Source organism: Caloenas nicobarica, chromosome 4 (assembly GCF_036013445.1).
Source record: "Caloenas nicobarica isolate bCalNic1 chromosome 4, bCalNic1.hap1, whole genome shotgun sequence".
Classification (NCBI taxonomy): domain Eukaryota; kingdom Metazoa; phylum Chordata; class Aves; order Columbiformes; family Columbidae; genus Caloenas; species Caloenas nicobarica.
Window position 1 is genome coordinate 43,617,441 of NC_088248.1, and position 72,089 is coordinate 43,689,529.

Sequence of the window (72,089 nt, forward strand, 5' to 3'; positions counted from 1 at the left end):
AACTTTGTTCCAAACTGAAAACTAAGAGGATTTACTAATCACGTTTTATGACAGAAGTTGTAATATCAGTCATTTATAAATATCCTTTTGTTTTATTGTTTCCTGACATGACTGTTCAGAACATCACTATGCACTTTCAGCTAAGCTTACAGATTTTTGTACAAAGAATGTAAGTTTCTGCACTGTTCCTGAGACAGACTTGAACAGGAAATGTTATCTGTGGTTTGAAACCCGCTTCTCTCCTTCCATTTCTGCTGAAAAATGAAAGAAGGAAAAGAAATTTTGTGCTTTGGGACAAGCTAAATCCTTTCAGATGCATGAAAGAAAGAGTGTGCTAAGCATGCAATCTCAGCCACTTCTGAGTAACCTGATGGCAGGATAATCACTTGGGATGTAATCTGGAGTGGTACTGAGGTGAGCATAGTCTATTTTTCTTGTTTGTCAAAAAAAAGCAAACCAACAAAAAACCTCTTTACTGGAATTATTCTTATTTGTATTATAGATTCCACATTTCCATTCTCCATTTTGTTGAAACATTTCCATCAAGTTTTCTTGAGATTCAGTGCAGTATCTCAGTTTATAGGTGAGATGAGCTTTTTTAGCAGTATGGCACACAAGACCTGTGGTTTCTAGCTTCATAGGCTTGCTAGCTATGACTCTTTAGATTTGCTATGAAATTTTGACTACGAAAAATTACTGTGCTTTGGTGAGTGTTTTCCCTCATGAATCTTTTGCATCTTAAAAGCATAAAATATAGCTTTTGGACGTATAGCAAAATGTCTTAGAAAGGACTAATTGTTTGCAATTAAGGCAACAAGCTTTTCAAATTGACTTGTTGTGTAAGATCATACATAACTCAAATTTGGAACAACAATATAATTCATTTTCATATATGTCAAATTAAAATGAAATGAAGTTTTGAAGAATTTGAAATGGGTGCCCATGTGACTGTTTCTCAAGTTGTGAGGTTAACAGTTTCAATGAATAAACTAAGAATCAAGTTCTGGAATCAGGTGTCTAAAAACAAACCTGTCTTGTATGTAAAATATGTCTTAAAAAATAATTTGCAAGTAATGTGGGTTATATACATGTGTGTGCAATACAAGGACTTTTGTCTCAGAACCTGGGTTTCAAAGCCTTTCTGCTTGTGTGTTTTAAGTCTTTATTTTCCAAGACAAACCTCATGCATCTTCCCAAAGTCATTATTCTTTGCTTTAAAGAAAGAAGATTATTTTTTTCTGGGAAGTTACATGTCGTGTCTTCAGTTAGATTAAGAATTTAAAATAATTTAAATTTAAAAGTAATTAAGAATGAGTCCTTTTCAAATCTAGCATGTTTCTGTAAATTCTTAGACCAAATGATCTAAATAGAAGTGGCACAAGCCAGTCACATTGGTTCTAAAAGTTCAGCCTTCAAAATATGGCAAAGGTAAACCAGTACAGGGCACTGCAATGGAGTTTCTTTTTGCAAGAAACCATTGGGCTTCACATCAGCACAGTAACTGAATGTTGGTGTTGTCTGTGCTGCTCCTGTTTGGAGGATAAACAGGATATTATGTGTAGCTCCCAGTCTGTTGCTTTTTGAGCTCTAGGTTCATTTAAAAAGATGAAGTGCTTCTCTAACAATAAACCATTTTTAAAAATCAAGTTTTGATATGTAACTTGATTGCTCTTGGAACCAAAAAGTGATGAGTTACTTTTTTTACTTCCTTGATATTTCCAATGTAAGTGATGTTTCATTTGGGGAGGGGAGACAGGGGACAGAATGTGGGGGTGTTTGTTCTGGGTATTTGGGGAGGAGCTGAGGGGGTGGTGTCAGCCTTATTGTAAACCTTAAATTAGGCCATAATTTATTATGTTTTTATTTGATTCTACCATGTAGCATAAATAATTATGTTGTGATAATTTGGAGGGTAACCTCACCAGCATGGAGTAGAGGAGGTTAATAACTTTGCTCAATCTGCTAGCATCTGCTGTGGTTTTTTCCATTAGATTATGGTGTTTGGGGTTTTTGTTGGTTGTTTTGTGAGGTTAGCTGGTTGGTTTGGGGTTTTTTGTGTGTGTTTTTTGTTTGGTTTTGTGGGGTTTTTTGTTTGGGTTGGGTTTTTTGGTGTTCTGTTTTGTGGTTTTGTTTGGCTGTTTTTTTGTGGTGTGTTGTTTTTGGTTTTTTGTTTTGTTTTTCAAGACTGCTCCTGGGTCTATTGCTTCACAGGCTGTGCTGATGCATGAGGCTATTTCAGCACAGGTGCAGAAATTTTCAGATCTTGCAGAATTTCGTGAGGTTTCTGTTAGCTCAGTTCCTATGAAGCCCTGTGGATTTAGGTTCTTCTGCTAGATACCAACCACTTTGCCTAATTTGGTACCAGCTGGAAATTTGCTCAAAGTGCATTTTGTTTTATCATCCAGGTCACTTACATAAAGATCCTGGTTGATCATACCAGCTGGGATGTCCTATTTTCTGCTGTCTGCCAACCCAACATGAATCCTGCTAGTCCAGCTGTTTTTCAAGGCATCTGTGTCTTCCTCCAGTTCATATTTGCTCAACTACCAAATGAGAACCATGTTGCCACAGCATCAAAAGTTTTACTGAAGTTGAGGCATATTACTTATGTGGCATTCCTACAATCTGTATAGCCAATAATTTCACCATGGCAGGCGGTCAAATTGGTGATGTGTGAGTTGCCTGAGGTTAAATACATGTTGACTCTTCCTAATTGTCTTGCCTTTCATGCGTTTAGAAATGGATTCCAAGAGGATGTGCTTCACAATCTTTCCAGGCACTGATTTACCTGTTCAAAGCTGACGATAAATACATCAGTAGAGCATTCATTCTCAAAATTAATCTGTGGTACCTTGAAAATCTAGGATCCATCATAGTATAAGTATATATTATTTTGCTTGTAGTAAATTATCCACCTTTGTGCTGCTGATTGGCGGCACAATAACAGGAGGATATGTGTAGCTTTTCAAGGAAAGATCTAATACTTTAGTTCCAGTCTCTGTACAGTTGGGACTGATAAAGCTTAACTTCTCCTTCACATTTAAGGGAGATTTTCAGATGAAGGTCTTTACACCGGTAGAAAATAAAGCTTCCAAGAAAAGGGAATAAAAACATTATTATACTAAAGGTTACTATTGTTCTAATTATAATTCATATCCAATAATGAACACCTTGTTCAATAATATTTAATTCAAATCATGATGCTGAATATAGAATTACATATTGAGAGAATTCATTAGAAGTTTTTAAAGTAAGCGGAATAAATGTACCTCAGAGAATGTACTTGATGAATCTGTAACAGTATTTAAATTAGATCAGTAAAGTATTATGGAAAATCCACAAGGGATGCACAATTAGGCAAATAAACTGTTCAAGGCCAAGAGCTATTGAGCATTTATTGTACATCGCTTTCTTGTATACTGTTTATGCAAAACAGGTGAATGGCAAAAAAGTAACACTATGCAGAGTTTAAAAAAAAACAAAGCAGAGATGAGGGCTTGAATTGTAAGGAAAAAAAAGTTTAAAAAATTGTACGCATGTTTTATAAAGCATATAGTTTATTTGCCTTCTGAGTGAGCCCATTCATAATCTGCTTGTCGTTTCCTAAACATGGATACTGGCCTTTCTGAATTGACAAAAATATATAAATGTAATGGTTATAATACCTTTATTGGGAGCACTGCTATCTGTAACTATGCACCATTTTAAGAAGGCTATCTTCATTTTTCATCTTTATGTGCTATTTATTATTTAACTGTGCCAGAGATATATTTGCAATAGTTGATAAAATATGATGCATATATTACATTTGTCTCTTCGGGCTTTTGGAGGATGTCATGAAACTTGACACTTTTCTGTTCTCTCCCATGTTTTCTGATAGGTTTGCAACTAGAGATACATCTACATACATTTAGTATGTTGTTGTACCATGAGTAGTCATAATCAAGCTAACCTTGTGCTGGTTAATTCATGCCACATCAGCTACAGCACAGGGATTCAACTCTCAGTGCTGAGGTCCTTGCCAGGATGGTATGACATGTCCTGTGCTGCTGCTTTTTCTCAGTCTTTGCTACCAAACTACCTAGAAAAAGTCCAGATTTTCTACCTACCCACATGGAGTCATACCTGCTAAATCTAACAGACACATGGCTGGAGACCCTTCTTCCTATTTTTGTTCACACCTGTCCATATTTTTTTTTCCATGCTGCCATAGTACTTTGTATGAGGTCAGGGACTATATGTAATTATAGCAGTCTTGGGTCTAGTTATTTTTCAAATACAGAACAGCTAAATTATGTACATACATTAAACTGTGAAGCCTGAAGGTCTAGGTGTCAATTTTTCCTCCTGTAAATGTATTTTTGCAATTTTTTTTTAGTGAAGTGTACTTATTTGTCCAGTGACTATTACCTAATAGTCTGTGTAAGGAGGCTTAAAAGCAAAACCAGCAAAGTTTGTAGTGCAAAATCTCTTCCTAGAGATTAGTCACTATTAACAGATTATCAACAAAATGCATCTGAAGACTTTCCCTGGGCCAGACTGTACCTACGTTTCTCTGGTAGGAATGGTTGTTCTAATCTTAAAATCCTGTCTTTCCCTAGGGAGCCACTCCTATGCCCTTTGATGCAAGGGAGGGAACAATCCACCTGCATCTGTGAATCAGCAGTAGCCACTTAACCTCTTCTCAGCAGGAGAAGCACCTGCTTAACAGCATGGGGCATTGCTGGGAAAATTATGAGCCTGCTAGCTTATATGTTAACAGTGATTAATATTTGGTATTACTCTTTCAATATGTAGGAGGCATTACTGCTGTTGAAAAGCTGCCTTAACTCCAGCTGCTGCTCCTACAGAGATCACTCTCATTTAGAAGTTGCAGTTACACAGTGCTTCTACCAAGAAAGGAATCGGAAGCATCTTGCAGGGCTTAGAAAACAGACACATAGTTAACATACTTAAAAAAAAAAAAGCAAACACCAACATACATATCATCTTTATGAAACATTACGAGTAGGGGCTTTCTGTCTTCTAAAGTGTGTGTGTGAAGGGGAGGCATTAATACTTGCCTGCTTTTGCAGAGATTGAAGTTTTCTGATAGTCTATGGAAACACTTGTTTTAGTTTCAGGAAGAGAAGCAAACTAAGATCATAAGAACACAGTCATGTTCTCTATTTTTATCATAACCAGCCATTTTCCTTTATTCAAAGGCAGCATTACTGTTTCCTTAACTATTATGTTTTATGCAAATGCATCATGTGCCTGGACAGGCTTGGTCATTGCTTTTTAAATTGTTTGCATAGTGCCACTGAACCACCCAGTTACTAGGGACAATTAGCTTGACTGAAGTTTCTAAGCTATATGTACCACACAGAAGCCATGAAAATATATCAAAACTTCAGTTCTTCTTTAACCTTTAAAATAATACTGTGACCCCTCTACTGGGATTTTAATATCTGTACCTGAAAATATTATTAAAACTTGAATTGTAACTATACTTATATTTACAAAAAGATAGAATTATGATTTAATCAAGCTTCAAAATTATTTCATCCATTTGACAAAGATGCTGTAGGAGGGCTTTAGTTTGAACAAAAATAAAACATTAATGAAAACCTACATTTTAATTGTTGCAAGATATTATTGATTCTTTTCCAAACCTTTGTCTCTCTCATAAATATATGCAACTCCATTTTTATTTGTGGGTTTTGTGTATATATGATTGCTTCAAACACATACCAGAATGCAATATTCATTCACTTTCTCTTTTGTTTTTTCCCTCCTTTCTGTCTTTAATTTCCATAGCACTAGGCAGTCTGTATCACCTTCAAGTCTTTATTGACTTCACATTTTGGTAACATGATAATTAGTAATATAGTCTTGTTATTATCTTGACAATTCTGTAAGCACAAAAAAAAAGTAATGATTAAATTGAATACCTACCCATTTAAAATGATAGTCTGAGCCTTACTTTTCTTGTTATAAAAAACCCTGCATCCATGTTAATCAGCTAGACAGTTTTTAAATATTATTGCTTCATTTTAAAAGACCATCATGAACCAGCTTTGAAATGTGGCAGGTTGATTTTCTTTTCCCCATGAATCTTCATTCCAGATTTGGTTGGTTATCAGAGCCAGAATTATTCTAATGTATAAACATTTCCTGGTACTTCTGACATGGATATTTTCTTTGTCAGTCTAGAAGTATGCTTCTCTTTTTAAGGGGGTTTGTATATACAGATTATAGTGATTGGGGGAGACACAATGTGAAGAAACCACATAAAATGCATCACGGTTTTGATAAATCGAAACTAGCAGTAGCATTTTTAGTGATTACAGGAGCTGAGGGCAAACCTGTATTTGCAGTGCCCATCTACCCGATCATACCCTGTGAGGGCTACGGGGCAGGTGATGGATGCTGTGCTGATTTCAGCTTAGTTGAAATGCCCAGGCTCCTTGATCTTACAGGAGATTTTTTTTTTTTTTTAATAAGCCCATGCTTCTGGTAAATGTTCACACTTTGGAAGTGGTTTCTTTCTCTTTTTGTAATGTACTCAATGAAAGAAGTAACAAATCAAAAGAATCTACTGACAATATACACATACATGATTTATCAGCTGATAAACTTCTGGAAGCCCTGCAGCTTCTAAATCTAAGATGTAAAACCTAGGCAATTTCTAAGTATTTATTTAAGAAGAAAAGTAGTAGTGCAGGATATAGTGCAATTTTCGCACTTTGGCATCTGGAGAGAACACTGTATAGATCTTTTATTGAAATTTTTTAAACCGGTGATCAGGAAGAGAGACTTAAACAAATAAAACAAACCCTGTCCCCCCCCGCCCCCCCCCCCCAAAAAAAAAACCACCACTAAAATTCTGAAACAGCTGAGGTATGTTTTCTTATACTACTAACATTAATACTTGACAAATTAATATAGTTTGGCAGAGTGGCTGGACAAAGAAGTAGATTTTATTCATTATTAGTTTATAAAGCATAAATTCAGCATGTGCTTTTCAGTTGTTTGATAGGCCAATTTCTAACAAAACCTGCCGGCTAGCTAGGAGTAGAGGAGTTTCTGAGGAAAGGAGGGAAATGTGTACTTTTGGATACTTCATGAGTAAATATATATTGTAACCAAGAAAGTGTCCAGATATGCCATAGCTTATTATGACTTGTCTTCAAATTTCTTGTGTAAAAAGTATTTGCTATTTTTCTGTTTCAAAACTGAATTTTTCTCAAAGCTACTGTCCATTTGTAGCTATATTGAAAATACATAGAATCTCAAAAATGCATCTTTTTGTATGAAAAGTTATTAAAAATTTGGCTGCTGTAGTAAAAGATCATTGGTTATTATCTGATATTGTTCTGCTTCCACTGTAGTTTTTAGATATTACATTTACATTGTACATTGTTAGCCTAGAGGTGGCAATGCTGTGGACCAGTTTTAAAACTACCCTATTTAAAATTATCTTCTCTGCCAACATTCCTTGAAAAACAGAAGGGGAGAAAACAGAAAATTACCTTTTTAAGTAGAAAATATACTCACCTCTCACTAATATTTCCTAATAAAGACAAAATAATTTTGTTTAGCATTAAGGCTGTGCTAGGGCTTAATTTCAGAAGGCTTTTCCACAAAGGGGAAAGGTGATGTTAAGAAAAAAACCCCACACCCTTGCATTCAAGTTTATTTGCTTCTAAACTTTACTTACTGCTAGTGAATAAAACTGATTACCAGTTAGTTTCTCTGGTTTGGTTCTTTGGCTTCATTCTATGGATGTAACTTCCAGGGAATTTCTGTGTGTCTTCCAAAAATATTTATAGAAGCTCTTTTATGTGGAGCTTACTGAAAGTGGTTAAGGTATTTTTTCTTCAAACAGGTTTTTTTCTGAGGAGAAACTTGGGACAGATAAATGCAGATCTTAGCAGGTCCCTGTGTAAAACAGGTGTTCATAACTCTGTAATTTCCCTTGGTGCTATGTAATATTACTGCAATAAATACAGAATATATACATTCTCATAAGCACTATTTGCTGGTACGCTGCTAATTAATTTCTTATGCATAGATGAGCACTCCTGAAACATGCTCTAGGAATTGTATTTTGTGACTTTTTTTATCCTGTTGTGTGTCTAAGTATTTTGCAAATTTTGTCATTATATGGAGTATGCATTCTTCTAGCACAAGTGTCAGGCAGCTGTGAACTAAAAATGCAGGTAACTTCTGGCCAAGAACAAGGAAATTCAATTATTATTCTTAGTAAGATGGATTATATTAAAAAGGCAACATTTTTTTCTTAAATAGGAAGGACTGAATTTTAATTGTAAAGTTACTGCTTGGTGATGTAAGTATGTATCTAGAAACACAACTTAGGGACATGATTTTATAAAATACATGATTCTGCTCAGTTTACTTCCAGCCCGTATTGTGAATGTACACAGACTTCATTCTGATGCTCACATTGGTGTGTTTTACTAATTTAACTCTAGTAAATTACTGACTGGGAAAAGTATTTCCTCTTTAGACCTGTAGTATTGCTCTGGTGGGGTTTGTTTGTTTGTTTTGTTGTGGTGTGTTTTTTTGTTGTGGTTTGGGGGTTTTTTTGTTTGTTTGGGGTTTTTATGTGTGGTTTTTGCAGTTTTTGGTTTTTTTATTTGGGTTTTTTTTTTTTAATTCCTATGAATGCAAGTTGTTTGCACACACAATGCAATGTCTGTATAATTATGGTTCGCTTTAGCACTGTAACCTTGTAACCTAGTTTTTTTCTTTGTTTTTTGCGGGGCTGGAAAGCAGTTTTCACTCATCTTAGTATTGTTCCAGTGTTTTCTTTCTTATTAGCATCATAAGGTTACAAATATTTGTAAGTCCTATGCAGTGAAACATAGAACTCTTTGCACCTTAGCACCTGTTAATAAGGTTACTACTGATCTTCTTTGTTGCTCATCTGAGTCCTGACATTAGGGCACTCATTGCTGATAGATGGCGAAGTTGTCAGGTTGCATCAGTTCAATACAATTTTGGATAAATCTTAATGCATTTGCAGCTAGAATATGCTTGTTTAAGGTCATACGGAATTTAGAGTGGAGGACAGCTGTACTCAAAAAGGATCATCTTATGTTTCAGCTTGCTCGATTAGTACTTGTACATAAAAAAGGCTTCATCTGTAAGGAAAGTGAAATGTGTCAGAGAGTCTTTAAGATGTATTATTCCTGTTCTAAGCTACTGAGTAGTTCATGTTGTGGCACCAAGGAAAAAAAAAAAAGTACAAAATAGTGTCACTGTGCAAGTGGCTAATTCCCTTTGGCTGTGTCTTCTTGCCATTTATTGGCCCTGTCAAAACAGGTTATAATATACTTTTACATCATTATTTTAAAGGAATGTTTTCTGATCATAAAACTAGTACAAATAATATAGTTTCTTTACTACTTCTAGCAAAGAATTCCTGTTAGATGTGACACAGAGATTGGATTCAAAATGCTGCTATTTAGTGATTTACATGCATCAAGATGAGGAACCTATTTACCAGCAAAGTCTAGTTGGAAATCCTGAACAAAGTGTGGAAACAAAACTAGCGTAGTGGACACAACTGCACTTAGGCTTTCACCTTCTTTTTATAGGACATGGGAATCCTAGGCTCTTTCTCAAATACACAGGGATGATCAAAGACTGAAGAAGGCCTAAGTAGTATATAGTTTATTTGGAGTGGCATTCCCAGATGGTTAAAGTTGCAAGCTCATTCAAATGTGAGCAGGAGGATATGAGCTGCATGAAGACATTATAGCAATAAAACTTCCTTAATGTCTAACACTGTGAGCTAAATGATTTTTTAGCATGAAGGGAAATACACATCTAATTGTTACTGTGGGAGAATCTGTATTGGACCAAGAAAAAAAAGCGAGTGAGCAAGCCTATTAAAATATCTGCAACAATAAGCGTGTAAAGGCATGTAACATAACTATTTGATTTGAAATTTAAATCTTGAAGAGAATAACATATTGAAACTCTAATCCAACTGGGTTGTTTTGTTGGTTTTTGTTGGTTTGCTTGTTTGTTTTTAAATTAATCAGGCATTGAGAGAAGAATTAGTTGTCCTCTCTTCAATTTGAACTGCTTGGATTTTATAAAATAATATTTTTGTACTGGTATCACATACTTTTCTCAGCTAGGGGTTAAAACATAAAAATATTAAGGTCTTATTCTGCATAGCCGTTAGAGTGAATTCATTGCTTGTAAAACTGGAAAATAGAACCTTTAAAGATCAGATAGATGGCATAATATTAGGACTTAATAACTTTCTTGTGCAATCCAAACACTACATGACTGGAAATAATAAAATTTACATGCCTATTTAGCTCTTCATAACTTTTACCAATGGAAGTTGCACTTAATTATAGGTTTCCTAATGACCTTTGTAGCATTGATCTGGATCCTCATATTTTAATCTCAAATAATTCAAAACAACATGCATGATATAGAGTTTCATGGTGGTTCAATCCAGCAGGATTCAGTGCTATATCTGCCAAAAGCAACCATTATTTCATAAAGACTTTTCTTTATTAGTAATAAGCATCTGACAGTTTCAAGTATTTGCTGCAACAGCAGAAAGAGAATTCACGCAGGTAGACACCCAGAACAGGCACTTGCTTAGGGGTAAGTCTCCAAATCCATATATGAGGAAAAGGCAATAAAATGAAAAAAAAAAAGATATTAGCCCTGAATTATATTATTTGTAGCTGACCATACTTCAGCACAACATAATAATTTCTACTAATCTAGAACACTCTTTATTCTCCAGTAGAAAACAGAAATTATGACAGATATGTTTAGAAATGATGGTAAATTAATTATCTATCTTTGGCAGTTACAACAGTGTGTGTGTGTTCTGATAAACAGGCAGTGCATAGCAAGTTCATTGCAACACTGATGGATGCTGATTAGATGGTGATGGACAAAATAAATTTTTACATAAAATTGTGTGGTGCCTGTGCAGTTTGTAGCAAATAACGTAGCAGGCGTGCAGTGTATTCCCACATGCTAGAATCCATTTCTTGTTGAAGGTGACAAGACTGAAAAGGTATCATTTTCTCCCAGCCTAAAAATATAAACAAGTAAAACTTGTCATTGGGCTGAAAGATTATGAAGTGGCATCTGTTCTTTAAAAGTTCACAAAATTCAAGTAGTGTAGCCTTGTCCGGAGTGTATACGACCTGCAAAGTTATAGAACACTTAGGTTGATACAAACTATTTCCCTAGCCAGTGTTATCAAATAAAGTGCTGTGACAAGTGTTGCATGAAGCCAGCTTTGAATATTCAACTCAAATGTCCATTTACGGGTAGATGAAAAGGCAGTCAAGATCTGTGCAAATACAGGAAAAAGCTGTGAAATCAAATCTCGAAATCCGTAACATGACTCAGAGCCTGCCTGTTATCACGTAGGGGCAATCTGCTCACAGGAGGTGAGGTGTGGAATCAAAACACGTGGCCACTCACTCAGAAGAACTAAAAGTTCGCAGAAAGTGCCTGGAAGTGTGTTTGTCCTGTCAGAACACGGTGGGGAGGGGGCAACAAAACAAAACACACCAAACCCCCCAAACATGTGACACATGTTCAAGGAAGGTCACTGATACCAGTATTTCTAGGTCACTTTGCACTTCATCCGGTACCCGATAATGGTCACTATCCAGCCTTTAAGGAGAGTTGGTATTTTTGCCTATTGTTAAGAAAGAAGTAAAATTGGAAGAGGATTCCAATTTGTTTTAATATATGACAACCCTGTGTGGTTGTGGACACAGACACACCACTTTCTAATAGTTTTTCCTCTTTTCCCCAAACACAGTTTAGGCTTTAAAAGTATTTGAAACTAAATTTAAAGGAAGTTGCTGACCAGCAGTTTTATGACTTGATTTGTTTTAAAGCCTAAAGGGCTTAGGGAAAGGTTTTACAGAAGATATAATCCATCCACATGGAATAAAGCCTGGAAAATTAGGTGGCATAAACCTAAAACACAAAATACATTCTCATGACTTTGCACTTAAGCTGTTGCTTACTGAACTAATTTAACAGTGGCTATGCATTGTTTATTGCCTATAACTACACTTTCTGGAAGTTGGAAGATATTTTAAAAGTACTTTATTCCGTTATTAATAATGTCTTTCATCTAGTTGCTAGAATGTCTGTCAGACATACATTTTTGAATAGCTGCAGAGCCAGTAACATTACTACTGTCATTCCAATATAATGACTTCGTCAGCAGTGCTGTAAAATTATATTTATCTGTCCTGTTGATTCCTCCCTTTCCAAACTGATTCCAAATCACTTTACTAATGCCTTTGCCTTTTGCCCTCAGACACAGAAACCTGTATGTACCTAGGCAAGGGAGGATATTTTGGAGTGCTTTGTAACCTTTTGCTTCTCACAAACAGTTTTGTGTATATTTTTTAAATAGGAAGCTGGTAATAATGCAGTTAGCAATACAGCTTTTTGTGGACTTACATCTCCTAAATCTGAACAAAGGCAGTGTTGATTTTAAATCAGTAACGCATATTTACAAATTGAGTCCTTAGAGTTATAGATTTACATCTATATATATATAATTTTTTCCACCACTTTTTATGTATTGATACACTTGGTGTTAGAATGATCTTGGGGAAAATATTAAGTATGGAGAAGTGATGACTTATTTGCAAGCAGCATTAAACCGTTGTTTGCATCTATGTTGACGTGTCCCATGATACCAAAGTTTTTTTAAATAGTCTGCTAGATGTTTTTCTAAATTTGGCACTTAGTTGATTTCAAAGGGGGTTAGGATGATTATTAGTATTCAGTGTGCATAAAATACTTATTTTAGTGGTTACTTTATTACAGATACAGGAAGCATCTTGGAGGTCTTGTTGTAGTTTCACCCCAGCCAGCAACTAAGTCCCACACAGCTACTTGCTCAGTTACATCTGCTGGGATGGGGGAGAGAATCAGAAGGGCAAAAAGTGAGAAAACTGGTGGGTTGAGATAGAAAGAGTTGAATAACTTAAAAGAAATAATAGTAGTAATAATAATAATAATAAATTGTAAGGAAAAGGGTAGGGGGAGGGGACAGCAAACCACGCAACAACAACAAAGAGAAGACAAGTGATGCAAATGAAAACACGTGCTCGCCTCCAACCAATGGATGCCCAGCCAGTCCCTGAGCAGCAGCCCACCCACCAACCTTCACATCATATAGTGTGGGATGTCCCTTTGAACAGTTGGGGTCAGCTGTCCTGGCTGTGTCCCCTCACAGCTTCTTGTGCACCCGCAGCCTACTCGCTGGCGGGGCAACATGAGAAACAGAAAAAGCCTTGACTCTGTGTCAGTTCTGCCTAGCAACACCTGAAATGTCCCTGTGTTAACAACACTGTGTGGGTCACAAATCCAAAACACAGCACCATACAAGCTGCTACAAAGAAATTGAACTCTATCCCAGACCAAACTAGTATGGGTATCTATCAAAAGCTGTCTTGAGGCCTGTGATAAAACAAAAACACACAAAACCCCCCCCACACCACAAACAAAACAACAAACAACAACAGAACCAAAAAACACTCCCCCAACCCAAACAACAACAACAACAAAAAAACCCCAAACAAAACAAAAAAAAACCAAAACACCTCGCCACCCAGAAGTCAGCTGTTTATGCTACCTATGACCATTCTGTTTGGAAGAACTGACTGCAACACTCCTAAGGCTCAATCTCAACTAATCAGATTTTGGATTTAAGTGAGATACAAGCTGGTTGAAAGCTAAATTGAAAAAGCTTAGACTTAAATCTATTAGCTGCCTTTATTCTTTCAAAGCCAAATTGTTCTAAGGGGTTCTTAGAAAATGCATAACCTGTGAACCTAGTAGCTTCTAAGAAAAGATATATCGCTGCATTGCAAAGTCAGTAAAACAAGGCATGGGTCTCTTTCTCTTAATTCTTTCACTGGAATTGGCTTCCTTTGAATATGAAATGGTTATTTTTTTATTAGTTCAAATAGGATTTCTCTTTCTATTTATTAAAATATATCCTGAAAGAGATAATGCCTCTGTACCAGTAAAGCCCTCTTATTTGAAGTGTTTAATTTTTGTCTCGAATTTGTTTTATATTGAGCTTTAAAAACTTTTATCTCAGAAGTGTGATTGTACTATTATGTCATGAATGAGTGACATAGTTATTTCAATAATAAGTTCTGTACTCATTGAGGTCCAAATGTTTTAAACAATTAGTAAAAGAAATAAATAAAAGCTCCAGAAATTATGGAATACATTATAACTCATCAATTGTCCTTATTTTAAATGTATAGGGGCTATTGTCAAAATAACTTGAGAAGAGGATGACTAGTTATCTGTAATAAAAATACCAGACGTATTAATGTCCACAGTCAACTTGTCAACATTAAATAACTCTGTAAAATTTATTTGGTTATAGTAATTAGGATTACCTGCAAGAATTAGTAAGTCATGTATACCCTGGCCATTTAGAGCACAAAACTTCTTATGAAAGAATGACCAGAAAAAAAAAATCAATCTATATTTGTGTATTTAAAGAATAGATGTATTCAGAGAAACAGTGCTCTTGGTAACTACATATTTATATTATTATTGACTATTTCAATGTTATTTAAAATTAATATAACAAATTGCTATTTGCTTACATATTATTGTTGCTTGTTTCAAGTGTATATATATATATGCACATGGGTAAATGTCAAGATTTCGCAATTCTAGCAATTTCCACGAGGTGGTGCTCGAGCAATAAATTTCAAGCAGATAATGTAATAGCTAAGACTATTAACAAGCTGAATTTGAAAATATGGATGTCAAACAGATGTTCTTCTCTTTGATGCTATATCTAACTTAAGGTGGGAATGATGAGGTCAGGAAGGCTAATGAATTTATTACGTGGTGGAAAAATTATTTCTCCATGCCCAAAAGACAGAAATACCTTTTTTTTTTTTTTTCCCCAGTATAATACCAGGGGTTGGTGTCCCTTTTTGACATAGAATTCTCATAATCCTTTTCATAGCTCATAGTTTTGTTATTCTTTATATCTTGTCCACTTCTGGTTATGAGTAAAGGAACTAGCATTCATCAAGACAGTATAGTAGTTGCTCTAAGAAAAATGTTAGCAAGTTCAATAGATTTAAATGAATCTTTCATAGAAACATACATTGGACACTGGTTCACTGATCATTCAACAGTGAATAAAAAATGTAGACAGTATGATAATGCAAAGAGGCAGATGATGTGAGAGAATGGCAATGACTATAAACAAAGCAGACAGTTTGGCATGACTTTTTTTCCCACTTTGATCAAATAGAGCATCCTTAGCTGTTTTGCTTGCTAAAGTGCTGCATCTGGGTTTTTTTCATCATCCTCTGCAAACCCCTTCTTCATCTCCTCCTTCAAATTATACAGACCATTTATAATTTAAAGTTCACTGTGACTACCTCTGAAGAAGAGTCAATAATTAACTTTGCAAGCTTTGTTGTTGTTGTTTTATTCTTAACCATCAAAATGGCAACAAAATCTGCAATGAAAGCTTGTTCTTTCCTCTCCCCCACTTTTGGCTGGTTTGTTCCTGTCGTCGTCGTCTTCTTAATAATATTATTATTATTATTATTATTAATTTTCTTTTTAACTTGTGGCCTTTTGTTTTTTTTTTTTCCAACTTAACTGATCAACACAAATTCTCCCAAAAGCACAAATGGTCTTACCTGTACTGCAAGCATTGCTCTTGGTCAGCTAGTGTGCTCAACTTAATATAATAGCCACCATTCTAGTAGACTTTTTTCCTCATAACAATAGTAACACATTTAAAATACAGTATGCTTTCTTTTCCCTTCATTGCTTCTAATCTCAGGGTTATAAAATACAATTTTTACACTCCTCTGGAAAGAAAACTATTTATAAAGAGCAAACAGGTCTCTCTCAGTTATTTTACTTTCTGACAGCTGATAGAGGCAGTAATCATCCTATTTGAATAAACTTGAAGGGCCTGTGAATAAGGAAGTCTCATATTCTTCGTTATGCAGCCGGTTGGGAGTAAAGTGATGACAGATCTGTGAAAAACAAATCAACCTTCCCTTCTACTTTTATTTAGATATTGCACATGGAGGCTGCCTGCTCCTGCAAGGTATTTAGTCACCAGACTCCTACCTACATATGTTTGAGGATCCAAGTCCAAGTTCATTGATGGTCCAGTTTATAGATACTTGGTTCAGCCAGTTAGAAAGAATACAATCATTTGCAAGGTTTCTATCTATATTCAGATGTTGGGCGCTTTCACTGTTGGAAACAATTTGCATCCCCTATGTAGGTTTTACCTTTATTACCGAATTATGTTTGTTTATTCACTAGATCTTTGTACAGGTAAATTGAATAAGGCTTCTTTTTAGGTGGGAAAAAATACATTTACTAGTGACTAAACTGAAAGAGTCATCTCTTTTGCTTTCATTTCATTGTTTTCTAACTTATATTTACAGTGAGTAACTACTAACAGACAAAATTGATTCACTGTTTAGCTACTGATCAATACATGCAAGAAGGAACAGAGCAAAAATTATACTGTAATATCTTCGTAATCCATTGTGAATACGTTATAGACATCCATTACATGTGTTATGGTATATGGCTTCTCCGTAACATTTGAGAATACCTAGCACTTATTCTTTCCTGTTAAGAGTCCCATTAGAGAGTCTGGTTCATGTTTGCAGTTCTGAAGCTCTGCGATTTCTTTTGTCTTTGAGATGTGGTAGTGAGAAAAAAAGATTTTATAAATGCACTTTGATCGTAATTAATATAAGTTTGAGAGCCATTTCTATTTGGTTCTTTTCACAACCATTTTTTAAAACATTTGACAAGGCTGTATGTGTCCACTCTTATGGATGAGAGAGCAATATGGACTGTCTGTGAGTAAATTAATTTCATCGGAACTCATCTTTTTAGTACTGGCTCATTCTGTCTTCTAATTCCACAGTACTGTAAAAAGGTAGAATTACAGTTTTCCCAGTGGTACTGTTAAATTGCTTCATTACAGGCTTCTTTGCATCTTTCAATGTTTTAACAGTTCAAAAAATGGTTTCTTTCACTTATTATCCTGTGCTTTGCATAAACTGCCTTCACATTTGCTTTTGACCATTTTAACTTCGTGTATTTGTATTTTCTTTTATCCCTTTTCAGTTCTCGTGGGCATGTGCCTTCACTATCATGCCAATTGAAAACTAATTAAAATGCCTAGTTGAAGTATACGCAAAGTTTATTTGGCAACTGTCTCCTGGGGTTACAAAGGCTGTATGTGTATATAGGCTTTGAGCACACCCTAGCAAGGACCTGAGACCTCTTTCTACAATCTCAGATAACTGTGATACAAAGCCAGTAGCTCTGACTGGGCGTTTAACTATTATATTGAGTAAGCAAACAGCCTACTTGGAATCAGTAAAACATGTCGCTTAATTGCAGGTGAGAAAAGGTTGAAGGAGGTTAAAGATTCAGTGATTCATTCTTAAGACAGGAGAAAATAGCCCCCCCCAAAAAATAGGTACAGAAATTTTCTGTATTTCACACTGTGGTTTGTAATTATTTTGATTCACAAGCAATGAATTGTTAAAGCAGATGGAATAGAAAACAGAGCTCTCAATATAAACATTGGGGTCTGTGCTTTTGTTTTCTAAAATCGGTTTAGTACCTGTATTTTGATTAATGATACATTATACTCATTTTCATTATATTATTTAGGTCTTCTTTTTACTTCTCAGTAATTCCACTTTATTTTGATAAAACAGTTCATTTAGTAGAGATTCATCAGAGGATACACCTATAAAGGACATGCTGTGAGTATTTTCACTGATCTGAGAGTGCAAGAGTTTTCAAGGCCATTTGAGCTTCTTAAAGAAGCCTGGATAAAACCAGTGGTATGAATACTGGTGCTCCCGAAAGCCAGAATGCACTCGAGGCTGACTAAGAAGGCCAGTGGCATTCACGCAGTGTTTTGAGTCCCCAGCAGAAGCCTGGCAGTGTGGCAGAGGGATGTGTTTACCGTTCAGGGTGTTCACCTCCTAGTGAGCTGACATTGATTCTTCTGGAGGAAGCAGAGCAACTCCTTTCTGTTTGCACCTTCTAATTAATAAGTGAATGTGATTTCTCTATAGGTATATGGGAGGGAAAGGTCATGCCAGTTCCCAGTATATCTCCTGAAATTCTTGACAGCAGTTGGTATTGTTTACTTACTGCAAAAGCAGTTGCTGAAACCTTTCATCTAGATGGTGGTTCAGGAAGACTAGCAGAGTCAAGACAACCTGAGGAGATATTTTCCATGTTTTCTACACTTGGGAGTTTTTCACTATTCACGAGAGTGAAAACACGTCAAGAGTTTTAAATGACACGTTGCCTTAAGAGCATACCTTTGTGCAAATATAAAGGTCCTCTCACTATTAGTCCTTTTTTCCACCGTTTTAATTTTTTTCTAAGAAGAATTACAAAATTATTTATTAAAATACTTGTTTCTGTGTTTCAGTGTTCATTTGATTCCCTCTACTGTTTAACAGGAACCAGCTTTGACTAATGATCATATCCTATCTTATTTTAAAAAGCTTGTGTAGACATATATATGTCTACAACCTATGCTAGTTTGAATGTAACTAATTGCATTTTTGTCTTGTACATTAGGCCTCTTCCCAGTAGGTTTAGTAGAAAGCTTTTAAGACTCCTTTCTTTTATAGTGTTCAAAATGAATTTTAAAATGTTTTGCAGTTCAAATGTGAGGCCCTCGTAAGTAACAAGTCTCTTGTCTATGAGTATGAAGCTTCCTTGGCTTCAGGTGGAGAGTGAACAATTCACATGCTGACTCCAGTTTCTTTTCTGATACTGCACAGAAAGAAAAAAAACAAAAAAGTCATACAGGCTGGTAACAGGAGCTCCATAACTAACTTATTGGTACATTGACATGTGTTGTTCTGTACCCCTGAAAGGGCATGCAGGTACAAGAACAGGTCAAACATCTTGTTAATTCCTCTCGCAAATATTGTGAACCCTGTGGAACTTTAAAGACTGGATTAGTTTAGATTGTTTACCAAACAGCAGCCTGTGTTCCTCGATATTCCTGACCCAAATATGTCATGATCATGAATATATCATATAAAGACATAGCAAATCACAATCATTAACTGTTGTTCAAGGCTCAAATATTTTTTCCATTTAACAATTTAAAGACATCCCTAGTGTGAAAAATAAACTAGCTAAAACTGCTGGTTGTCATATTGACAGACTGATCGTTACATTGTTGTCATTTTTAATTTGTAGATTAACAATTTTCTTAGACGAAAGTTGTGCTTTGTTTTAAATTTACCTTTTGCTTTTATGTTGTCTCTATTCTTCTTAATCACTCTACTAACTCCCTCAGAAATTACACAAAAGTATAGTCTCCCAAGTGCTTCTATGAGGGCCACCTCTGAGTGAGGCCTTTCAGAAGTTCTCAAAGCTTTACTGTAGCGTCACACTCAGTGGAAAGTCATGTAGCTTTTCTATGTTTCCCCTTCTCTTTTACACATAGTTTAGTTTTGGTCATGGGTTATTACTACAAAAATCTCTCTATTAAAGCCATCACTCACACGAGACTCTCAAATCTGTGATGTTAAACACGTAAACATTATAAAAAGCCAATTCAATTATTAAGACTCTGCCCAGATGCAGTCTATTAGCTTTGGTTGTTCATGTGTTTAATTGCTGTCTGAACTCTTCATCAGTTTGTTTGTTTGGGGTTTGTTAGAATGTTTAGGCACTGAAATAGTACAAACGTTACTGTTCTGCACTATATTGTACCTGCCAGAAAGGAATAGCATGAAAAATGCTAAACCTAGTCTACTTAAAAGATTTATCTATGGAGTTATTTTCGCTCACATTCATTTTTATTTTCTAAATGTTAGAATGGAACATAAATACCTCTTTCTAAATTAAAAGTAAACCACAACTCTTTCCTCAAAATTTCAATAAGTAAATCTTATGCTTATCTAACTATGCTGTTTACCTCAGAAAGTTGCACGAGACTATGCATGCTGAGTCAGCTGAAAATATTTTGTGCCTAAATAATCACTTAAAAAGGAAAATCTTTGCATTTTTCTAGAGAAGCATAATTACATTCCTTTGAGGAGGAAGATTAGAAACGGTAATTCTGTAAGTAGGTAGTCATTATTTTATCGTTTAGTATTAGCTATAATAACATTAGTCGTTGATGAACTAATGTGGTATTAATATGGATTTCATATGTACTTTCCTAAGAATGTAATTGAAATTTACCATTTAATTCATGTTCAGTAATTCTAAAGTGTTTCTGAATTAACAGATCCATGTCGCCTTAATCACTACTCACCTCATTTTATATCAATGCTAACTTTTGCTTATGAAGACCTTATACCACTAATAAAAGTCGAAACAAGAGATTGCAAGTATTTAGTTTGGAAAAAGAAAAAACATGGTTGGTTTGTTTGGGGTTTTTTTTGTAACCCTTTTCCCTGAGATGGAGTGAAAAGGGAGATGCTTTGCCAAGAAGAGCTGGGCTTATAATGCTCATTAACCTAAGGAGAGTCTTGCAGACTCTGGAGGTAGCTGTATGTCGGGAAGGAATGACTGAAATGAAGAGCAGCTCAAGTAGCATGAGAAATATGAGCCTTGTTTCCTTACTGCAGGGAACCTACTATTTTTTATGTTACCTGAATATTTTATAATTCAGTTTGGGCCTTTTTTCCTGCCTTAAAAAAAAAAAAAAAAAAAAAAGTCATAGGATGAAATTTCCAGGTCTGAATGCACAGATGAAGGATTGTTTGCTTATAGAAGAAACTCTTCTTCTGCTTCCACGTTCAGTTTTATTGCTATTCTGTACACTAAGACACTGTGCTGGTTCTCATGAAGTCTTCAGTTTCATTCAAAAGGTTTTCTGTAGCACAAGTTAAATTAACTCATTTCTGATTTTATGAACAACAATAAAAAATGTTGTCTTTTTTTTTTTTCCGGGTAGTTTCATAATCTGCGAAGAGATAAAGCCGTCTATTACAGTAATGCTCAAGAGGTATTGTCTTGAGAGCACAAATAAATGCCCAGGACTTATAGCATAGAGTCTAAGGCAGCACAGGATTTGTGGATTACACATTTATTTACTTGATTGGAATGAAGATTATTGTTTACCTTTTTTTTTATTCAACTTGAAAAGAGTAATGCCTCCTGCATCATCCAGAAATCACCTAGAGATACCATTCTGTCTTTTGTATAGACATAAAATAAAACTTTTTTTTTTTCTGTAAATCTTTGAGTATAACTGTGTTTTGTTTGTTGTACATTGATAAAACCCAGTAGAACTAGCTCCAAACTACATTGAGCTATAAGAGCTATAACTGTGTGCTAGGAGAATTTGACTCATACTCTGTAACCATAAAGAATTTACTAGGAGGTGTCAAAATGTTCAGATATTAAGGACAGCAGCAGCTGCAGCTTGACAAGCATAAGTCAGAGTTCAGAGCTCATTAGACCAGCAAAAATTTGCTGTATCATTGTCTTTATTTCTTTTGAAATCTGAGAAAAATCTCATTGTTATTAAGAATCAGGCAAAAAAAAAAAAAGCCATGCACAGGGTGGAAAGACAATATGGTCAAGTGACTGCACAGGAAAACCTTAAGTGTCTGTAAGAACTAACAGTCTGAAGACCAGTTTCCAGTGTAATGCTTTTGGTTCAGAGGGCAACACAATATTTGGCTGTGTTAACAAAATAAATTGCTTTTACCAGCCATGTTGAGAAATGTAACATTATTTTAAAGGTGGAACCAGTCTAGCAGTTTGTCAAGGAATGTGGTAAAACCAGCACTGAGGCCTGTAACCAATACTAGTTGTAATTTTGAAAGATTTTCCTAGAAGGCATGGTACTAGTGCAGGAAGCATAAATTCCATTAGATTGTGCTTGAAGCCAGATGAGTCACTTATAATAACGGTTTTGGCTTTATAAGATAGGATTTTTTTCAGTGTTCCATAAATGTAACCAGTTTCAAGTTCTAGATGTATTCATAGTTCAAACTTTTAAAGGAGCTTTGCAATATGTAGGCATAAGCAATGTAGGTTTTCTAAAGCACTTCAGGACACAGCCAAGAAATGTTTAAGTAGGTACTGCAATAGCTGATATTATGCATCTGGTGCCAACTATGAAAGAATCCAGATTTGTTCTATAACAGATGATTAGAAGTCATGAGGATGAAAAATCTCCAGGTTGAGTAAAGAGTCATCAGGAGGTAATGATTAGGAAACATTTTAACTTGGAGACTGTATCAGAGGTTCAAAATTACCTTTGACCATTAATGGATCCAATGTCCATATTCCTGTCCTTTATTTTGCCACTTTTTTGTTGTCCAGTGTTGATAGTCAACACTTAACACAGCCTTGCAACTCTTCATTCCAAAAACTGATAAACGTATTTAAAATTAAAATTTTCTTCTTTGGAAAACTAACAGGATACTAATGAGAATCAGGATGTATTAAGTTCTTCCTGGATCATATTAGGTTTTGTTCCACAGTTGTGCATTTAAGTTAACCGAGTGTGAATTTCAGACTAAGATTTGCCTAAAAAAACCCCTAGGTCAATGTACCTGTGGGCACTTGAAATCTCAGTATTATCTTAGTTGCTAAAATGCTGTTCAGAATGAGATTCCTTTATATATTTGTGAATAGTTTATAAATACATTATATTGGGCTAAGACTACATTGTGAAGATGATTTGTGACTTCCCTTTATTTTAGGAATACAGCTGATTTTGAACTACAGCCACTTAAGTTCAAATGCTTCAAAAGGAAACATTCTATAGCATTTGTTTCTGGTTAGACAAATTCTGACTGTGTCCATTCTAGCAGGGTCCTGCTACAAAATTATTGAAGGTATATCATGATTCAACTTTGTACTATGAAACTTTGGCAGCATGTGTTATTTTACTTCAAAGTGTAATTACTGCTACTCATAAAAGCCTGCCAGGTTTTGTTTCTCTTTTTTTGATAAAAAAAGGATTAAAAAAGAGCAAGCCTTTGAATGCAGCAGTAATTACCATGTGATTTTATTCTAAAGGCTACCAATAATAAGATTTTGAACTAATAATCTAATAATTTATACTACTTAAAAGGAGAAAGGATTGTAAGGGAGCTCATCATTAGCTGTAGAGATGAAAAATGTAGTTCATAATGTCAAGTCCTACTGTGGCTGGACGTTAGCTGAATATATCACAGTAGTATATGATACATTAACTGGAGTGAGGCACTTAGATGCTGTATCCTATCAGCAAAATGAGAAATATAAACTAGCTGCTACTAGAACAACTAAACAATTTCCTTTAAAAAAGCACAGGCTAGTTAACTCTGAAATTTACTTTGACATGCCAAACCCATTTCAAGTGATTTGTACAATTTTAGTGAATAAGTTGCTGTTTTATTCTTAATTATATGTTTAGCTTAAAAAAAAAATCACAAGAAAGCCACAGAACTAATTAACCTTAGGCTTATGACACATCTGCAAATATTTAAGAATGTTTAATAGTTTACATTTAAATTAAAATTTGCTTTTAGATTTATTGTTAGAAAAGACTATAAAACAAGCTCTTGGCATCTTTTATTAGTTGAGTTAGGTTTTCATCAGTGTCTTTTTCCACCCACAGTTTCAATGGGAACAACATCTGGCTCTTTTCCCATAATCAATATAATCTCGAGTTCAGTTTCAAAATCAGCTGCAGAGAGTAACAATTAGAGGTTAGTGGACTTGATAGATTTTATAAGAAGCAATTATGTCATTAGCAAATTATCAAGTTATCAAGCTGTCTCATAGAGATAATATGGAAAAAGCTGAATGCTGCTGATTGTACAGAAAGAGAGATGTGTCTATGATAGGAAGAACGTGTTATTAATTTAAGTGAACTACACAGAGTTAACCTTTAGAGCTTTAGTGATGCTGGGAGTCAGGTGCTATATCTAATAATGGATTTTAAGAGCAAGACATAGAGATCCTATTTTTGTTACCCAAACAAGAGTTTAGGTGGACTACAGGGAACCAAATCTAGCGTTTATGTGTTGAAAAACCCTAGATTACTACTGCCTGACAATTATTATTTACAAGCTTCTGTGGCAAAGAATCACATACCTTTTGTGGACAGATTGTGAGCTGTGGGCTACTTATCTGTGTTACATTAAACAGTGCTCAGACAGGCTCTGTGCTCCGATTCTGCACAGCCAATAGGGCACAAGACGTCTTAGTGTCTTCCAGTGACTCTTGAAGGACTTGGAAAGGTGAATTGTCTTGGGCAAGAGGGTCACCCAATGCCACGTTTCAACTGGGAGCTTAGTAGTTTTTTCTCCTCTCCTGTTTCTCAATTAATGATAAATCTGTCCATTTGACCATTTGAAAACCTGGATATGGTGCCCTCCAAGGAGATAGAACCTGTGGATTTAAACCTTTCAGTTACAACAAGGATTTGAAATGTCTCTTCCACTTTGAGTAATGCTCCAGCTGCTATTGTGAAGTTCAGCACCTCAACTAAAAGTAACCACACTGTAAATGAAGAAAATAAACCCTGTGCACTTCATTAAATATGAGAGTGCAGGTATGCAAACATTTGAGAGATTAGATCCCAAGTGGTTGTATGTGTCTCCCTAAAATCCTGAATACCACTGTTAAGAAGCAGGAGTTGCAGATGGCCTCTGTCCCCAGAACTGCTCTCTGGGCTAGTTCTTGGTGACTCTCCTTCAAGTGGCTCTTCCCCTCTTGACCCTGCTTGCTGTTCTCTTGTATTCTGTCCACAAGTGGTTGCCTTTCCCACTTGCAAGTGAAGAAGTACCTTGCTAAGATTTTGGATTGCATCTGTAGTCAGGTGTCTATAAGACATGGGATGCGGGAGTTAATGCACCCCTATTTGTACTGTTACATGTGTTTCTCAAGGTAATTATTAAATGGTGATTTTTAATTTTTTTTTAAAGAATGTGAATGAATGGAATCATTGTTGTATTTATTGTCCTAGAAATGAGCTAGAAGACACAAGCTGACTTTTCGGCTCTAATTGCTGCCTTCTCTCCCACATTTTTTTTGTTTTTTAAAAAACACAAAACTTCTGGTCTTATTCTATCCTTTAGATGCTGATAACTCTCGAGATGTTATTGAGGTGCTGATAACTATTTAGATGCGGGAGAATCTCCCTGTGTGATACAGGAATATTTAATATTTGATCTTTGTAACTAGTTTGCTCTCTTCTCATTTGGAAATAAGAAAAGTTTTCTGCCCTGACTTTTTGGCCAGCAGGTTGGTTTTGCTGCTAATGAATGAACAGACAAAGCAATACTGTTTTTATAGTATTTATAGTATATATAGCACATTTTTTGTATAAGAAAATGTACATTTTATTCACCTTCCAGGGTATAGACTGCAAAGCTATCTAAAATTATATGTACAAAATTTTGAAAAAAAAGTGGGAAAAATGTGAACTTGACTGTTTAGGTGTAAGAGATTTGATATGACTAAGCCACTTGAGCAGAGTTGACTAAAACTGCTTGTATGTATTTGGTCTACAAATCCATACACTTTAATGAGCACTGTAGGATCTTCAGTCTCTATCAAGCATAGAGATTAAACTGTTTTCAGAAAATAAATCATGTGTGTGTCATACTTTCTGTTATATACCAAGATATGTATGTCATGTCATTTAAAAAAAAAAAAAAAAAGGCAAATATCCCAAATCAGAACCGTGTTAAGCTATGTAATAGAAGTCATATGTACCTTTAGGTTTAAAGAGAAAAGGAAATGACGTAGACATCACCTATATGGTGGGACTTTCCAGTTTGTAGCCCAGGACTGTACAGAAAGCAGAGAAAGGAGATGTAAGGAGTTCCATTTAAGGTATAAAAGAAACTAGATGTTGAAAATGCCTCATCTAAATGGATAAATATCACCGAAGCAACTGAAGAAGGGAAGTTGTATCTTTAAGCTTTTTAACAGTTTATGTCAAAATTGGGTAAAGTACAGGGGAAAACTAGAGAATGCCTGAGCTGTTAATTCTTACAGCTAAGTATAATTTAAAAAAAATGTGCATTTGGTCATTTTATCCTTTTGAAACTTTGTTTTGTCACTACATCAGAGGTTATTTTATTAATGGATATGTGAGAATAATTCATTATGTAACTGTTCCAGTGGACTGGATTCAGATTCTGAGTAGTTCAAGCAGATTTCTGAGCTTTGAAAGAATAAAGGGTGTCCATGGTAAAACCAGATGCTCTTCTATTAAACGTTATTGGTTTTAAGTCTAAGAGCTGGTAACGCAACTCACTAAAGTCAGGAATAATGGCTTAAACGAGACTATCATAGGGTAACCCTTCACTCTACTCCTGAACAGTGTAATTCTTGTCCACAACCCAGGCTCCCCATAAGTGAATACTGCTTTGCAGTTCCTTATTTCAGCCTGGTTTTCTGATTTTTAATTCTACTAGATTAATAGCACTACATATGAAAGGTTATGGATGTTTTATTCTAATCACTGCATTTTCAAAATTGATTTTTAATTGTTTTTTTCTTATAGGAATTTTAGTCTACAAATTTTAATGCATTGCAACTACTAAAAATTATCAAGTAATGGCTTACATGTGTTCTCTAGGTATTGCAAATGATTCATTCAAGCCAAATAAATGCTACAGCTAACGTACAGTAAATTTACAAGTATTTATATAACTCTGAAGAGTCTTAAGGCTACTTATCTTTAGGAGTGACATCAATATGGACCCAATTAGCACAGTTTTCAGCCACTTCATAATTCAAAAGAATGTGATCATTCAGCTGGAAGCATATTTGACAGAAACTCCATAGTCATGAAGGTAAAAGCTTGCAAGATCACCCAGTAGGATGGAGAAGCTGTCATTCTTTCATCAGTGCTGTTGAATACTAATTTCAAGGTCAGAAGAGTGTAATTTTAGGCTGCCAAAATATTGTTGGATTTGATCTGCTAGCAGTGTTAAAAAGAAAGTACGAAAATAAAAATGTATATACAACTTTGATACAATAAGAACAAAGTTTCAGGTGCTCCCCCACTGCAAATGTTGTGAATTATTTACTGCTTTGATTGGCACTCTTGTATGTATTTTTTCTAATTCTAATATTTGCTTTAAATACCATCCTCCCTGTGTAACATCAGAATTATAACTGGATACATATTTTACAAATTCTACATACTATTTTAAATGCTGATGTGGGTGACTTTGTGTTCAAAATGTTAGTCACAATTATAGCAAAAATTCAGATGCAAAAAATATCTTCTGAATGCTTAATTTACACATACCAAATCGGCATGTATAACAAAATGATAGATTTGTCTTCACTCACACTTTTCATTTACATGACATGATCATGCTAAGCAGGGATTCTTACTGCTGTCTCCATCTACCCACTAAGCACGTATAGACAAGGTGGACCCAGGCTTTTCTCATAGCATCTTCTGAATCATAAAAGGATGGGACAGGCAGTGACCACAGCTTTCAACATGGCAAATTCCTACTAAGTATTAGGAAAAACAGTTTCACAGTGAGTACGGTCAAGTACTTTAGCAGGCTGTCCAGAGAGACTGTTAAATTTTTATTCTTGGAGATATTCAAAACCTGGTTGAGCTCACAAGATGTCCTGAGCAACCTGAAATATGTTGCTCCGCTTTGTGTAGGTAGGCTCAACCAGGTGACTTCCAGATTTCCACTCCAACCTCCAGTATTCTCTGATTCTGTCATTTCAATTTTGATAAAGTAGTTGTTTGTAACTGATATGAAATTTTAAAATATATTAAGTAAGAGTATCATTCTGAAAATACTTAGAGGCTTTCGTAATCCTTTGGTTATGAAAAATATTTAGGAACCTGAAAGTCATGCCTTTTGTGAAAGAGAAAATCTCTTCCATGTCACCCTTCAGGAAGCTGAGCTTTATTTCTTGAGTTCATGCTGCATCCTTGCTGTTACCTGTATCTGCTCTGCTCTTGTTAATAACTTCACTTTTTCCTCTATCCAAATAGAAGAATTCCCAAATTAATGCATTATATCTATAAACTGATACTGCTATAGTAGTTTAATTCTTTGCATAATTATAACGTAAATTTGCTTACTCAAACTTCTAAACAAAAAGTTCTAGAAAAACAAAAGGATGCAACTGCATATTTTTGTATCAAGTAGGTAGCTTTTTTATTTCAGTTTTGTGTTTATATTTTAGTGCTTTTTGGTTTTGATTGATTTTACATTGCATGAATATGTCAATGAGCAGTGGAAAACAATATCTCAGTAGGATTGCTTTTCAGATCCAGATACATCTTTGAAAGATGTCTAAAATGACATGTTTGCAGTAAAATATACATGGCCGGGTGAACTTTTCTGGTCTTATCTTGCGCCTCAGTAATTTTAAAACAGAAACCGAATCCTTTGTTCTGATAAAGAGACATCCTCCTAAAATATATTTATTAAAATGAGATATTCAAAGATTCCGAAGAGCAAGTATACATACAGCAAATGTATTCTTTTCCTCCTGTGCATGGTTAACTTTCATTCATATTAATGGAGTTATGAACATGCTTCAAGCAGCGAAGACTATCATTTTTAAAACCTGTCTATTGAATATTAGGTTTCGTTAAATTTGTGTTGTCTGTTTACTACAGTAGGGAAAATAGTTGCTGGAAGGTAATCCTTCTTTTGATTTTAGCTCTTTTATGAATATCCTTATCTCTGAATTCACTATTGAGAATTTTGAGAAATATTTTAGGGCCTTGAGAATATTTGAGAAAAGATAACTATATGGCATTTTCATAATTAAAATCTTTTTATACAGCAGAACTCCACTATCTGACATTTTTTTGCTTGGTGTGGTTTTTGTTTGTGTGGTGGTGGTGGTGGTGGTTTGGTTTTTTTTTTTCCTTCTTGTCAGGCAGGATCTTTTCTCCAAAAAGAACCAGCAAAGGTCCTGCAAATCTAAAACAGGTATTGAGAAAAGTCTGATGTAATCTGAGACTTAAGTCATAAATTGAGATTACCTATATGTAGTAAAAAGCAAGCACAGAGGTTGGCAAAAATATACATCTTCTCTACATTGTTTAATCATATCTAATATTTAAAGACACTCTTTTCAAAATAGTTGCTATGCTTAAAAAAGCTGTTTAGCCAAAACATCGTTGTGATTGGAGTCCATAATTTATTTGAAAACAAGCTTGTTACAATTTTATTAAGCACTGTAGCATTTTCCATTGCTGAACAGTAGACTGTGCATGTTTGTTTATTTTTGTTTTCCTGTCTAATTGAGAAAAAAATCACCAAATCCCTAGGTTTTATATGTGGTTGAAAGATATCTGTAATCATATGATTCACGTCTTATGATTGTTCCTTAAGGTGTACACTGTGGGGTATGTCGATGTGTTAGTTGTATTCTGAATATTGTGCAGGCATCATGGTAATTGTCGGTGGCAAATTCTTACATGATTTGTGAGACAGTCTCAAAACCATGTATTTGTAACAGCCAATGCATGTGTGATACTACTTTCAAATGCAGTTACATGTATAAATGAGTTGAAAAATAAATCTATGACTCAAAGGACTTTGTTGAATATGTAGCGGAATTGCTATATCTGTATCCTTTTGATTCATAGTATCTTAATAGGATTCTATCATTATTCTAAATTTGTTGTTTTCTGCAGTGAAGCTCTTCTGTACAAAGAAGTGACTTTATGCAAGCCTGGCACCATGCACTGTTGGTTTTTGATTTTTTGTTTGTTTGGTTTGGGGTGTTTTTTAGGTCAAGATCACTAGCTGATCTCAGAAACGGTGATACTCTAGACTAAGGAATTTACTATTATAATGTAGAAGTGTACCTCCTTCATATGAGTTCAGTGCTTTCATACTTACTTTAAATGGTCATAAATCAATGAATTTCTGTACTGAATACAAAATAATCAAGATATATACAATAATTGCAGTGTAAATTCTGAAAGTTTCCCATAGTTTTCATGCAAATTTGGCAGTCCGTAAATGAAACACTTTTATAGAACTCTTGCTAGCAACCTTCTCATACATATTGAAGGTTAAAAATATGCCCTCAAACTCTATGGTCCATGTCTGAAATCCACAGCATACATTAATTTCTTTTATTCATCTAGGTAGGGATACACGTGTGTGTTTTTAATGTTTGTATAAATGAACTAAGTTTTAGCAATATTTTCATATGCTTAACCTGCTGTTCCATTCCCTTTGGAAAGAAGTACAGTTTCTGGTTTTATTCTGATTTTAGAGATTAATTTGTATTGAAAATATTTCAATAATTTCAGTTTGTTTTCAGTAATTTAAGCTTTCTCTTACCTTTCTGAAGAATGAGGTGGTTAAACATACTGCAAGGATGATGCATACATGACCCTTAGGCACAGTACATCTGATAGTGGCTGTTTATATGTGCAATAAAATCCTGATCAATCTCTGACACTTACTGTAGACTTCCTGCTGTTTAGAAATGTGTACTGTAATAGCATTTGTATGTTTTCTTTTCCCTTAAGAGTTCAGTGTGCTGCTTCAGAGGAGCAAAGAAAATTAGAAATAACATCACAGACACTGTGATAGAAATAAAGTAGTAATTTGTAAACTCTTCCAGACAGATCTTTACGTTTGAATGCAGGAGTCTCTATGTATAGGTATAATGTGTATATAACTTAAGTAGGGATTATATTTATATGCTTTCTGTATAAATACAGTTATTTCATTTTACACCCAGCTGTTTAAATTGTAGGAACCTGACCTTTTTCTCTCTTACCAATAACTAGACCACAAGAGACACCACTTAGTACAATACTTGAAGATAAAATAAATATATCTGAATTTTAGAAGGGCTTTTTTTTTTTCCTTTTTTAAGCATTTGAGTTGAAAGACTAGAGTTCATGAATCATTTTGTGAAAGATAATCTGCTGAATTTTAATAGGACAATAATGGGCAAAAATTACCCGATTGTCATTGATTTTACATTTTTAGTGTGGCAGACAAATAATATAACTTTCTGGGATATTTGAACATAGAGAAAAAAAATATAGAGAGCATAGAACCATTTAACCAGTTTAGTATAACAGAAATTAATGGGGGGGTGAGGGTGTAGGAGTGGAGGGGAGTAGGGGAGGATAAAAGATGGGAAGGGATAAGGAAGGTTACCTGGGAAAAGAAAAAAAAACAAACAAAACAAAACAAACAAACAAAACAAAACAACACCATATTCTAGTGTCACTACAAATTAAACTACAGGAACCTTGCAAAAGGTTCCTCCTTCCCATGTAGCATCAGTTACTTTTACTGACTTTTCAGTCAGATACAAATTTTATTATATGCACCATAGAAAAATATATAATTCATTAATCAATTCTTTTCAATAACATTATTATTTTCTGTTCTTACCAATAAGCTATGTCTGAAATTCTGTTAAAATTGGAGTTACTGAAACCTTCAATATATATTTTTAATGGGTAGAGGATTTATTTCTGTGAAATATAAAGTGGATATCCAAAGAATATCTAATGATTCTGTCTAGCTTCATATCCAGTCTAAAATCTGTGGACGACTGTGGAACAGAATTTTATGTTCATGTTGCAGATGAAGAGCTGCTACAATGCTATACACAGTATTTTGTGTGCATCTTTGTCCCATAATTTCGGGTTTTTTTCCCTTAGTAAGCACGTTCTTTGAAAATTAAATCTGTATAAAACCAGAGACAATTTAAAGCATGTGCACAAAATACTATTGCAAGGAATTATGCCAGGTTTTTTTAATCTTAAATAGATGTTAAGCCGAAAAGTAAGCTGCTCTAATTAATTATGATAAATATATATACAATTTGAAACTGAACAAGCTTTTTAAGTATATACAATGTCCCCTTACTAATTCACTCATGCAATTTATTTTAGTCAAAATATGCTGGTCTCCAGTGAGGTAAAAGAAGAACCTTTTAGGGAAATATTTTCTATTTTCCCTATCCTAATAGTGTGATTTCCATGCAACTGGAGTTTAAAAAAGTGCTTATTTCCAGTGCTAAAAAAGGAAGTTGGTACAGGGAGTGTCTTTGTGGGTTTCTTCTCTTTTTTTTTAAATCTCCTTTAGAATGCCATGCTTCAAAAACCTGCCTAATAATCTTGATCTCTAATCTAAAAATTAAAATTTTCATAATATGAAGTATTACCTGACCTCTACTAATAAACACTAATCCAATCCACATGAAGACAAGGGTTCCCTAAACTGTACCATAATCTTTCTGTACTTCTCTGCAGTACACTCTGGCTCATTTACAAATAAAAATAAATAAAACCCTAGTATGACATAATGTAATTTGGGGTTTTTTTGAAACAAAACAAAACATTTGATTAAATCTTCACAAATAGGATCAGCTTTGTAGAATTCTGGCTTGCAGTGGGAAAAGCTGTGTTTCTACTGCAGGCTGTTGCTGTTGCTACAGGTTAGTGCTACTGCTGAAGCTGCAGCTGCCTGGCACACACTTAAACTAATGTGAAGCTGTTACATTTAGCCTGCTGCAGAAATTTGATTTTAAAAAACCTCATGGATTTAATAAGGTAATCTGTGCTGTAGTAGTTTCAACACTGGATGCGGTACCAACTTCTGTCAGCTAAACAGTGTATGTGTAGCAAACAGGCACAATTTTGTGTATTTCTGTGATCTAGTACACAAATCTTAGCCTTTTATTTCCAAAATTCTCACATTTCTTTTCTCAGTGAGCTATTTGTAGGTTTTGTTCATCCCTTGCCTTTATGCAAGAGACATAACACAGGGCAGCACTGTAATAAAGCAAACTGGAATATTTTACTACAAAATATTTACAAAGTGTTCAAGTTCCTTTGGGGTGCTTTTTAAATTTATTTTTCTTTTTTCTTTTTTTTCTTTTTCTCCTCCCATTTAAGTGTCACTTTTCATCACTTACAGGAATTCAGTCTGTGGTTTATTTCTGTGCTATCTTAGTTTTACTATTTCTATTGTACTTTGTGAGACTATTTTCCACTATACCAAGTTAAGGAAAAAATGCTTTGGTACTGGTAAAGGCTTCTCCGAACGCCGAGTTTCTGGTTTTTGATCCAGATCAGGTCTTGGTGACTTGGAGGTGGGTTGTTTATTTTAAATCTTCGGGTAAGTATCTTCAAATTTTGAGTGAGGATAAAGGAGGAGAAGCCAGAGGAAAAGACTATAAAAATATTTAGACATAAAATGCACATGCATAAAATGTAAGTTTGCAGTCATTGCTAGGAATTTTATCAAGGCTTTAAATGGTACTTTATTTTTAAGTCGTCTTCTAATTTGTCTGTTAATAAAGATCTTAATAGGAAGCAAATGAGTGCATCTTCACTATTAGATGTATACAGCCTGTGGGCGATAATTTCATTATTAATATAGGAGTTATATTCATTCTTCGTCTCTAGATATTTGGAGTACTCCTGAACTCTTACTGTTTTCCATTCATGCTTTATGAGGAAGGGGAAGTTACCTTTTTCTGATATTGCCCTGATTATTATCATCCCTGATTGATCATGTTGTATTCTTACTAAAGTATTATAATGCATTCTGCAGAGGCTTTCCTGAACCAGCCATACACATGTTTTATTTATTAAGTAGCACCTTGTATCATTGAGGTGGCTCATGATCAACAAAGCATTGAGTAATGTACGAATTTTCTGTTGAGACCCATCTCTGCTTAAAATAAATTTATAGTGACTATGAGTGAAGATAGAACCTGAAGGTGGCACTTGCTAATACAATGTTATCAAATTAAAGTATGCACATCTTTTAATAGCTTTTACTTACAGTTGTTTCCAGAAACACAGCAAAATTCTTTCAAACTGTTTTATGTACGCTAGCCGGTAATTTGAAAGGTGTGTCTAGTTGAATGTACTGGCCATAGATACGTGATTTCAGTTAATTTAAAACCAGTAAATTTAGATGAAAATAACAAAATAGTTAAAATCAAAATGATTCTATGAACTGAACTCACAGCAGGGAATCAGGCCACTTCATTCAATGAAAAAGCTATTAAAATAATCAGCTGATGTGTCAAAGGGGAAGGCAAATCTCACTTCAGCCTGTAACCCCTCTCCTTTCCTGCAAGTACCTTAATCATAACACCTTCAGACAGCTTCTTTGTTGATGTATTTTCACTTTGTATGCAATATATAAATATTCATTAGTATAGTAATTAGAACTTGGGTTTCCCATGTAAACTGCTTCAACTAACAGGCAATAGAATAATTTTTACCGTCTCTGGCTCATTGAATATATGAATATTTATTAAAAGTAATAAAAGGTATCATCCAGGAGAGACAGAAACATACTTATAAAAAAAAACCCCTATAGTAGTAAGGAGAGTTTCGGGGAAATAGGGGTTCAATAACTTTCAGGTAGAGCTGAAACGTATGTGCATATAAGTGATGACTGTTTGAAGAACCGCATTGTTAAGCAAAAAGTGTGGAACACATTAGATGTATCTTTTTCTCCTTGTTTCTGTGGATGGTATATGTGTGCAAGTTTACTATGTCAATGAAATAAATGAGGAATAAAAAACCACTTTCATTTGATTTTCTTTCAGTTGTAGCTCAGGGATGAAATATGGGAAAACCATTTGCACAATTGTCTAGTCTCATTTCATTTTTTGCCAATAGTTATTAGCTTCCCCTGTTGTTTGTTAAAACAGAATATATTAAAAAATGGTTAAAAGCAGAATATATTAAGCTGGAAAACTTAAGGTAACAGAAGACATATTACATACTGCCACAGCATCAGAAATTAGCATCACAACCCTTTAAACATAATTGATCGTAACATTATGGATGTCCTCTCAAAAGTAGGGATCATTATCAGACCATTTTTACTCTAGAGTATTCTCATCCCAAAACATTATTTAACATAGTTTAGACCAGTTATATTGGCAGCAAACTGCTTACAGCTGTTTCTATTTTTAAAGCTTTTTACACTAAGGCAAGATCAGGGATATGGGAGTGGTTTACTGAATTCTGAACCCTTATAATTTTAGTTTTGAGCTATAGATGGAACCTGGTGTAGCCCTTTGAAGATTTTAAGAAACCACACTAGTATGTTCTTCATCTACAAGCAAGAGGTAGAGGAAACTCAATGAAGGAAAATGACAATAGAATAAAGAGGATTTTTTTATTTGTGAAGATATGTATTGTAGCCTTTTCCTTTATATATGTACAATAATTGGAGAGGTGACTTATGATAGCTCATGGGTCATGTACCTGAAGTAACAGCTGCAGCTAAGTCACAAATCTGGCAAGATCTTTCTCTTTGTCAGGAAGGCACTTTCTTCCTTTGGAAAAAAAAAAAAAAAGTATGAGTAATTACAGAGGAACATTCAAAAGTGCTGTTAAAATCCTAGGGGAGAAAAAAAACCAGTAAAGATGATTAATGGTTATCAGCCATAAAATAACTGTTTTTAAGCTCTGTCAACTTCGCTTTTCTAATGAGGACTTAACTGCTCCTAAAGTAAAGCCTTTGTCCAAGCTGTGTTTTGTATTTCATTTAATCAATGCTTTGTATAGACAGAGTTACCATCATCATAACCTTTCAGTTCTTGTGTTTTGGCATCTCGCAGATTTTGTATGCAAGTTTGAGGCTCAAGGGAAGGAAATGTAGCTGAAAAGTCCAAGTACAATTTAATGTGTGATGCAGAACCATAGAAAAACTCTCAGACTTGCTTATTGTTGCAAAGAGCCTTAGTAATTACCAGGGGATTATGGCAGAATATGAAAGACCTCGAAAGTAACTTTCTTGCAGATCAGGAATGTGTTCTGCACAAACTCTGAAACAATCAGCTCGAGTAGTGAAGCAGAAGTATATTAAAATGTGAAGAGTTCACTGAAAAGGTCCTGATAGAAACTCCTAATTAAAGAAATAAAAACTGACGTTCAAGATTGTGAAAGATTCTCTCTTCAGTAAGAAAAAAGGGCTTTATGAGGGCTGGAAACAAGATGACAACACAAACACCGTGGATTCTTCCTCTTTTTTCTCAGCAACAGAAGTAATGAAAAGGGAGTGTAATGGTACATAAATGAAAATAATTAAATGGCTGCTAGTTGTAGTGGTACATTACCTGAATTAATATACAAGATTAAGAGACCAATAACCCAGAAACAATTTACTTACTTTTCTGGTTTTATATAAATTAGTGAACAATTCCAGACAAGAATATCATGTAGTGTAGCACCAAGATTCTTATTATATTAGCTTTGATTTCTTAATTATTTTTTCTTTATTTTTCAGTCACTAAGGATCATTGTATTGTTTCTGAACTAATTTATACAAAAAAAGACAGCATGTTGTCATACTGAGCCACGAATTTTTACTTTGTCCTTTTCTTTTTCAAAGTTTAAAAAAAAGGCAATACAGTATTGTGTTATGTGATGAAAACAATCTGCATCAGTGTTATCGATGTGATTGTTGTTGGGTTTGTTTTGTTTTTCTGACAAAAACATGTGCCCAGTCCTGATCATAGAGGATTCAGTGACAAACTTTTTCTTTGATGATGGAAGCTGCATTGGCCCTCATCGAGTTGTCCAGTAATGGTTTCTTCTCAGTGATACTGAAATTACAGCAAGTTAGGGTGAATTATCATTCAGTAATGCACGGGTAGCAAAATCATACAGTGCTTTTGGAAAATTATATCTCTAAATTTAACTAATACAATTCTGAACTGATATTTTTTTACAAAAGTAATCAGTGAAACCTGAATATTTTTCCAGTTTGCTTATCTATTGAATGCATTAACATATTTTGATTTTATGAGTATTTCTAAATAACATCATAAGAAGTGTGGGGGCTTTTGGTTGATTGGTTGTTTTTATCCTACACCTGATTCCATAACAAGTTAAAAACATCGCTGAAGCCCATTTGGCCATATTTTTGTCTTGTGAAGTGTTTGTTATATAGTTGAAAGGCAAAATTCTACAAATTTATTTATGTGAAACCTCCTCTAGACCACTGTGTGTTTATCATATTCAGTGACCTGTTGCAATAACCAATAAAACCTTAATAACAAATTCCACTGTTGTCAAAACTGACACCTGCTCCATTAGTCATATGAGGATGAACTTCCCCATAGTACTGTTTGCATTGAATAGTTATCCTATAAATATACATGAGATAGGAACAACATAAATTGTATTAGTATGCGCCATTGATCAATAATTGTTCAATTTCCATTACACCTCTTAAATATTCACGTCAAAGCAGAATTATATTTTTATTGGAGTTGGTTGAAAAATAGGAGTTTCCTACCATAAAATGCTCTTCCACCTCCCTCAAGAAGTTCTAATTGAAAAATGGATTAGTTTCCTTAACTGGATAATTTACTTTTTTTGAGAATGAAGAATAGACCATGGGAAACTTTAAAAAGCTACACTTTCTATGAGAAGCACAATTTATGCAAGTAAGCACATTGGTAAAACACTAGAATGAAAAAAACCAAAAAAGTATTTCACCCTGTTATTAGCAGGCAAAATGGAAAAAATTGTGTTATTTTTCCATGCACTCATATTTAGGAAAAATAAGTGCTATATGAAAGCAGCAGCAAGTCCTCACATTCTTGTTAAGAACTAAATAGTGCCTGTGTGTGCTATATAGAGATGCAGACCAGCAGGCAATAAATTGTATAGCAGTGGCCTAAGAATGGCTGTTTCTGAATACGTAACATCTATCTAATCAGCAATTCCAATTACTGAAGAAATTATGTTAAGCTGGAAATATTCCTTTAACAAAAGTTATGCTGAATTTCTAGCTTAACATTTCAGCTTTACCAGACTTTTGCTGTTGAAATCCACTTTCTGTTTGAAAGATTTACGTCCAGTTAACTTGTCATTGATATCGCTGGAGCTTCTGAATGCTGTCAGAAAAACATGAAGGTTTTAGGAGTGAAATAATGACAATGAAAGAAAAATAAGATTTAAATACTATAAGTGAATTTTACTTTGTTCAAATTTAAACAACAACAAAAATCTCTATCTAATCTTCAGGAAAGCAAATGAATTCTTAGGTCAGTGCTGATGGCAAGTAGTCAGGAATTCAGGTATATTTTTCTGTTATTCAGTATAGTGATTTATTTTCTCATAAAACAGACTCAGATGTGTTTGGAGGCAGTATGTAATAAATGAAATATAAAATACTGCATTAAAACAGGAGGCTTTACAACCATGATAACATAGACATTCAAAGCTAATATTGACAGATGAACTATAAAAAAAGAAGAAAAAAAGCATGACTATACCTTTCTTATGTGCTAAAAAGTGTGATGTATATACCCTGCACAATTTGAAGCGTTAACAGAGCTTCTACTGTAATAACTCCCTCTCACCTCACGAGTTCTGAGAATGTAATTTGTAAAACAGCTCTTAAATGGCAGTCAATCCTACCTCCACAAGGGATATTAGTGTATATTTTACTGTATATTACATACACATATTAGACAGTTCAAACCCAAGAGCCAAAAAAAAGTGGGCAGGGGGACAGCTTTATACATGCAAAAATGTGTTTTTACATATATTTTTGGTGAATAAATTGATTGCTAAAACTTAAAAACACTGTCACTTTTTTCAAAATTGAGACTGAATTTGGACTGACATTCTTTTTTCCTTTTGGAAGAGGGAATAGAGTCACAAAACTAGCAGCAAGGAGACAACTGCTTCTCTTGTTCATCTTCCCCCCTACACCCACAAAGTTGAAGAACTCACCATACGTTTTTTAATGCAGTAACTCCTATATACAGAAGACTAGGTTCCAACTTCTTCCCCTTGACTGAGATTTAAACCCGTATTATCTACCTCAGAGGGGAGTCACCCAGCCACTGGATATTCTGCAGTGGTGTCTTCTCACCTGAGCTATTCAAACTGCTACTTTAACCTCACTATGTGCTCCCAAGTGAATGCTTTAACCACCAGACCAAAGAGTCATTCTCTCTCTTTGACTCAGTATTTAAATAATCCATGCAGAACAGCTTTTTCCGTAGGGATCGAGAGAAGCCAATTAAGGATTTCTCACTGGTTTAAGAACTCTTCTGGGAAAATGAAAATGTGGGTTCAAGAACGTTGCAGACAAAGAGGGTCTTGAACCTGATTGTCCCACATTGTATATCAGATGAGGCCCTAACCACGGAGCTATTGAATAAATGAAGAGAGCGGGGATTCTCTTTACTTCCATGAATGATTTACAAAGAGTGCGTAAACCTAATATTTCATTTCCAGTTCTTTGGTTTTGTGTTTAAATAGCTTCTGCAGCATTGCCTGTGTTTCAGATGTTTACAGATTGCTGATTGGACAAAAATCCTGATTTTAGGAATGATGAAGGGTAATTCTTCTCCACACCTTTTTTTTCTTAAATATTTCCTGAATATTTCTGTCAGTCCAAAATGAAATTGAAGTATGGCAGTACATGCAAATTTGCAGTTAAATTTAGGGCTGTACTAAAGGAATAAGAATGGTCATCCCCTAACTAGAGTGAGCTTGTTTTCCATCTTGATTTCCCAAGCTATCTTTTGCTTTATATCACTGAACAAACAATCAAGAACAAAATGCACTTCCTTCTCCAAGAGATAAACAAGAGAAAGATCAAGATATAATCCACAGAACAAAGTCAAGCTTGCTAAACCTTCATGACTGTGTTTCTTCAGGTCTCCCTTCAGAAGTTTACCTGGGAAAATGAAGAAATCGTTTCCTTTTCTGGTTTCACATACTCACAGAAATCACTGGTGCATTTCACGGGGGAAAGGAATAGTCTTCACACATCTAGCATCCTAGAAATCCAGATCTGCTGTGGAAGGCAGTTATATCACAGTAGGTATTTAGGCAGCTCTGATGCTCTCACTTTAAATCACATTTTGACAAAATATCTTACAGATCTGTTGTGGTTTGTGTGCTTTTTTATTAAATGCTAATAGGAAATGTATTTGAGCTCTGAGTTGTTCTCGTGTGTCAGTTCTCCCAAAATAATGCTTTTTTCTGAAGGGCTTTCTAATCAAAATCTTCAATGACATTGGCTTTCTTCATAGAAGAGTCAGATGCATTTGCTAATTGTTAATCTGTTGTTTGCTGACTTTTTTGCCAAAGGATACAGCAAGTTGGATTCTTATAGTTCCTTGTTTAAGCAAAAAACCTTGCTAGTAAAACACCCTGAATTCTATTTTTAACTAAGCAACTGTCATTCTCGTTAAGGCTGGACCTTCTTAGTCCACAAACCTAAAACCAGTTTCCATTCTGGAGAGATTAGGGTATTTCAGCCAATGTTTTATTTTTAAATGAAAAATGTTTTCTAGAGCTACAGGGGTGGAAACAATTGTAAAAACAAATAATCAGTCTTTATTTCTTTATTTCTGCTCCCTTAGATTTAAACAACATGTTAGAAAAATGGTATTAAAACTTTTAATAGTCGTTCTTATACACATTATGTTGTTTCTTATGTAAGAATCTTTGTGAATTTCACAAATAAGTCAAAAGCTAATTTAGCAATATACAACATAAGTTTCCAAGATGTAAATCTTTAAAGTGATTATCCATTCTTATAAAGTCAATACAAATATGAAGCATTAGTACATGGACAACAAGTGCACTGAATGTGAGGTGTGAAGTAACCTGTAGCCTGTCTGTGAGATCAGCAGGGCACACAGACCGGGGGGGTGTTTCTTCTGTAGTGGCCATTCAGCACAGTAGAGGAGCTGACGGGCAGCAGCAACCAGGTGCAAAGTTAACAGAAAAAGAGCAGGAGAAGGTGCTGGAGGGATCATGAAGTGCATTTTTGCAGTGTTTTTTGTTTGGGTTTTTTGGGGTTTTGTGTTGGTTTTTTTTTTTTGGTAATAAACTTTCTTTCAGGACATTCTTCAGGTATCTTAACACGTCTCCTTCAGGATTTCCCAGGGTTAACTCCCTTCTAGTATACAGGATGTATTCGGTATCAAATCTGTCTCTTCCAACTTAAAGCTTGTGCTATCATTTTTCAGGTAAAATCTTCTTCTACTACACTTGCCACCTGAAATTGTTTTCTTACTTCATCTGGTATCAGAAGACTAAAATTGGTATTCAGGAACTTCCAAAAAAAAAGCCTGAAACAAACCCGAAACTGAAACTCTTGCAAACACAGGACCTTTCCTGGATTATTTTTCTCAAAAAGAAGCAAAATTTAATATTGAAAGCTATGAAATATTTTTTTTAAATAATCACAGAATGTTAGGGATTGGAAGGGACCTCAAAAGATCATCTAGTCCAATCCCCCTGCCAGAGCAGGAACACCCAGATGAGGTTACACAGGAAGGCATTCAAGCGGGTTTTGAATGTCTCCAGAGAAGGAGACTCCACAACCTCCCTGGGCAGCCTGTTCCAGTGTTCTGTCACCCTCACTGAGAAGAAGTTTCTTCTCAAATTTAAGTGGAACCTCTTGTGTTCCAGCTTGAACCCATTACCCCTTGTCTTACCATTGGTTGTCACTGAGAAGAGCCTGGCTCCATCCTCATGACACTCACCCTTTACATATTTATAAACATTAATGAGGTCACCCCTCAGTCTCCTCTTCTCCAAGCTAAAGAGACCCAGCTCCCTCAGCCTTTCCTCATAAGGGAGATGCTCCACTCCCTTCATCATCTTCGTTGCCCTTAGAGGAATGAAATAATGTAAAGCCTGTTTTTTCCCAATAAATTTATGTAAAGCACATATGAAATTGCAGTTCTTTGTGTTTGTATTAGTAAGAAAATCCCTAAGAACTGTATTGTTTGCCTTAGTTGGCGCTAGATGATAAGGCACCTACAGCTTTCTGCTTCAAGGCCTCTGGCTTGAGTCAAGCCTGTGCTGGAGCATTATGTATTTCTCTGACTTTCTTTATATTATCTAGCAGATAGTTAATCTCCAATTAAATGAATGGTGGTTTGCAAAATGATTTTCCAGTCCCGTAAATATTTAGCTATTGGAATGATAACGCTCAGTGCTTGAGTTAAGTTTTCAGATATGGACTACTGAAGTGTGTAGATATTTATGTGAAATTATGCTTAGATTCTACAAGATGTGCCTTCATTCACAAAAAAAATAATTAGAAAGTCTGGTTCTATGTTCTTGCTTAAACAGCAAATTACCTAGGTTTTAAGTGAGGAAGCAGGAATATATAACAAGTGCAACTTTTAATGAAATATTTCTAACCAGCTTTTTCTTTTGGTTTGTATAATGCAGACAAATGTTCACTCTTTGCACTTAAAATCATGGAGTATTTTTTTTCTTTTGTACTTACATTTCATAATTTTTCCTATAAAAATGGGGCAAACCCACATCCACCTGAAGCATAGCTATGTGTAGTAGAACTGAATCTTTCTATTACGTATTCCCTGCCTGCGTGGCACAGCAAGGCCACTTGAGTCACTTCAGCGCTAGTCAGAGATGTTTAGAAACACTTCTTCTGAGTACTTTAATTGTTCATCAAGACGTAACCCTTTGAACATTGCTTTAAGGCATTTTGGCTCTGCTCTGAGTCACTGAAGCAAAACTGGAGCATCTGGATGCAGTGTGAAAATAGCCCAGGCAGCTTCAGTGCAGCACCCAAGTGGATAATCTCAACACAAAATACAAACACTGCATTAGTGATTGCCGGAAGGCTACAGTTCATCTTCCTCTGAAATACAATACAAGAAAGTACAAGAAAAGTTAAAGAATGATAGTTTTCTTGCTTCATATCTCCTGTTGTGTGAACAAAGAATCAGGCTATGTTTTGATGGTTTGTTAAGTGTTTGGCAGCATTTTGAATCCTTGTTTGCCCTACCAATCCATCGACTTTTCCTCTTCTTTGGCCAAAGCTATGAATGATTTTTGCAATTTATGCTGCTTTAGATATGTGAATCCAAAATAAGGTATCCAGTTGATGATGTTACCTCTGTATCAAAGTAGCGGGAGAAAAAGTAGGATAATACTTTCGTTGCACATTGGTAATATAACATCTAATTATACTCTCTTAAATTACATAAAATTTCCATAATTCTGTGAGTTATGTGAAATTATATTTCTTTTGCTTTGTTTGCTCTCACAGATGGCAACAAAATTGCATTCCATTGGTTGAAAAGTGTGTTGTAAGTAACTCTTTTTGTTTCTTCTGTTGAATTAGGCTTCATATTTTATTTTTCTGAATCTGCTAAAATTTTATGGATAAAACTGGATTCTTTCTTGAAAACAGGTGCACAATTAATACTCAGTAAGAGCCCATGAGACATCTGGCTTGTGGCTACAGATACAATCCCCAGGACAGATTTCTTTTGCCATAGGCAAGAATAGTTTATGTAGGGCTTAGGCCAACAGGTCAAGAAATATAAATGCATAAGCATGCTAAACATACCACCTGGCATCAGGCTCTGCCTGGAAATGCTGTATTCCAAGTCTCTGACATGTCTGATCTGTAAAGTGCACACCGGAGTGAATTCTGGAGAGCAGAACTGGGGCACAGCAACATATATTAGTCTATTTTCTGACTGTGCATCTAGGACTTTATACTTATATGTATATACAGTGGAACTAAATACAAACAGAAGTATCAGGCTGTTTCGAAGCTTTGTTATTTTCATGTAATTCAGATAATACATGTGTTTTGTCTATATACATAAAAAAACATACAATAAAATTACTAGTTGTTCCGTGATACTAAAAAAAACTCTGCTAAACATACTGCTTCACACTGTTATTCAAACTATTCACACTACTCTTACAAATGCACTGCCAAAATATATTCCATTTGGAACATGTCAAGTAAATGGGTGACACTTTTTCTAACATGTCTAACTGCCATTAATTTAGTTAGTATTCATTGTAATTACACTGATCATAATGAATTCATTTAGTATTAATGTGAACATTACACGTCTCTTTAGGAACTCCATTATAATTCAGCAATAATTAATGTACATATTAAATGAAGTGTTACTACTCAATGCTGTTATAAAGCCATGTTGTTTCAGTTGAAAAGCTTTAGAGCAAGTTGAGTTGAATCTGATTGGTATTCTGATTGTTGCCAAGAGGTATTCTGTAGTGGCAAAGGGCAATTCACATTGGGAGACGTGTTAACTTTTCAGAGAGATTCCATGTTTGCACTTGTCTACTGATCTACTTATAACTTAGCATTTAAGGCAAGATACTTCATGGCCATGATAATGCAAAAAATGTCTAACTATCTGAAAAACATGAAAAATTTCTGTTTCAGACCTTATCCAATAAAGGAGGCATGTGTTTACAAGTGAAGTACTGAAACACCTATGGTTTATGATTGTTCTTCCCTTCTACCCTCCAAGTGTAATCCAAAATTGAGAACCAAGTATTTTCCATATATCACATGTCAACAACATTAGGTTTCTCAAAGGCATCCATGCCCTCTTCAGGGAGCCACGTGAGAATAATGAGTAGGGAAAACGTAGCAAAAGAAGAATGGCTGTATTGGATTAGGGCAAGAATTGTCTGGCCAGCGTCCTGTCTCTGGGCAGTGATTATAAACGTATGCCTAGAGAAATGTACAAATAAGTATTACATGATACTGTTCCAGGCATTCTTCAGCCTCCAACAGTTTTAGCTGAAGAAATTTTCTCAGATTTATATGATCTCCATGAATGGCTCCACGAATCTATTCTCATAAACAAGTTTAAACGTTAAAATCGTGTCCTTTGACAATGAGCTATACGGGTCTACTACCTTGTTCATTTTGTGCATAAAGAACTGTTCTTTTATTTTAAATGTGGTTTGTTCTGGCTTCATTTGAATCTACATTGTATTAGATTTGATTGAGCTGGAACAACAGTAAACAGTGAATGCCCGTCCCTTCCCTCTTTGGCACCAATGATTTGTGAGCCTCACCTACATTCTTCTTTGGAGATCATCTTTTCAAGAGAAGCATCCTACCCTGCTACCTGCATGGAAGCTGTTGATCATCCTTGGACCCTATTTTGGGGTTTGTATGCTCCATGTGGTTTTCAAAGTATGAGAGGTTCTCAGGTTTATACCATTTTTTACTGAGTACTGACATTGAACACTTATGGAACTATTGGCTCATTTCTCCATGGTAATTGTCAGCTCCAAGCCTACCACGTTACATGCAATGTTAAATTCCAACCCTCCTTCCCTTGTGTATGACTTTACATTTATTCACAGGACATTTAATCTGTATTTCCTAGTCACTCAGTCTTGTAAGTTTTTTCTGGACTTCTATGCTGTCTGTGCTTGTCCGACCATCCCAAATAACTCTGATCAGGAATATTTCTCACCAGTTCTCATCCCCTTTGCCAGATCATTTATGAATGTTGAATACAACAGACCCCAGAAAAGGTCTTTGCAAAAGTCCAGCAGCAATGTCTTTTGACAGGAGGAACTGGAATCTAATCTGTGGGGTTTTTACATCTGCTATTTAACTTTTTATTCAAATTTATTTTGACTGCATTTTATATTTTCTAGTTCTTGGTACCTTTGCAATTTTAGGTGATAACGCACCATCCCTAGTCAATAAGCTATTTAATCTATGAATCGTATTGTAACTCTTGAGTGAATACTGTGTTATTTAATGATTTGTTACTATTCATTTTCTCATCACTTCCTTTCTCCTTCAAGTGGATATTCCCAATGAGAGTTATTAGGATACATTATTACACCGCAAGCAATCTTTACTTGTAGTTTTACAAAATACATCAATGTAATGCTAATTAATAAAAAGTCAGCTAATCTATGAACTTCTGACTTCTCTTCTGCTGATATATTTAACCTTGGGCAAATCACTTAGCCTTTATATTTCTTTATTGTTTCCCTTCCTAAAATGGAAATAATGGAATTAGTGTTCCCTTTAAAACTGTTGAGCTTTACAGACCACATGTACGCTAGGTATTCTTATTTATTTTTCCACACTAGAGTTAATTAAATATTGGAGTAGAATAGTAGATAGAATAAATTTTAACAGTTATGAAATAGTTATCCCTATGAGAGAGAGAATCAGAAATTAATTTGAACTGCCATAGATTTTTAAAAGTTCTTTGGCTACTTCAGTTTTAAAAAAAAAGCTGAAAACGAAAGGTTTTGTACTTTTTCCTACTTTTTCTTTTGAAAATGTCCTTTTTTTCAATTGATGCATTGATGAGGAGTTCATTCTCCTCTTTAGTCTTTATTGTGGTTTTGTATCATATAAACATATAAGTAGAAATTCAAGGTTCATTTTGTATTAATTACTCAGAAATACTGAAAATATTTGTTGATATGGTGGATTAAAGTAAACCAGCACACTCATTGAAAGTATGGCTGCTTATTGAACTCAGCGGTTGTGAAGTGTTAATGAAATTTTTGTCCTTTAATTAGAATCTTTTCTGTCTTTCCAGTGTTGATGTATCCTTCTCCCTTTCTCAGGCAAAAATTAATTCGTCCAGTAGCTAGCTTCCTGCTTCCCTATAGAGGAGATGGTGGCATTAAACTTTAAAAACATGAAAATCAAATCTAGTTATGCTCAGATAATGTTTAGGTTTACCTGTCGAAGGCTTGGATTTCTAAAGTCAACCAGATAAGCATGTTCTCAGTACTACTTTTCCTATTGTTGTATGCCTTTGGCTTTGTCTCACCAAGCATTTTCTGTTTAGATCTGATCTTAGGCTCCATGGAAGTCTTCTTCTAATTCTTTATTATAGGCTAGTGATGATTAGTTACAGTCCTGTCTACCTTAATGTTGTTCTATAGCATGCTTTAGAAATACTTGTTTTATAAATCATGATACAAAGTATTTAGTTCCAGTTAGTATTAGTGGCTTATGATCCTGTTTGAAGAGGTACTGAACTCCAGCAGCGATGCTTGACAGGAAAGGCAGATGTTGATTCAAAATCCTTGTGGAAATAAGATTACTAACAAGCAGAGCTGGTTTTTTTTCATTCTGGTTTTAAATTTCAGTAAACATATGAAATACTATTTAGGTGAAATACTGTTTTGTCCTTTCTTGTGAAAAATGAATTCTTTGTTTCTGAATGTCTTCAGAGGTGGCAAAAATGTTTAAAAGGTTCAACGACAAAATTAATGGCATTTGAATTTCCTGTTGAAAAAATACCGATCTTTAGGTACAATGTAATTTATTGTATTTCAGGCATATTTTGGGGCCATACTAAATGTGATTTTTTTACTTATGCTGATTCGGTGGCACAAACGGAAGTGCATGTTAGGCTGACTCCTACCTTTCTGGTTTGGGCCAGTTTGGATAGATAGTAGGTTATTCTTTTTAAGCTGGTACATTAATCCATATTTTCCAGACAATTGTACTGTCACTTTTCTTTTTAAAAGATACTCCATATTCTCTCTTGCCTTGTTTCCGAACATCTTTGGTTTAGATCTCACTCCGTTAGCAGTTGTTCTATTGTCCCTTTTTTCTTCAACTTATTTGTGGCTTTTTAACGCTTTTGTTCTTATTCCCAGGTTTTTTTCTTTTTTTCCTTTCCCGAATGATACTGATGTTTACTTTCTTAAGTGCTTGCAAGATGACTGTTCTGCAGCTATTATTTAGAAATAGGAATATTTTGGTTAGATCAGTCTCTCAGTGGTACATCTAGTTTTTCTTTTACAGTAACATGAAGGAAAGATGGAGAAATGACAATGCAGGAATGCTCATGAAGAGTTTTCTCACTGCAACATATGAAATCTGCTATTAGTCCAAATACAAATTGTCTTTAAACTGTAGTTGTCTTGAATCTATTTAATTAAAAGGAGTTTCAGGGAACCAGGAGATATTTTTCTTTCTGACTGAGATCCCAGCAAGGAGGATCAGATTGCAAGTTGCTTGAGCATTCTTAGGGATTCTGTCTCATTGCTTTCACTTAAGCTTTGCTTTTAAAGATTACGATTTGGACCTATCTCAGTAGAGGAATTAAAGAATAAGTGCCTAAAGACACGCTGTCTAACAGATACATAATACACCACATTTTAGCCCAGAGCCCCTTTCTATAGTGTTGTTTAAGCTCTCAGAAAAATAGTATTTACAATGAAAACCTTTAACAGCCTTTTACCATGCTTGCTAGCAGGAACTGATTTAATGCTAATATGACAGCTAAGATTTTGGTGAGAGACGCTTTTATTTCCCTGATAAGAGAAGTGTTACACATTCTGAAAAACAGACAGATTTTTCTGGCCAGTGTGTCCTCATGTTTGTGCCAGTAGGGATTTGCTGACTACTCGAATTATCTTTCACAGGTTAGCACATGTCTATCTTATACAGAAATGTTTATCTTCCTTTCTGACATTTCTCTAAATGGTTGTATTTTTGAAAAAATGAAAACAGACTTTGTCATTGATAATGAGTGGCTCCCTAATGTTCCCCCCCCAAAAAAATGCCAGACTTTTATAATGCAAGACATCGGTTTGGGATGAACTTGCATTCTAGCAAATCAAATTATATTTTTTACAAAATACATTCACAATTTGCAGACTCCCCTCTGAACAAAAAAAAAAAAAAAAAAAAGTGAAAAGACAAATTATAATCTGAATAATATATATGATGACAGAAGAAGATGCTGTTACATTACATTAAGCTCTGTTGTATTTCAACTGTGATTCTGGATGAAGAGTGCTCTATTTTTTATTTGTTCTACCAAGGCCTATTTATACATTTCTACAAACTACAAACCATTACTATAAATCTCTACAAACCATTTATTATTTGACCTTTCCTGTGGTCACTCAGAAATTGTGAAGTATCACACCAGATCTGCATTATATATATAGTGTAACCTAATGCATAGTTTCAAATCTATGACACCTTAATCTTCTCATTTGTATGTAATTCTGTATTTTTGAAATACATAAATGAACTTATTTTCTGCTTCTGCCAATTTTTTAACCTTTGTTGCAAGAGTTTCATGTAATGATAATTGCACTTTAGAGGAAATCTCATGTATAATCTGACTGGAGGAAAGATAGTACCACTGCTTTTTGCCTTTTTTTGAACAAGAAGTGTGGATTTGCATCTTGGTTTGTGTCACAGAGGTGATGTTTTTGGACCAAAGCAGAAGTTACCAGCAGTAATTTCTGGATTTGAATGCAAAACTTTCAATTCTGTATGGTTCACACTAACCTTTAAAACCTCAATTGAGTAAAATGAAGTTCTGATCTTATTTTATTATATGCTGACATACACCAATCATATCAATGTGTTTCTACTAAAAGTGATCAGTTTATTCTGATATTTAGATGTCAAATAGAATTCAGTTACAGGCCCACAGAAATATATGGAGCATTATAGTTAAATATCCCTAAATATTTACAGATCAAGCAATTGATTATTATGAAGTATGATCTATTAATATTTTCAAAATTCTTACAACTATAAGAGCTAGAAATTAAATTTCCCTTTTTGAATGAAAACTGAGAATTGGATGACCAGTTCTATTTCAGCTAAAAGAAACTCTTTGGTTAGGCAGGAATTTGTGCATGAGGCTCTTTAGTATGACTTCACAATGCAGTTTTATGTTTTTCAGAAACAGTAAGTCATTTATTCGTTCATTGTTTTGCTCAGGGTAGACAGATTATTCCTACTATTCCTGCTATTGTCACCAATATCCTATATGACATTTTAATTCCTCAGTGTGGTGTCTAAAGCCAGTTCTTCTGGCAAGTGTGATAATGCACTCTTATCTGTGATAATTCTGAATTGAAACAAACATGTTTTCTGTGTGTTTAACCACTGTGCCACTTTTCCTATATTGGAATTTTAAGAATTGTTGTAGAAGTACATGATTCATTGAGAGGTAATGATGGAAGTGATATATTGACCTGGAAATGGCTATGGTTCTTTCTTGGATTTTCAGTTGTGCTTCTCATCAGGAGACACTGTGAGAGCAAATATTTCACTTGGTATCAAATTCTCCCATTCGGATTACTAAACTGTTACAACAGTACTAATTCAATTGCCAAGTCATCATCAAGCAGGTACTATTACTCTGGTGAGATAAGGTATCCCAAAGTATGTACAGTAGAATTCGTATTACGGCTTGCTTCCATTACCTGAAAGGCATTTTCTTATGTTGAGCTAAACTAGTATTATGTTTTGGAAATTAAAAGTCTATCAAAATTTTTAACATATGAAAGAAATGCAGCCGTTATATATATATGTACTAGAAAATACCACCAGATTTCTCAGGTTAGCAGTGTTCATACTTGCTTACTGTTTTGTGTTTCAAGTAACGCATCTGTGTCTGAAACTATTTCTCACTAGAATTCACTTGAAACAGATATTTCAGATGTCTTTCAACATGTTAGATGTTACTCTGCCAGTCCTTTCTTAATGCATAGTTGTGTTTTTAAGCATAGCTCTCACTTAAAAACACCGTGGAGTTGAATCTGCCTTGTGGAAACTGGCAAAAGTAAATCTACCTGGAGGTTCCAAGCTCGTGGCTGTCATTTGTCTTCCAACAGCCTCTCTTTGCCTCAGACTAGGACACAGAATGAGTGGTCAGAACTACAGTATTATTTTCCTTTGAATCCTCCAGCCTAAGTTAATACTTTTATTTTCTTCTGTGTTCTAAGCAGAGGTACAAATGAGACTTTGCAGAAGAAAGATAATAACATTGGAAAGTCTTCTTGCAGCCAGGTTTGGGAACCTCATGGGAACCTCATTTCTGATGTACATCATTCTTTCATGCATTCTCTGTTGAGAGTGCCTTAAACAACAGTTGACAGAGGTGCTCACCAAGCTACTTTCAATTATTTATCAGCAGTTCTGGCTAACCACAGAGGTCTTAGTTGTCTGGAGGTTAGTAAATGTGACACCCATCTACAAGAAGGGCTGGAAGGGGAATCCAGGGAACTATAGGTCTGTCAGTCTGACCTTGGTGCTGGGGAAGATCATGGAGTAGATCATCTTGAGTGGCATCATGTGGCAGATACAGGACAACCAATTGGTCCTGCTTGACCAACCTGATCTCCTTTGACAAGGTGACCCGCTTGGTGGATGAGGGAAAGGCTGTGGATATTGTCTACCTAGACTTTAGTAAAACCTTTGACACTGTTTCCCACAGCATTCTCCTGGAGAAACTGGCTGTTCGGGTGGGTGTACTCTTCATTGGGAAAAGAACTGGCTGGATGGCCAGGCCCAAGAGTTGTGGTGAATGGAGTCAAATCCAGTTGGTGGCCAGTCACGAGTGGTGTTCCCCAGGGCTCAGTACTGGGGCCAGTTCTGTTTAATCTCTTTATCAACGATCTGCAAGAGGGGATTGAGTGCAGCATCAGTAAGTTTGCAGATGACACCAACTTAAGAGGAGCGTTGATCTGCTTGAGGGTCGGAAGGGTCTACAGAGGGATCTGGACCAGCTGGATCTATGGGCCAAGGACAATTATATGAGGTTCAACAAGGCCAAGTGCTGGGTCCTGCACTTGAGTCACAACAACCCCAGGCAGCGCTACAGGCTCTGGGAAGAGTGACTGGAAAGCTGCCTGGTGGAAAAGGATCCAGGGAAGTTGGCTGACAGCCAGCTGAACATGAGCCAGCAGTGTGCCCAGGTGGCCAAAAAGGCCAACAGCATCCTGGCTTGTGTCAGGAATAGTGTGGCCAGCAAGACTGGGGAAGTGATTGTGCCACTTTACTCGGCGCTGGTGAGGCCTCACCTCAAATACTTTGTTCAGTTTTGGGCCCCTCACTACAGGAAAGGCAATGAGGTACTGGAGAGAGTGCAGAGCAGGGTGGTCAAGCAAGGTGAGGGGTCTGGAGCACAAGTCTGATGAGGAGCAGCTGAGGGACCTGGGGCTGTTTAGCCTGGAGAAAAAGAGGCTGAGGGGAGACCTTATTGCTCTCTACAACTAGCTGAAAGGAGGTTGCAGTGAGGTAGCTGTCGATTTCTTTTCCCAGGTAACAAGTGATAGGACAGGAGGAAATGGCCTAAAGTTGCACCAGGGGAGGTTTAGATTGGATATTAGGAAAAACTTCTTCACCAAAAGGGTTGTTAAGCATTGGAACAGGCTGCCCAGGGAAGTGGTTGAGTCACCATCCCTGGAGGTATTTAAAAGACTTGTACATGTGGAGCTTATGGATATGGTTTAGTGGTTAACATTTGGACTTGGTGATCTTAAAGGTATTTTCCAACCTAAATGATTCTGTGTTGAACAGCACTGGTTTATACTGTCTCAGGATACATTTTGTTATAGCTTGTTGTTGCTGCCATTTTTAGAACAGGTGAAGCTTTACTATCGTGCTATTTTTTCATACATCTTAACGTGTTTTCACGTAAATATCCTGGAAAATAGGTAGTGTATCTTCTCAATTTGTAGATATTTGCAAATAAATAAAATGAAAAGAATTAACAAAACCATTACACTCAGTTCATATATTCTTTAACAATTCAATCTGAATTAATGAATTCCGTATGAAGGGATTTTTTTTCACTTTTCCCTTTACTAAAAAAATCATATGCAACACTACAGAATGATAAAAGTAACATTTTCTCCCAACATTTAGCTTTGTTATTATTAAGAATTGTGGTAAAACTAAGGCCACTTTTATACTAGTGCTTCCTATTCACAGTTATGGATTTTCAGATAAAATATACCAGACTGAGCTCTTCCTTGATACAGGAACAGTTATCGTCTTCTCAGCTGCAGTGTTTCAAAATCCAATGGGAAATTGACCAAAAAATTAGGACATTGAAAAATGGTGTCGCAATACAGATGTAGCTCTCTGCATGTGCATGGGCGTATGTAAGCATGTGTGACAATGAGTGCTGCTGCTGGTTCATCTGAATGCATTTAGAACTGTTTGTTTTGCTTTGTTATAAAAGCTCTCATCCTTTTCATTCTCCTGTGCTTTTCCCAGCAATTATTTATTCCCATCCTCAAATTCTGTATCAGTCTAGTCCACTCTGCATCTGCATGAGTTCAGCCAAAACCCAACTCAACTCTAGGCCCACCAACAATCTCCATGTCTGCCTCACCTACATCTGGATGTCCCATCTAACCTTTCATTCTGTCCTGCCACTCTGCCCCCTCCTTTCTGTCACTACCAGCTTCCTTCCTGGGCACAGTGCCACAACCAGCTTGCCAGCTGAATTGTCTCCCTTCCTTCTCCATTTCCTGTCCCCTCCTGTGCAAAGTGCCCTTGGAGGAACCTGAGGTGCTGATCCATTGCTCACCAAGAGGTGAGAAAGAGAACAGGCTGTATAAACTAACAGATTCCACAGCTCCAACCTGAAACAGGAGTAGTCTGAAGGAGTAGGGCTGAAGCCATGCCTGCTTCTGGGCCGGCTTAGAAGATGGCAGCTGGATAGCTGGACAGATGACATTTTCTCAGGCAGGGAGAAAATTCATTAGATCACCATAGCTTCCTTTTGTGGCACACTAAAATCCTGTAACTCATTTAAAAAAAAAAAAAAAAAAGAAAAAAAGAAAAAAAAAGGTGGCTTTATGGCAGATTATTTTTTTACTGATATGAATTAATAGGTCAGCTGAGAGGACAAGAGATTTTGCCAAGAATCACTCAGACATTTCCAGTCAGTATCCATTTTAATTGAAATATTTGCTACCTAAAGCCAGTTTGAATTAACCTACAAGTATAAAACATCCTTAATTATTTCTTCTTACTTCCCATTGTGTAGTTTCTGATTAATATCTATCCAAATATGTCCTTTATTTTTCAGTACACATATATTCTTAAAATGTATCATCAGCAATATCAGAAATGTATTGTGTTGGGGTAAAAAGGCTCAGTATGTATAATAAACACCACAACTCTTTCACAGGAGCCACAGGAAAAGAAGAGGTCTGACTGCTACTGTACTTTATAATTTCCAAGCAGGATATAAACTCCAGTCCTGCGGAGTTGTTAAATCTCACTTATCTTGGTTATTATAGGGTATTATAATAGTAGATGGTTCTACCTTCAGATATCCCCTGCAGGAAGATTCTCTTATTTCCACTAAAAACTAAATACTTTGAAATTATAGGACAATAATTCTTATCAAGATAGAACAAATTTTTATTATATCCTAATGTAATACAGTGCTTATTTTGCTAGAGCGTTTTCATTCATTTACAGATGCTACCACTATTTTGTGCTTGTTGTCATAGGTGATCTTATCTGGTTTTTACTACCCTTGTTAAAAAACAGTGTACATACAGAGAAGTCAACAGGGAGCACAGGAAAAAGTATGAACCTGTAACTGATCCGTGCTTCTTTTTACCTCTTGGAGTAAAGCATTCCATAATAAACTTTACTCTAGACCTTTGCCCTTTAGTCTAACGTAACCAAGAATTTTCTAAATGGGAAAAAACAAAGAGGAATTCTGAAAGTAACATAAAACAAAAATCTAGAAATGAACAAGCAGCACTGTAATTTAAAAATAAAAACAAATAAAAAGATCAAGCAATCCAAACACCACACGCATATAACTGCACAATTGTGATAAACAAAACATCCAGTTATCTCAAAGTTTGGTATGTCTGCTGGGGCTGCTTCAATACATCTGGGTTTTTGTGTTTAAAATATTGTGTACAGAAATGTTTGAGCCTGCAGAGTTTCCTTGTTTCTCAGAAGAAAGGCTCTGCAGGAGAGAGTTTCTGTCCTGTGGAGCTTACAGACTCTGCAGGATCTTTTGCTCAGTGACCCTAGTTTATCCACAATTCATTTATGTGACTGAATCTTATGTCTCCCAGACAAATGAGTTTCAGATCATTAAGGTTGTACTGTCCTTGTTAGTAAGAATGTATCATTGGGCAGAGGAATGCCATAATGTCCTTTTCTAAAACACAGGGAAATAAAGATTATAGAATTTGGTTTTAGTTTTGTTTACAACTTATAAGCTGTTTCTTGTCCTGTCTCAAGAATAAATTATTGATGAGGTTTCCCATCTCAGGACTTTTTTTTTTTTTAAGTTCTCTTTGATCTTAAAGAATTTGCAGGCTTTTATGCAACATGGGGTAAATTTGGATGTCAACTCAGCCTTCATAAGAAAAGAAATAAAAGATAGCAACAGTATCTATATAGCCGTGCATCCATTATGATTTAGAAATTTAAAAAGTAAAATAAAATGAAATTTTTAAAAAATATAAAAGAGGAGATGTCTCTTATGTAATGTATTGTATGATTTTTTTTCATTTTCAGAGATCTTTGGCAGATAATATCAGAAAGACATTTTATTTAAAATTGCTAAACTTTAAAATTTGTCTTTGCCATTTTAAATACAAAGATTTAGTAAATTCTAAAAAAGAAAGGTTTTCTAAAAATGCATCCTGTCAAAGATAAATTAAAGGGCCATATATCTCAAAAGAAATATAATGATTAATAACATCTTATAGAATATTGAACTGAGGCAATTTTCGAGACCACTATGTTTTTAATCAGCTGCCTGATGAGTATGTCAGTGTAGTACGCAGCATGCACAGTCATAACAGTTCTGCAATCAGTATTATGTATTCATTAATATGTAACAGAATTTGTTTCACAATAAGTAAATCTGTGCAGAAAACATAAAACAGGCTTTGATTACTAAAAATAATGTGTGAATTAGAATTCTGCTTTTGTCATTCTGTCATATTAGAACTAAAGCTAAAAGAGGAACTGATTTGGTTACTCATTCTGTCCTAAAATTTCCTTAATTTTCAGTATAGTGAGCATCAAAGTGAATGACCTGCTTAAATAATCAGTTTTTTAAATTCATCTATTTATATAAAATTTTTGGAAGAAAAACAATCATATCACTATGAAGGCGACACAGATGTTTTCCAAAAATATTTCTCATTGATACTCACTGATACAATTTCAGCTTTACTATGCCTATTCTCTCTAATTTCCCTGGTTTGGAAGACTTGGTTCAGCTTGGGTATTCAAAATTTAATTGTTTCACGGAATGTTTATATTTAGAATTCTATGCATGAGAATTAAATGACTGTACATAAGTAACTATTTGCTTCTATTTGTAATGGCCATACATATGTCTAACACAACCAGCTTACGCCAAAGTGCACATCTTCAAAAAATATGGCATTCTGAGATTAAGAAGAGCGAAGGATTATAGAAGATAAATCTATGGTATACGATTTCATCTTATGATCCTGCTCTTATTTAGATCTGGCTTCACCACGTATTTGGAACAACACAGGAAAACAGATTTTCAGAGATGCGATTTATTGTCCTTGACCGAATGATCATTTTTTTATCCACTATCACTTTTTCTTGACTTGTTCTACTTTATGGCATTTAATCTTCATTTTAAAGAGTGCTATATAATAGCAATTAAGGTGAATATGCTGCAATGTTTTCTGAACTTCTTTCTGGCTTTTGTTCACCTTTTTCTTCTCCGTTTATTGTGATGCAGTATCACAATTACAATTTAAATGTCAGTCAGCTTTTATCCTTGCATTCTTTCACTTCTCGTCTTTCAAGAACAAAACCTGACACTGATTTTAGACTTGCTGGGAATAGCTCCGTGGTGTTTCCGTGAAACAAAACAAGAGGTAGGGGAGGGAAAGCACAGAATAAGATTTTTCTGAGAATAATAGAGAGTAGACTGTCTCTTGACTTTCTGAGCTCAATTTTTATCTTTACTTTGTCCACTATTACCTCTAACTTTTTCATGTGCTTCATACACATGTCGTTGCCCAGCAGGTGCTTTTCTCTTTCTGTTTCCAAATGACATTTTCAACTTCAAGGAAGTCAACTTTCAGTGAAGTGCCATTCTTTGGGATGCACGTGCTCGTTCATCAGAAGTGAAACACTTCAAGGTGGCATGTCAGTTCCTACACGTTTGTGCCGAAAGGTGGGAAGTTTCAAGTGGCAACCTGTCTGCTCTCCTGTCAGCTTACACGGCAGCGCTGGCCCCCAGCAGCCCAGGTACCTGTCTGCTCACAGCGCCATGGCAGGGATCGCCCTGAAATCTAAGACCTAATGCTTTCTCCTATTTTTTTTTAAGTGAAAAAATGGTTTTGTGGTCTACTAAGCCTCCTGCTAAATCTCTTCAAGCCTGGAGCTCCGGGAAGGCTGTTAGCGACTGTGAAGGTTTAACACCTCGATTCTCGGCAGCGCCCCCTGGGTATTACCCTCAGCACTCGGCGGCCTCTGCTGCCCTCTCACGGGCTCTCTGCAGCTACACGATTGGGCAGGGCACACCCAGTGCTGATTGGCTGAGACGCCCCTGGCGCCTGGTGGTTGCTGGGCGGTCACCCGCTTTCTGCCGTTCTGGAAGGTTCCGCACGCGCTGGTCGCAGCGCAGCCATTTGCTGGTGAGTGACGGGGGGTCATGTGCGGTAAAAAAAGTTTAACTAGTCTCAGCTGTATGCCAAACTACCACCTCATCCACCCTGTATGTTGTACCACAGCCCTGTAATTGTTCACATAGCCTGGTTTATCTATTACGTGCCAAAACTTAGTGTATGTTTGTTACAAACGCTACTCTTTTTCCCTGTGGACAAGACAACAGTAATTAATATCCCTATTATGTCTCACAAGCTTCACCCTTTTCTCCTTAAAACTCAATCTTTGGGGTTAACATTATACATATTTTGAAAGAGTATAATTAAAACAAAATTATTACTTTCAACAACTTCTGTGTTATGGCACGGTGATTCAGGTACCCGCAGTTCTTTCTGCATATTGCATTTCATCAGTGACATTGACAGCTTGTCAGTCTTGATAAAGTTTATAGTGGCAAATAAACAGCTTTTTGAGTGGTTTTTAACAGAGATTTAATCACATTACTAAAAGGAGAAGATTGTTGCAAACTTTTCTAGGGCTTAGTCTGAAATTAACTTGATTTGTTTCTGAGAATAAAAGACACGGCAGGAGTATTTTTATGCCACCCTTTGTGTGGCAATTCTTCTCATGTCCTGCACAGTCAGTTTTTCATGTCAGTCTGCACAGATGTACATTCTTTAAAAATTGAAAAGGAAGGATTGCTTAGAGTTTGACAAAAACTCACATGTGGTACTATATGTGTTAAAACAATTGATAGTGTCTGAATTATGAATGAATAGGTATTTAAATGTATAAATCAGTAAGTCAATAACACAATGATTTTGACCTTTTATTGTGCATATAAGGCGTATCTTATATTACCTACAATTTAATAGCCAAATATTCTGTCGCTGTTTATAGACATTTTCAAGACACAAAAAATGAACGTTTTTTCATGGTAAATATGTGTTGATAAGCTACCATTCTCTTAATAAAGTCAATTTACATCAATCATCTTAGTTTTTTTCTCTTTAGAGTTAGAGATTATAAAAATTATCTTGAAACCTGTTGTGAAGCCTAGGGTAGTTTCTTGATTTGCTTAGGCCTTATACCTAAATATTTATAGAAACTAACAGATTAGGTTGTATTTTGTATCTGATACGGATGTATGTTTCCGTGAATACATGTACAGATACATACTGCATGTTCTTTGAGTAAGTCGCATATACGTTCTTACAGAGAGGTGTGTGTTCATACCTCGCAGCTTGAAACAAAGTTTTCTCTTTCAGCATCCACAGAAGACTTTTCTAATGTGCCCTTGCTGTTTATTCAGTTTGGGGTACAAAATGGAACGTCACCACCAGCTCAGCTCCTGTCTGTTTGCCTGCCTTATTGAGACAGAACGCTTCTTTTGTATTTTGCTGTTCAGCTACTCTTCCTCCTTCCTTGGCATCTGGTGACTTCACTAAAAGCCTTTTTGGCCTTGTGCTGTCTGGGACAATCACATCCCATTTCAATGTATATTGTGGGCGTTTGCGCTGCCTCAGAGCCTCATGGCCAAAATCCTGCCTGTGGTTCAAGCCTCAGGCAAGACAAGCAGGGAGTCGAGCTCTAGAGGTTTTTGCTCTGGCAGCCACAGAGGCCTCTTTTGATGTCAGAACCAGGCAGCTGCCCTAGTTCAGCCAAACTGCATTGATCTTTCAGGCCTTGATGACTCAAAAGGCTGCCAGAACTGTAGGAAAAGGATCAGTTCTGATTATATGCCGGCATTCTTTCTTCCCTTCTCTACATCATGCGCTAAGACACAAGCTTTCCAGGGCCACGCAGTCACTGTGGTGAATGAGGCAATCCTCTTGGCACCATTTTGTCTGACTAAGCTGAAACTAAAGAGATGCAAAATTGCGTCATCCTGCTCTCTACCAGCACTGGATTATTATGTAAAGATTGCTTCGGCACTGTCTTATATAGCAGTAGTTGTGCCTTTTCTTCTGTTCTTCATAATACAATAGCATTTATTATCTGGGCCAATACGCGATGATATTGTTACATCAATTCAATCATTCATGCTTTGTACTAGGAATGAGAGGATTTCAATGTCAAACTAAATGCCTTTTCCTTTGTCTTATAAATAGTGATACTGGCTTCTGGAATAGGCCTGGTATGCAGATATTGATCATCAATGCGTTTGAGTCTTGGCTCAGACAAAACAGAAGGGTAATCTCTGAGCCATCTTCTTCTAGGACCAAGAAGGAATGTGGGCTGAGTTGCACAGATGACCAGAAGAGCTTTTAAGACCTTACCAGAAGTGCCTGTCAGGACATTTGAGTGCATCCCCTTCAGAGAAACGCCTGAAGTTTATCACAGGTGTATGGATATCCTCCACCGTTTTACCTCCCATTTCTCTCCCTATCAGGATAGTCTCTCTGGAGTGAGTGTATCTAGTGTGGCAGTTGCAGTCATGACCTTATTGAGCAGCAAAGATAGTGGACCACAGGATGACAATACGCACAAAGTGCCATTGTATTTTTTTGTACGTGTACCTACTATCCTTTTTCATAGTAGCTAAGAGCCAGAAATATGCTGATTTCCCTCAGTAAAAGAATGAGAAGAATTGGGGTTTTCAAGTCTTTCATTCTCTTAGTGCACTGTTTTGTTGTGGTTTTGTTGTTTTGTTTTGTTTTTTTTCCTAAGTGGAATTTTACATTTTACCTCCTGTCAGTTGACACCTCTCTCATATCTTCTTGTTCCTACCCAGCTGGTTTTATAACTTGAAGAGAGGTAATCTACATACACTGTAATAATGCAAGATACAAGCAAATTGTGTTACTGCAGTGCTTACATAACAAGGCAGAAGTCTGAGTGTAAGGAGTGGCAGTTGAAATTCTCATTGCAAAATGAATGACCTATACGAAGTTTTTTGTCTTCTGAAAACATTGTACTTTAAATCCACCAGTGAAATACGTGCTATTGATGCAATATAGTATAGGCTGTTTTCTAAACTAGTTAAGCAATATTAAATCCTGTACACACAGAGTCACAAGTATGCATGCTTTCTCTCTCTTTATATATAGTTTATATATAGGTTATAGTTTTATATATACATCCACACACTCTTTACCATGTAGTATTATTATGAAGGAAGGAGCTGTAAATTGAAGTTAAACTCTCAGTTTTAAAGTATTAGCTTCGGCCTGCAGACTGTTTCAGGATGGGACAGAATGATGTCTCTTAAAATCTTTACAGAGGTCAAAACTCGGATTAAAAGAGATATTTTGAGTGAATAGGACTTGAATTGCCAGAAACTCCTGAATTTGATTTGCTATTTTAGTTGAAGTGAAAAAATTTGGATATCGTATTGGGATATGGAATAATGAGAAGCCATATTAAGTCCTTGTCTGTCATAAGCAACAATGATTCTTCCTCCTTTTACCACTTCTTTTTTAAACCGACAACCTATGGGAAACAGAGCAAAGGCTCTGCTGTGTTAAAATTCTCTCTTCAGAGGTATCCAAAACCCAGCAGTTTTCTTTCTTAGTCCTTTGCATCTGATGTGGTCTTTGCACCTCAGGCAGAAGCAGTATCTTTCCTGTTCCTATTTCTCCTTCATAAATTCTAATTCAGTGTTTTAAGTTTCTTTGCTTTTAAACGTTTGGGGGCTCTTTTAAAGCTGAAATATATTTTAAGACTTTGAAAAAAGTCACTACTTTCTCTGGTTAGTTTAGCTACAGTTACTTGACTGGGAGGTAACCCTAAAATTCTTTAATTGCACTGGGGATCATTTACTCTTGTACTGTGGGAACATTAGGTGAAATAGTTGATGTAACTATATAGAGTACCTCAGTAAATAGTGATATTACTTTTCTTCTTTCTAGACTAAATTATAATCCCCTCTACAGTATGTTACAAATGTGGCTGACCATCTAGGTTTCACAAGAGGTTCTGAAATAGAATGTATAATTCTAAAGCAGAATGACGTACAAATAATTTCAACCTCCATTATTATTCAGTTTATAAGTTATAAATAGTGAGTAGTCACCTAAGCATGTATTTTGTGAAGTGAAATGAAGATATAGATTTAACACAGTGGAAAAATTTTAGTAATTACTATAATTAGGCATATTTCTGAGTTTGTTTTCCTTCCATTTTTTTCAGCTGAAGTGAAGTAACATTGACATAGAAGTGAAATAATTTTGTTGAAGTTAAATAATATTATAAAGCTGAGTTGCTATTTGGAAGGAGGGTCAGCAATAATGCAGTGTTTCTTTTCAATTTCTTGCACACACTTGGTTGTGTTTATCACAATTGGTCTACACTACACTTGCTATTTCCAGGTCTTCTGTTAACTGTATGGACTATTTCAGGTATGCACTGAAGAATTTTCTTAAGAGGCAATTTATGGGAAAGGTGTTTATTTTCCATACAGGTAGAAACAAGGCTGAAACATATGATGCAAAACATACTTATTACCATTCTTAAGGAGAGATTTATATTTTAGCAGTAACTAATTGAAAGAATGCTTTACTTACACATTAAGATGGGCTTGATGGAATAACTTATTAGTTTATACATATAATTTAATATGTATATAACTGATATCATAAATATCATAGAACCTACATTTCTGAAAGTTTTGAAACTGAATTTTATTCAGAATTATTATATCACCTTAGATATTTCACAAGTACTGCTGGTATCATGTTACATGCATCCTGTCCTCTGGTGTAATCCTCATTGCTATGGAACACAAATAGCTGTCTTTCTCAAACAATCACAGACCACCAACAAGAAAACACAACATAAAACAGTGTTCACCTGGGGTGTAGTTTCTTCCCTGAAACAGTAAGAATATCTAATGAGACCTCAACTTAGAGAGACGGGAAGTGAGTAAAATAGTGACGGAATGCCAATAATGGAGACAAATAAGCCAAATCAACTAAGATTTTTCTCTCTCTTGTATGGGCATTATTAGAAACAGATCTGTGGGTTAGCTATATTTTGTCAGTTTTCTTTCACTTCATCTCTTAACAACAGTATTGGTAATGACAAAAAATTCATCTTTCCACTTATGATAGAATTTTTTCCCATGATTTCAGAGTTTTGACAGGTTTTTAGTGAGAAGGAGGTGGTTATAACATGCTTGTTTATGCACTGGTTTTATATCATTCATATCTGACTACATGCATACATACATGCAGAGGTTATGATCCAATGTGAAAAAGCTGGTACTAAGCAATAAAATATCATTGTAAACCGCAGGAACTATATAAAGTCAGTCAGATAATTTTATCAGTTCCTTTTTGACACTGTTGTTTTCAGTGTTTCTCCACTATTTATGTTAGAACTGGAATTTATTACTAGATAAAACGTAATGATTATGCCCTCAATTTCTTCTTTCATTTAGCGATTCTCTTCTCATGGAAGATGGCTAGTGAAATACATTCTGCTGGTCCTCCCAATAGTTTTTGGTATTATATATGAAAAAAGGACCTATATCAAGTATTTTAAGTTTTAAAATGAACAAACAAGCACAAAACAGTGTTTGAGTTAGAGACTGGTTTGGGAGAACTCATGATGCAAATTCAGTCTGTTTAAAATCTCAGAATTTGGGACTTCTGATGGTTTATTTGGGCCAGATTTAAATCTGCTTTTTACTTTTTGATGACTTTCCCAAATCAAGACAAAATTCTATGCTGAGTGTGGGCTAGATTCTGTGCTAGTGGTAAAACTGTTGTTGACTTTTATAATAAAAGATAGATCTATGAACAAAGCATTCAGGTCAGAGCATTTTTCCCTGTTTTAATTGTGTTAGAATCAATAAATATTCAAAAGAAAAAGTAATCTAGAATTAACCAATAGAACAAAACCATCCTGAAAATACTTTTGTGTATGTGTTTTTAAGAGGTAAAATCTGATTGTTGAAGAATTATGTTAAACCAAAATTAGTAACAAAAATGTAAAGGCCATTTATGCAGAATAAATATTACTTTAAATGACTCGAGGAAGGCAATTAAATTAAATATCTAGCACTTAATACCCATGTGTCATTTTTCTTCTGTTAAAATAGTTTGGTTTTCTTATTTTGTTTGAAGGTTGTTTGTGATCTAGTTTGAAAGAAAAGCCAGAGGAAAGGAATTACAGCAAATATACTGCAGAGATGACAAATGCTGTCATGTTATGGGCTGTCTCAGTTACGGGCTTTGCTGAGGCTGTGCTATAGGGAACCTGCCGAGGTACCACAGTCTTTTTCTAATCAGAGGATAGGTCTTATGCTGAGAACATTTTGTCACTGAGTGAAAGAAGGAAGAACGGAGGAAAAAATGACATGTTTTAATTCCTGCGCAGGATGTGCTTCTAAAAATAAATATTTTGCATGGACCTCAAAGCCTTTGGAGGGCATTCATTTTCATTGTAAATTATGTTAGATTTGATGTACACAATACAACTTCCCCATTTTTTGTACATTTGGGGAGTTTTAAATCAGTTTTATTGGTTATTTTTGCAATCTCTTGCTGCTACTGCACGGATATAATGCTAATTTTGGAAAGTATTATTTTCTGAATATGTAAAAAAAAAAAAAACGAAACAAGCACCACACCTTATTTTTTATGAAGAATTGCACAGGAAAATACAGGCTGGAATTTTGTAAAATACATTTCTTTAATATAGTAAAAGAATAACAATTAATTTACCTTCTAAATTCAATTACTGATAACTACCTCCAAACTATTATTTTTTAAGTAGTGTTTCTCTTCCATATATCAATTCCTGGTACAAAAGAACTAGAATCCCCAGAAGACCACTATAAATATGGCATATAAAAAAAAAATCCCAAAGAACAAGCTGATGAGAAGAGTACTATATTTTATCTTTTGTTCTAAACTACAGTTTTAATGGCATAGCATGATTAAGTAGTTATTTATAATTCATTATATTTAAGATGACAGATTTTGCAAGAGCTTTTAAGGACATATGCTAAATTGCCATCATGAGGAGTAAAAGAAAGTGTATTAGGAATGGTTTAAATCTCAAGCAGCTTAAGAAGCGGAATCAGAAATAGAAATAGGTAGAGCACAATTTGTCTCCAAGTATGCCCAGTTTTAGTTCAGTTTATGTTGTAACAAGATTTTTCTAAACAGTTTTAACAAAAATCGGAAAGTGTAATAGAAATCTCCAAGTTGTCAAAACGATGGAAATTAGATCACACACTTTTTTTTTTTCCCCGGAAGGAAAACTTGGAGATCAGTGTTTTTGTTTTGAGAGTTGACGTTTTGCGTGATTGTACTAGGCTTGATTCTCTGTACTGCAGTTGCAGATTTCATCTCCAAGCACTGCTGTTACTCAGAGAATATAGGTAATTGAGTTCTTTTTACTAATGTAGAATCGATATTCAAGGAAGAAAAATTAGAAGTTATGACAAACTGAGATAATACTTATGTTAGTGACCCCAAGTAAATAAGAGAGAAAGGAAGTGAAAAATGGTGATGAAAGCTCAATGAGAGATTAATGATTGTGTCGTAAGAAAACCTGCAAGTCTGTTACCTCACAGTTTAAGCAAATCAGGTTTGTGAAATAAGAGGGACATTACTGTTCTAAAGTCTAACAAGATAATGAAACACCTAAAATCCCAGCAATAACAGGATTTGAGCAGAATGATTAAATCTTTCCATCTCCAGAATATGTGTGTAATTCTTGAGTCGAAAGAGGTGACTCAGAATGGCCCTGGCACAGTCACTGAATTGTTTGCACTGGAAAGTACACTTAGTGTTTCTGTGATAGTTTTATTGTTAGTGTGGTTAAAATTTATATTCAATGAATATAGCAATAGGAAAATGAATTTACTCTATTGAAAAACAGCGAATGTGAAACAGCTTCTAGGGGAAATGAAGAAAAATTATTACAGAATGGCTATTGACAACACCCCTCATAGCTTTCAAAATTATATTTAGGAAAGTCTAGATTTTAACTAACTGTTGGAAACAGTAGTTTCTTGCACATAGCATAGCTGCTGTCAGTGGGGAACATCCAGGTTATTTTTCTACCCTTTGGAAGATATATTGGTCTCGACCCTTTTGAAGTTTTAGTTTCTTCATCTGTATGCAGACAAAGATGTTGCTGTATACTCACTGGTCCTCCTGTGCCAAAGACAGTGTAGAACGGAATATGAAAATATCCTGAAGGGCAAAATTTTCGTATTTTGTAAATTAGCTAATACTGTTGGTGATCTGTCTCACGATTGTTGTCCATAACTGTAATATCTGACAGAGTAATTCTATAAACTACATTACTTCATGCATGATGGAATGTTGATGGGAATTTACTGTTTCAAAAATTAATATTCATGATTCAGCAAATGTCATTCTTCCATCTGGCTCAATATTGAACTAGTTCTGTACCCATGACTTTGGGTCACAGTGTTGCCAAAGATGGATCTGAGATAAGATATAAAGCTGAGGACTTTGTATTGATTATTTGATTTTCAACCTTGAGGTGAAGGCACAAAGGGAACCAATGTAATCTTTACAGAATGTTTCTCTGTCCCTATTTTGTGTGCAGTCATCTGATGTCTTGCTACAACTACCAGAAGTTTTGACTCACTGAAAATTAAAGATGGAACAGAAAGTTACTCCAAGAACGAAAAAGAAATAGTTACATTCTGATACCATTAATCTCAGTTTCAAAAAACCAATTCAGCTATGTTACAATAATGCAAGCTTAATTTTTTTTCTATATACTTTTAACTTAATCCCGTTGGAGCATCAAAATGACTACCTGAACATCTTTAGCAAAGGACCGAAGCTTATTCTAAATTTAGCTCAAGCACTACCTTCTGTCAAATACTTTTGCAAACACTGAGGAAATGTGCTGTTTCACATTTTTTATAGTTATGACTTTCACAGCAAAACCCTACAGGAACAAGACTTTTACTGCTTGGTTTAACTTTTTTTTTTCTTTTTTAATCAGTTGTAAGGATTTTTAAAGTATCTTCTCCCAAATCCTGTGTCTTAAAAGGGGATAAAACTATGGAATGTTGTAAAGTAGGTATTAGCATGTAACAAGATATTTGCTGACCTTCAGGCACAGATTATTTCTACAAATTCTGTATGCTGATACCAGTAGACAGCTCAGGTTTCTTGCACTAAATCTTTTAGAAATTATCTAAATCCACTGAGGTAAAATCTATTTTGTTTATTCCTCTAATCCAGCCCCTAGGGCAGCTGTTTTATGGACATCTTGCCCACCACATTAAGAAGCCCATTCGTGTTGTTTCATATGTGTTGTATTTAGGCCATCAACAATGAACATGGAAATTGTATTTTGTAGCCCTCCAGGGAGGTGGAGGCTTGATAAGTATCCACCCAATGCACTTACTTCAAGTGATAAATTAAAAAAGAAGTAGAGAAACACAGGAGCCACGAAATGATACTGTCAGTCTGAAAATCCACACTAAGTTGAAAATGTTAGTTGACAACAAACCTGATCAACAGACTCATCTTAGGCCTCTTGGGCTCAATTTGGAAATGGAAAAGGAGAGCAGAGAAGATATCTTCTATTAAAACAAAGTCTGCTAGCAGTGCTATATATGGTGTTGGCATTTCCATTACAAAACAATATCTTCAGGGAGGTGTCAAGGTCTCAGTCTGACCCAGAGTGGTGGGATTTTTTGTATTTATTTTCTGGATTTGCTTGGTTGATTTGTGTTTCTTTATATTTGCATGACAAGGAAAAACCTTGCTTATAGTTTTTTAAGCTGTAAAGAATCATCAGAGTATACAGTTCTTAGGTTTAGGTGTTTTCCTGGTTCACCACTGAATCGAAGGACTGATTTTGCAGACATTTGGTCTTTTGTGGTAATTAACAAGATTATATATCTATTGCTAATTGAAAATTGGGCTAATTCTGTTTTAATGTCATTAGCATTTGATTTCTTCATTTTGTTGATTAATGTAATATTGTGGTTTGTAAAATGTGGTTTTTTACACCACATTCATTTGTGAACTATAACAGAGATCTGTACTGCAAATAGCTACACATATATTTATGGTGGCCCTCTGATGCCATCTTCAGTGAAATGACCTGTTTTTAAATTAGATATCAAAAGTGTCTACTGATCTTTTCTATTTTCAATTTTGTCTGTGCCTCAGCTTAAAAAGATAGAAACATATGTTTATGGAGTTACTGTTTAGTGAAGTCATCTAAATCAGAATTTCAAAACTAAAAATTGAAACAAAAAACAAGATCTGAAGTGCAGCAGGAGAACCAGATTAGCTTAATTATTTTACAATATTAAAAATATAACCAGGAATATAATTAATTTTCTATTCCGACACAGTAGGTGATATTTAGCAAAACTGAATTTGAACTTCTACAGGACATGAGCATGAGAATAATACATAGCTCTGTTTATTTTCCATATATTTATGTGTACGTATAAATACCTGTATAAACAAGGGAGCATCTTCACAATTCATTGTCTGAAAAGAGAAGAAAATGCTGTTTGAGCAGTTATGACAATCCAACACAGCAGTAACAGCAGCATCCCAATAGAAAGGAATCTCCAAAACTCACAGCATAACTGCCTGTGGAGTCTGTCATGGAACCACATGCTGCTACTCGAAAAATACCTTCTACCTTGCTGAAAAGTGGTGAGATGAAGTAGCAATTAAGAATAGCAGGATAGTTTTGTTCACCTGCATGGCTGGGCATTTTCAATTATTTTTTTCCCTGTGCGAATGTACAGAAAATGCTCAAAAAATGAGCTGAGGATGGTCCTTTCAGTATTCATTCTGGTTAGTTCTCTGTGCCCTTCAATAACATTAAGTATCTTTTCATGTCTTATTTTTATGGAATATTCTTAGTGTCTTGTCTTGTGTTTTTATTTTTCATACCAGTTTTGGAAGACTGGGATGAATTATATGTAAGCTTTTGTAAAGAAAAGCTTGGTGTATCGTAAGTGATCATTCAGGGCAATGTAAACAGTTACCAAGAGCACTGTTAAGTGTGCAACAAATGCAGACTTCTCATCAGCAGAATACAAAATATGCCATCTTCTTATTTTAATGCTGCAAAGTACAATTTAGAATGAAAGTACATATCTGTACATATTAAATATAAAGATATGTCTGGTTTAGAGGAAATTCCTAATATGCAGGTCACCATTTCCCATGGAGGACAGGACTGTGAAGTTTTGCTTTATGTGTGCCCTGATTTTATCCTACTCTCTAGGCATATCACTGACCACTGCTGGAGGCAAGATACTGGCTATAGAAACCTTTGATGTGATATACCCACCTTTATATTTCATAGAATTCTGAAATTCAAATTCAGTTGACTGACAAAATTCAGATCTAAATAATTTGGTTGGCTCCCACAGCTGTGGAACTTTTCCTTTGCATTTCTCTGTGTCCTGGAATACTGTGCAGTATTCAGTTTTACATTCTTAAAAGTTGTTGGGAGCTCTTCCCTTATAAAAATTAGTTTCATTGTTTTAATACTCAAGTTTCCAAAGTACTTGGTTGAATTGGAATGTTCTCTTCAAAAAAACATACTGTCAAGGAGTTAACACTGCTGGCTGGTAAATGCCTAGCTGATTACATGGCATTTTTTGCTACCATCCATAGTTACCACATGTCAAAGGCTTATTTCAGTGGCCAGTCTTTCTTTCATATGTCCGCACATCATAGGCCTTTTTTTTGCACATGGATGTATTTTGGCCTAGGTCTTAGCACATAGTACATCTTATTTACTTAGCACTACTCCATATCATGTGAGAGTTACTGGATGCTGCATTAAACAGCATTCAAATATGGTTTCTAAGTTTTAGTAGAAAGCATATTGTAGTAGAGTGTTTTTTCAGACACTGTAATAGAAATTAATATTTTTTTAATATATATAAGCATCTTCTATTAACAGTATTGAATGCTATGTATGTGCATTTAAGGATAATTATGGATTAAGAAAAATACACAGAGTACAAAACATTTTTAGCAAATAATTTTCAAAGGCTTATTCACCACACTGACACCACGTGAATATTTCAAGACTCTTCATGTTCCCTTTACTTTTGCTGAATTTTTCTTCTTTTGATCTGTTGTTTTTTTTTTTTTTCTTCATTATTCATCACACATTTATTTCCTAAGGTTAACGTCACTGTTGATTTTTAACAGGAGTGCACTTTAGCAGTCAGCTAAATAGAGCTCTCTAATCCCCAGTAGGTCAGGTTTTATCTAAAGTACTGGCAGATCTATATTATCTAAGCTATAATTTAACTGTAATAGAAATATCCCAGGCTTGTTTATGCTATTATTTTAGAGTTAAAATTTCCCAAAAACTCTTTGTGATTCTCTTTTGAAAATTCAGTCTTTACAAAACATACACCTTTTTATTTGCTATCCAGGGTGTGATAATCACTGGCTATTCGTTTTTAATAATGTCTTAATTGGTATAATATGACCTAAATAGTCATAAGTCATAGGTTTCCAACAGAATATAATACTTCTGTATTAGTCCAGTTTCACTTAACTTTGGATCATTTTCAATTGATTATCTTTCATTTGCTCAAAAACTATCCTGTCCAGGACCTTTTCTGTGACACACAATTTGCTGGTAAAACTATGTGGTAGTGCCCCAGTAAGAACCCAGATGGGTGTTCTTTCTGTAGCTAGATCAGAAACCATGGCCTCTTATTTCCCTTTTTTGTTTTTTAGTGGGAACATATGTATTAAACAGTCAAGTGGAATCAGTTATTGAAAAATGTCAGAAAGAACTGAAGCAGAAGTGATGATCAAAGCCTATTTTTGTAATTGTGCACTCTTAATATTTGTGAGTCACGTGCTTCTTTCAGTTTGAACTAGAAAGAAAATCCAATTTTGAGAATATTGTGAGAGAAAAGATAGACAGATTGGTGAGCCTGGGCATGTGATACGAGAATAAAAGTATCAATAAGTAGATTATTTGCCAAAAACTATGCAAATAACAAATACTTCATTTTTCTTGCCACAATGCTTTCTGTTTGGGGGCAGGTGGCATTTAGTTTTGGGTCTCAAACAAGTTCAAGCATTGCATTATTTTAAGTACATAGACATAGAGGTCTGGTGGAACATTTTGTTACGTAAGACCCCTGGTATCTATCGTTTCAAACCATGTCATGTAATTTCTTGCAGAAACTGGCCACACCCCCACACTAAAACTAATTATGGGTATCTCTGCACTATGACTAGAAAGTTGTAATAAGGATCTGTTAATCAGCTGTTCAGAAATTTTCTAATTCCCAGCATAAGCATATTAGTGCCCTGTTTATAATTAGTATTGCTAATGTTTCCAATGTTTCTTATACTTTTTCCTTGCAGTATTCATAGATGTAATGAATAGACAAGATAGATATAACTTTTCATTGGTTTTTGGACAATTTAACCTTCTGAGCCTTTACACTAGAACATTTTTTTGAAATTCTGGAAAACATACACACGTTACATATTTATACATATATATGTTTGGATATTTATATTTTTAGTATATATTTGTGTACACACACACCCCTCTGGTTCCAAAACACTTACTAATGAAAAACAAACTAATTAATTCTTGTTAATATTCAGGTTTGATTTGAGAAATCGTTTTCTTGTGTATACTGAAAGAAACCTGCCTAGTAGTGTGCATAATAACCTACTTGACAATTTTCTTTCTTCCTTCAGAAAACCAGGATTTTTGGAAAGCTGGTTTTTGTTCTTCTTTCTTTCATTGTTTACTTCAAACTATAGGTGTGAGTTTTAATCTTTCTTCTTGTTAGATGATGGAATATGTACAGTGTATTGCTAAGCAGAGTAAAAGAGAATTGAGAGCTTCTTCAGCTCAGCAAAACGAAAACTATCTTGAAGGTGCAAAATAACACAATTCCCATCTCCTAATAGCCTGCTTATGCTTTCCTGTTGATAAGTTAAAGATTAAATGAATTCCAAATTGTGTGTGTGTGTGCGCGCATGTTTGTGGTATGGTATGGAATGCAGATAAAAAACTGTCGTTCACATGATCTGCAAAAAATATACTCATTATAGAACTGCAGAAGAGCTCTTGGTTATTACAGCATGATTTCTCTATTTGCCTCAAATAAGCTAACTCTAAAACACAGAGCGGTAAATGAAGTAGCTGGTTGTGTATTGCTTAAAAAAAAAAAATTGTAGGGATTATAGATGGCAAAAACTTATAAGGTCATTTTGCCAATCCACCTGACTGTAGAAGATTGTTCCCTGTGGTATATTAAGAGTTTTATAACTTTCCACAAGATTTTATGGCTTCCCCAGGAGAGGATTTTGGTCTGTTGAGAGTGCTAGATGAGGAGTCCTTTTATTGTATTTTACAGCTGGAAAACCTATCTTTTATTGACAATTGATATTGACACTAGTCTGAGGAGCACAGTGAGGCTATATGTTTCCATAGATGTGAGTGTTTGGCAGAAGCATTAAATGGAGTGACTGAAATTTGATTGCAAAACGAGGGAAGCTGAAGTTTAGAGATTTTTCTCTGCAGCTCCAGTTAGCTATATTAATTTTATCCTATTGATGCACAGTGGTATTTTTTACAAAACCCAGGTGTCGCAAGAGCCACTTCAAATGGTCCCCACAGCTATGCAGCATGAGGAATGGAGGGGATTAAATATTTCTGTAGTCATAATTCCAGAATCTATATTGGTAAAAGTAAATATAACATAAGTTACTGCTCGTTTGGAACAGCTTGATTTATCTCTACTGTGTACAAATGCACAACGAAGGTGAATATGCATTTAACTTTTGAGTAGGCTTAGTCTCACTGAGTGTAAGAGATTGCTTACTTGAGTGAGGGTGGGCAGGTAAAGAAGTCTCCACATCAGTGCCAAATATTTAT